The 60,922-nt window shown below is 38.2% G+C and overlaps 2 protein-coding genes and 1 long non-coding RNA gene across 3 annotated transcripts; 2 read left to right on the top strand and 1 right to left on the bottom strand.

Annotated features, from left to right (window-relative positions):
* Positions 1-268: 268 nt before the first annotated feature.
* Positions 269-27,931, bottom strand: TpnC41C (Troponin C at 41C). The gene is made up of 5 exons (XM_017253419.3): positions 27,823-27,931; positions 27,727-27,768; positions 986-1,013; positions 523-918; positions 269-463 (listed from the first exon to the last, which is right to left on the bottom strand). The coding sequence occupies exons 2-5, from the start codon at positions 27,730-27,732 to the stop codon at positions 429-431; spliced, it is 465 nt and encodes a 154-aa protein (XP_017108908.1). The 5' UTR covers positions 27,733-27,768; positions 27,823-27,931; the 3' UTR covers positions 269-428.
* Positions 9,318-11,091, top strand: LOC108125476 (uncharacterized). Its single transcript, XR_001773302.3, has 5 exons — positions 9,318-10,185; positions 10,253-10,363; positions 10,418-10,589; positions 10,650-10,731; positions 10,833-11,091. It is a non-coding gene; the product is annotated as an uncharacterized lncRNA (long non-coding RNA).
* Positions 20,000-22,198, top strand: LOC138926099 (uncharacterized). Its single transcript, XM_070278784.1, has 4 exons — positions 20,000-20,333; positions 20,392-20,831; positions 20,895-21,047; positions 21,112-22,198. Exons 2-4 carry the CDS (start codon positions 20,686-20,688, stop codon positions 21,134-21,136), a joined length of 324 nt encoding a protein of 107 aa, XP_070134885.1. The 5' UTR covers positions 20,000-20,333; positions 20,392-20,685; the 3' UTR covers positions 21,137-22,198.
* Positions 27,932-60,922: the final 32,991 nt, after the last annotated feature.

Consider the following 60,922-nt stretch of genomic DNA (forward strand, 5'->3'; position numbering starts at 1 on the left):
TCGGCTTCAACTGATTCGGAATCTAAAGCCAGTGAGCATCCGCTCAGCCTAATATTGAAGGTTGGCGCCACTCTCGCTTTAGGTCTTATTGCGCTCGCATCCTAAATTGGTCTATCACAAAAATAAGAACACAGTTTCAAATACGGCAAAATAAAGATTTATAACGTTTCAATTGAATAAAATTTGGTTTTTATTTAACAGTCATCGAAAACTCTCAAGGACCAAACATTAAGATTCCCATTAATAAGAGAACGAATTAAAATAAAAATTATTTTTATATTTTATTTTATTTTTTGTAATGTTATGTTTTTATAACATATGTATGTTCATTTGGCTCAACATGCACCATTTAAAATATGTTACAACAATAATAACGTGACATGTCCAATTTCTTAAAGTGTATTCGATCAATTATCAATATTAAATCATTAATCATCGCCACCAGTCATCACTTCCATGAACTCTAGAAAAACATGTATTTTAAATAATGGAACGAAATATTAAAGAAAAAAAAACAATTACCATCGAAGTCAACGGTTCCTGATCCGTCAGAATCGATTTCTTCGATCATCATGTCAAGATCATCATTAGTCAATTTGTCATCTAGTTCTCGAAGAATTTCACGCAAAACGCCAGTAGTTATATACCCATTACCTTCCTTGTCGTATAGCCTAAACGCTTCTTTCAACTCGGCCATCATAGCCTCAGCATCTTCTTCAACAAGAAATCGAGCAGCTAAAGTCGTGAACTCCTCAAATTCAATTTGACCAGACCCATCTTCATCCACTTCAGCAATAATGTCGGCTAAGGTTGCATCATCCAGCTGGTGGCCCAACATACTAAGAATCGTTCCAACCATAGCTGTATTGATATACCCATTTTTTTCTGGATCAAAAGCATTAAATGCATTACGAAGAACTGTCGGTAATATTAAATGAAAAAAAAATCAAACATTTTTTTTTAAATTTTAACAACAAAAACTTACGAGCTGTTTGCTCCTTTGTCAAATCGTCCTTAAATAAAGAAATTCGTAAACTTTATTAGTTTGGTTAATAAGTTTAAGGAGCAATTAGTTTAATATGTGTAGAAATTAAATTTATTTCTTATTATATATTTCATTTTAATTTTTATTTTATTATAAAACAAGAAAGGAATGATAACTTCGGCTTCGCTAAAAAAAGTCAAGTTGATATACCCTTAAAGTTGAGATCAGATGTATATCGCAAATATCGGCAATATGTGGCTGATCATAATGAGAATTTTATTATGAAACTAGTTTTTTAGAGTACAAAATGTACTAAGAGACCCGTTCGCGTAGCAAAAAATAGATAGACAGACAGGTAGACAGACAAACATCTTTACATCAACTCAGGAGGTGATCCTGATCAAGAATATATTATATATACTCTATAGGGTGGAAGATGTATTTTTCACTGCGTTGCACACTGTTGAGCAACATTTTAATGGCCTTTGCAAGTACATTTAAAAATAAACGTGGTCGATCATGAGTGGAGTTTATTTTTTACCAATTTTTATGATATATGTGTTACCCATTTTTCGTGTGACAAAATTGATTAGGGATTATTAAGCAATAAACATCGAAGTGTTGTCATGTTAAACGTAACCAAGCAAGAGCACCGGGCACATGATAGTTTTGCTGCAAGAAAGTTTCACGCGCTGGTTCCGGCGTTATAATTGGAAGACGGAAGTGGATCTTAAGGTCTATTGCTTGTATCGAAGAAATTCGCGCTCGTGGGTTAGTACATATCTTTGCATAGTTTGGCCATTGGCGGCTTTTATTTAATGCACATAAAAATGGGATAACAGGGAAATGTAACGTTTCGCATCATTTTTTGCAAATAACCGTTTCTACTTGTTTCTAAAAAAAATTCTAAATTTTTGGACCTGCTGCATATGAAAATGGGAATAAAACAATGAGACGGAAATTTATGGGGCGAGCACCAAAAGACTAGGAACGAAGCTCGATAGCTTAAGATGCTGGTTGGCTTGCGAACAACATTGCGTAGATAATTAATAAAATAGTTAGGCCTTATTTAAAAGCTAGGAGTTGTCTGCTGCCTGAAACAAAATTCTCCGATCATAAAAAGCGTGACTGGATGGCTTCTAGGCAGTATAATTGAGTGCTGACTATCAAACCCCATCTTAAAAATTTTTTAGACGACCATCTCTCAGGTGGGATTGCGATTGGCCACTAGTCTTGCGCTCCAAGCTGGTTCTTCCCGAATTCAAGACAGAGCCACAGCAGAATCGCACCAGCAAAAATGCTCTCCAACGTAGAAATTTAACTGCGCTACTTCTGACATAAGTCGAGCCAAAAACTCGGCTGCCGATAAGTCTTTTTTCGGCACCGAAACCGTCTTTAAAGGCGTGACTTGGGGCTTGAAGCAGAATAAATGACTTGCAGATCCTGTGCTCTTGGACAAGACATAAACGCAAGCAACATACGCCACCATGGAATCCATGGATCTCCACCTCGGACGACGATGTAAGCAACCATAAGACATTCATCTAAGGACAACTTCTCACGGCATAGCTGTTTGCCTTTGTAATAACAGGCCGACATGGCCGAATGGGCCATTATTATATAACAACGAAATTACTTTACAATAAAAATGTCGCAACCAATCATCGCCGCACCTCAAATCGTGGCGCTAAACGACAACAACCTTGCTGAAGCTCGTCGGGAAATAAATGATATCATGCCATTTAAGGGTGATCCAGAAACCTTCTGCACCTTCATCAGCAGGGTGGACTGTGTAATTTCACTCTATCAAACTAATCATGTACGACAACAGAGAATTCTACTTGGAGCTTTCGAAAGAAACTTAGACGGACTTGTGACACGATCGATCGAAACCCTACGATCAAAACGGATTGCAGAATTTAAACCCCAAAAACCAAACTATAAACTACTCGAGAACTTCAGCGAGACACCTTATAAAAGAAAATCTGAGAGCGTTCTGCGAAGAAGCGGAAAGAAGACAACAACTATTGATTTCGAAACTGAATTTGGAAGGTAACGAACCAGATTTTCTTATTTACTGTATGTACAGGCGATTACGGATTCCATTAAAATGATCAGGAAGTTACCAATACAATTATTTACTATTTTGGCTCATCATAATATTACAGGCTTAAGATCGTTAATAAATATTGCACAAAATAAGGGAATAAAAGAAGAACATATTAATTTTGAATTAAATAAAAATAAAAAACACTGTAATAAAACTGCAAACCCTACTCAGAATTTTAACTCACTCAATTCAATACAAATACCCAACCCCAATATCGACCATGTTACCCACAATTCTCTCAGCCATTCCAACGTAATTTTAATCAATGCATGCAATCAGATTCCTAAGCAGATTCCTAAGAATCAAGCTATGTGGCACGTACCAAATCATTTCGGACCCTTCCACAAAATTTCCAAAAACTCAAAGTCCTCAAACAGCACATTTTAAAAGAAATATATACAACATGTATATGTTGTATATAAATCTATATAACAACAACAAAAAAAAACTAACTTCCCGGTTACCAAACGACTTAGACTATCGGACAGTGATTAAACTAAAACGTCTATTGACGAAAGACATTTCCAGACGAGCGAGTATACGAAGAATCACAACCTAATTATTATGAACAACAGTATTATGACCACAATCAGTACTATGGGTTGATTAATGAAGGGCAACAACAGGTACAAACCATCCAAAATACAAATGAACAAAATCAAAATCGCTCTGAATAAATATGATCAATAAAAATATATGTCGACTTCCTAATCAAAATACTTAATGTGAAGTTTTGACATCAAATGATCTTGTTACGTTGAACAACCTGATTATGTTACCCAGAAATAGTATTTTTAAAACAAATGAACCATTTTTTGTACACAGTTTTTTTAACTAAGATATACTGATTGACAGAAATTTTTCAGAAATGCACAATTAAATTAAAAAATTAACACAGTAACCATTTTTAATAAAATATACAAATAAATTTCTTTAAAATCTGAAAAAAACTAAGATTTTCATGTCCAAAGGGACCAGAACCAATAAAAAAATCCGCTCAGGAATCAATACAAAAAATTGATTTTGAATTGTTTCGATTAGATCATTTGAATCAGGAGGAAATTTTGTAGTTAAAAAGTTTATTAAATAAATTCAAAAATCGTCAATATAAAAAAAGAGACAATCTAAAATTTACAAATACTATTAAAAACGTACTAAATATAACACATAACTCCCCAATTTATTCAACAGTACCCTCTTGATCAAGCAAACGAAATTGAAGTCGAAAGCCAAGTGCAGGAAATGCTTAATCAGGGATTAATTAGGGAAAGTAATTTACCATAAAATAGGTCTACCTGGGTTGTACCAAAAAAACGGATACCTCTGGTAAAATTAAGTATATGTAGGACAGTAATTGACTATAGGGAACTAAATGAAATAACGATTCCCGACCGATATCCAATACCAAACATGGACGAAATCTTTGCTGAGCTAGGAAATTTCCAATATCGATTTGGCAAAGGGATTTTATAAAATAGATATGGACCCAGAATCAATATCTCAAATTGCATTTTCCACCAAAAGCGGTCACTACAAATACCTCCGAATTCTATTTGGCCTTAGAAATGCACCCGCTACTTTTCAAAGGTGTATGAATAATATACATCATCCAATATCCATCCATCATTAAAAATGTTTCTACATCCTACATCTTTAAAATTTGTTTCTACTTTTTCTACATTTCTTACCGAACTTTTAAATTCATTAAAACTATTTTTTTCCAACTAGTGAAAAAAACTCAATTCAAAAAAAAGTGAATTCTTAAAAAAAAAAACTAAATTTCTAGGTCACATTGTAACCTTTAATGGCATAAAACCAAAACCCCTTAAAGTTAAAGCCATAATTTCATATCCAATTACAACAAAAGTAAAAGAGATCTGAGCATTCCTTAGATTAACCGGTTAATATCGTAAATTTATCACAAACTACGCAAACATAGCAAAACCAATGACCAAATGTTGAAAAGAAGGAGCAAAGATAGATACACAAAATCATAACTACATTGAAGCATTCAATAATTGCAGAACTAATATCCCGATTTCGAAAAAATCCACTTTAACCTCAGATGCCAGTAATTAAGCACTTGGGGCCGTACTTTCTCAAAATGGCCATCCTATATCTTTCATAAGCAGAACACTTAATAAACACAAATAAATTATAATGCTATCGAAAGAAATTACTCGCCATAGTTTGGGCCACTAAAACTTCTTGTCATTACAATATTTACTAAGGAGACATATTCTCATTGCTATTGACCATCAACCTCTAAGATGGTTGCATACCTTAAAAGAACCGAATGCCAAGTTACAAAGATGGAGAACTAAATTAAACAAATAAAAATTTAACATCAACTATATTAACGGGAAGGAAAATTCAGTTGGCGACGCCTCAAGAATCAAAATTGAAGAAAATCATCATAGTGAAGTTACTCAACATAGTGCAAAAGAAGACATCAGCAACCTTATTATAAACAAATATTTTTCATTAAATACGATTAAAATAAAGTATAGCATTGAACAATATCCGTAATCTATTACCAAAATTAAATATAATGTAATGACATTTTATTTTACTTGGTAATTTTATTTACAGAAATATTACCATTTATATTTGAAGATATGTAGACTTTGAAATTATTCAAAGAACATACAGAGAAATTCAATTAATTATTAATCCCACCTACACTAAAGTAATTAACAGTCTCTACCTATTAAAGAATGTTTGTTCAAACGCCGAATTCCAAGAAATTATACTTCAATCACATGAAAACCTTTCTTTTTTTTACACCAAAGTATACAAAAAATGACAAAATTATTCAAAGAAAATCACTTCCTTCCAAATATCCTTTCTTAATTTCCAGATATTCTGAATATTAATTTAGAATATAATAAATGAATGCAACATATGCAATTCGGCAAAAACAGAATACAGAAACACAAAATGCCTTTGAAAATCGCACCCAACCCTGAATATTGTCAAGTGAAATTTGTAGTAATTCGTCTGAGGAAAAACATTACATAAGTTGCTTTGAAATTTATTCTTAATTTGAATAAATTAAAATAAAGGTCTGAATAGAATGCAGGAACGCGCTAATGCGTATTTTTAATCAATAAGGCAAAGCCAAAATGCTAAAGGCAGACAGAGACGGAGATTTCTCCAGCTTGACTCTAAGCAGAAGGCTTGAAGGCTCTAAGGATTGAAGCAGAAGGAATTAAATTACAACTCAATACGGCAAAGAATGGCGTAGCAGACGTCGAAGGACGTCAAATAAGGCAATAAATGAATAAATCGGAATAATCAATTCATCCGATGACGAAGAAGTAAAATTAAGCAAGATAGAAAAAATTCTTTACACATACAACCATAAAACTAAACATGACACCATAAGACAAACACCTGCTTAATATATTCTTATACCCTGGGCATCTAATATTAGACACTCAAAATATTAAAGAAAGGAAAATAAATAGATAAATTAAATGAAAATCGACCGGAATTTAACATTGCCACTGTCGTGTCAGGCATCAGCACAGCGGTTTAATGTAATGTTAGAGCTATAGCTTCGCGTATGACTAGTCGTGCCGCATGCACCATAAACATTTATATCATTTTAAAATAACTTAAATTCCGCCCTTTTTTTGTTGCGGATTACGGCATTGAAAACACTCACACTTAAAGCAAATACAACTATAAAAAGCAAATAAAAAACAAGACAGGAAAGCTAACTTCGGGCGGAGCCGAAGTTTATATACCCTTGCAGTTAAAACCGGATATATATCGCAAACATCGGATATAGTTGGCCGATCCTTATGGGAATAGGAATATATAATCCAATTTATTACAATACAAAATCTAAAAAAAGTCCCAAACTTCTATCTTCAAAAATACGAAAGTTAATATTTCTACCAAATACCGTAATGACGTAATGTTTTGCCAAAAATAGCTCTCATGTCAAATTTGAACTCTCTATCTCTAAAAACACCAATGTTATACCATTTCCGATAATCAGTTATATGGCAGCTATAGGATATAGTCGGCCGATCCGGGCCGTTCCGACTTATATACTGCGTGCAAAGGAAAGAAGAGTGTGTGCAAAGTTTCAAGACGATAGCTTTAAAACTGAGAGACTAGTTCGCGTAGAAACAGACAGACGGACAGACAGACGGACAGACGGACAGACGGACATGCTCATATCAACTCAGGAGGTGATCCTGATCAAGAATATATATACTTTATAGGGTCGGAGATGTCTCCTTCACTGCGTTGCACACTTTTGACCAAAATTATAATACCCTCTGCAAGGGTATAAAAATAGACGAAGACCATTAAAAAGTTATTAGTCGAAATAGGGAAACCAGATACTACAGAACACAATTTAAGAAACAAAAGATAACTAATATCGTTAAACTCCCACAGGAACCTTATGTTGATGTTCTATTATTTTATTAGAAACCCTACAATAATGTTGTTCTATTATTCACCACGGGCCACACTCAACAAATTCAAATTCACTTTTCATCAGAAAAATAGGCAGAAACGTGAACTTTTTGACATAAAAGGTTCATCTTTTAAAATTCTTTTTGGCACACGATGAAAATGATAGGGTAAAAATGAACAAAAAAATATATCTATATCTAATATATCAAAATATAATAAAATTCAAATCAACTTCATAAATTTAATTATTTGATTAAGTTTGTAAATGAAGGACTGAAGAGACTTACTTACTACGAAAATAAATAACTTAGTACGTGATCACACTGACAAATTTGTCTATGAACTCATGCAATCTATTGAGTAAATTGAAGACTTTCACGTCTTGGACTTTTCAACCCAAAGTTAGTGAATTATGACAAGCTAGAAAGCAATAACAGCCAAAATATACTTTTAATAAAAACATCAACTTGTATTGACCACAAAAATAATCATCTACTACATATTTCACATATCCCTATTAACAACAAAATCATTAACACCATTAGAATAATTCCTTATCCCGACCATAATGGATATCAGTTAGACTATTAAGATCAACAATGATATTTTAAAGATGAGAATAAAATTTATAATCAAGCCAATAAAGAACTGAATGAATGCATTAAAATTAGCACAAGAACCCAATTTGTAATATTATACCAACGCCAAAAGAATTGATTCAATAAGTTCAACCAAATATTATACTTATATGGAATCTAACTGAAACTACAATCACTCAAAATTGTCAAGAATTAAATGGCGATATAAAAATAAATGGTATCAAAATTATTAGAATAAAACAGTGTAAAGTTAAAATTGGAAATGTTATTTTAAGCGAAAATTCGTTAAGTCCAGAATTTGTTCTTACACAATTGAAGTCATCGATTAATGTAACTAAGATACAAATGGTAGAACATAATAGCCTTTAAAAACTAATTTTATAAAGCAATATCACACTTTACGTAACTACAATCACTGTAGTTATTATTCTTATTATTTTCCTTGTCCTTTCAAACCTTTTTAAACGAAATCCACTTACCATTTTTTATTCTATACAAAATTTATAAAACAAGAAAAAAATAATCAAGAACAACAACAAGAAATAGAATCGCCACAAAACCACTTGCCTGCATTGTACCCTGATATGCCAGCCCAAGCATAGGTAACCCTTTTTAAAAGGAGGGAAGAGTCACATTCACCTGTTGTCCCACATAAGATAAGAATATGCAGCGTATGCGTTTCCACGCTGAATCAACGTAAGCGTTGATACTCAGTTATGTACCAGGAATAAGAATATGCAGCGTAGGCGATCCTACGCTGAATAAATGTAAACAACGACTTCGGGCGACTTCGCTCCCAAACTTTTGTAAACAAAGGACAGCACAAGTAAGATTTTTGTAACAAGAAATTAATCTTAAGCTAAGATCTTAAGATCGTAACTCGTAACCTAAATTAACATAATTAACCTAAAGATCGTAAACTTAAATTCTCGTTCACTTATTCTACTTAGCGTTGTCCTTAGTCTGACGGGACGTTAGTTCGACTCATTTAAATAATAAACAATTTACTATATTAAGTTATAGCGGCAGCGGTTTCGGTCGATACCGCAATAAAGGGATTTAATTGAACGCGTTTATTATTTATTGGGAACTTGGAAAACTTACGGCTACCGAAAACTGCTCGGTAACTCAAAAATTTATTTATTATTCTATTTAAAAACTGATTGCTTATTGCTTCCGCCCTACACTCAAAATAAAATTTACCCTTAAATTTAGAAATTCGCCATAAAACTTAATTGTTTCTAAATACAAGAAAAAATTTCTAGTTTCTAGAAAAAATTTTCTGAAAACAAGAAAAATTTCTTAAATCAAAGAAGTTTTTCTCAAATATAGAAATAGTCGCCATAAACTGAAATCGCCCTAAAATCAAGAAAACTTTTCTATAATTAAGGCAAATTATGACTTATTTTCAGGAAATATTTTCTTAATAATAGAAAGGCTCACCATAAAATTTACTAACCCTAAAAAATAGAAAACTGTTTCTACAATATAGAAATCCTTTTCTTAAAAAGATACTAACCCTAAAAAATAGAAAACTGTTTCTACAATATAGAAATTCCTTTCTAAAAAAGATACTAACCCTACAAAATAGAAAACTGTTTCTATAATATAGAAATTCCTTTCTAAAAATGCACAGTGTTACCCTTTAATTTAGGTAACCCTAGAAAATATAAATATTTTTTTTAATATATAATTTTTTTTATATTTTATCTCTGTCCGTGGTCGGCACCCAATACATTGATATGATTTTAACGCATTAGTATTAGTATAGCAGAAAGTAGGCTCTGAGCATGACGCGTCATGACGTTTCACACACTTATACTGTGTGTGTGGCAGAGCACGGGCAGATAAATGCATACTGATCTATATTATATTTTATGTATAAAGTTTTAACATGTTAAATACAAAAAATCATGTTAAGAAATAATGTAACGATATTTAAACTATCTCTAAGATGTTGACATTACAAGTTTATTAAAAAGTTTATTTAAAAAGTGCTAATTGATTCCTTGCTGAAAAAGATAAACTGAGAAGCCTTTTCTTTTTTTTCGCTGGTAAGTTACTAAAAACGTTACTAATTTCATAAGAAATTTAATTTAATTACTAATTAAATTAATCTAGAGCTAATTGTGGAAAGACATGATAGATCTTAACATCGGAAAAAAGCCAGAAGGTCTGCTGCATATGGCAAAATTTATCATTTGAAGGCTAAGGAGAAAAAGTTATCAACTGGTAAATTACGCCCCACTTCAAAGGTTAAAAATAATTTCCCAAATACATTTTCAGGTAATATGGCTGATGTTCAATAGTGAAGAGGTGAAGCTTAGCCTTGCAAACGCAAAATTTGATCTTACTTTTGAGTGGCGCAAAAGTTTCTTTTTCTAGGACGATACAAGTGTAGCTACACTTAGCTTAGGAGGAATTGCCCATTCTTAAGTAGAATTGTGAAGACAAATTGGTAATATTTTTTATACATTAATTTTGTTTTATTTAATGCATTTATTGAATTAATTCTTAGATTGTGGCAATTTTTTCTCTCATTTCGTTAAAAGGAAGTCCAGAGTTTTATCTTACTAAAACATTCCCTCAACAAAGCGAAGGTAATAATTACACTACCTTAAAAGATGTTTTAAAACATTCACGATTAAATAGTATATTAATATATTTATATCGCAATATTAATTGACGTTATTTTCCACAGATAAAAAGGACGCAAATGATTCACGCTATTCTAGTCCCCACCAAAAGGGGAAAACATGGTGCTACTGGAAATTTATAAGTCAAGTATACAATTCAAGATTCGAGGGTCAAATTTATTATATACCATAAATAAAGTGTTATGTGAAAGTAAGAACTGAAGAGAGCTATCAAAGAAAACAAATGTAAATGTAAAAATAATGTAAAAATATGTAAATGTATGATGTAATATGTAATGTAAAATGTAGAAATAAAATTTCTAGAATTTAGAAAAGGTCACCTTTAATTTAAGAAATATTTGTATATATTGTAGAAAGGTATCTTAATTTTAGGGCGCCTTGCCCTGGGGCTTAGAAAAAATCGCCATGAAATCAAGACATTTTTTCCTTAGTTTTAGAAAAGTTTTTTCTAAAACCTAGAAAAACAAACCCTTAATTTAAGAAATTTTTTTCTATATTTTAGAAATTTTTTTCTTATTTTTAGGGAAATTGGCCTTAGATTTTAGAAAGGAAACGCCATTAATTTTAGAAAAATTTACCCTAAATTTAAGAATTTTTTTCTATTTTTTAGAAATTTTTTTCTTATTTTTAAGGCAATTTTCCTTATATTTTAGAAAGGAAATGCCATTAATTTTAGAAAAATTTACCCTAAATTTTATGGTGCGGTGCCGTTGAAGACAAAAATAGGGCGAATTTCTAAATCTTAGGGTTAATTTTTTTTTGAGTATACTGATGTGTTAATATGCTGCGTATTTGATTAATTTACCAAATACTGTTCATGCAATTTTTAATCTACACCGCATATGTTTTTGCGTTTTTTTTTTGTTTTTATAAAATTGTTAATTATATTAACCTTATGATAACCAGCATCGTGGTCACCAATATTTGGTAATTGAGATTTTTCATCGACAATAATCACCTACAGAAGAATTAAATAATTAAAAACGTTAGAGAATCTTTGTTTGCCGCATATTAAATTGAGAATGAAAACAGCGAATGCTCGCTACTTTGAGATGCTTAATTGTCTATTTGAAATCGTCCGAGCGGCCGAGAAACTATCGGCTTGCGACCAACAATGCGTAAAAAATTAATAAAAGATTTACGTACTTTTTAAAATATTTGAATTAAATAATTTGTCAGAAATCAACATATTTATTCAGTTTTTCATTTGAGTTTCACTCAGAAATAAACCGATAGTTTTCGCCCAACTTTGACTACGCTATTTTTTGACCATTTGACTGAGATTTTTTTGAAGTAAAGGTTTTTTTGGACATTGACAGATGTTTGATTTCTCTTTTCGATTGATACATCATAAATTGTTTTCTCTTGTTTTTTTTACCTTTTGGAATTATTGAGAACTGAGGATTTTCAATAACGATCCGCTTCAAAATAAAAGTCGAATGAAATAATTGCACGGTATAGGTTATTTATTCTGCAGGCAGATAAAACTGGGTCATCAAATTATGATAGAAAGGTTTATGGGGCAAAGCAGTGACTTAATGTAACGAACAGAGAGTTCGGCCCAACTAGACATAACGAAGCTAAAGTTCTCGATAGCGGAGAGGCCGCCGCTCCTCGGTATAGACATTGCGAAGCTAAAGGTCTCTCAAAAAGGTCCTTTGAAGTTGAGCGGCTGTCACAGAGCCGTGACCAACTAAGGCAATAGGCACATACTTATGCATAAAAAATAAACACAAAAACAGCGGTCGACAAATATCATTTGATAATATAATATATAATATCACTTCCCTCTCTTTCTCTTAAGGGGAGGGTAAGGTCAAATCATGCGAAAAAAGCCATGTTTTTTTGATTTTTTTCCTGACGACACAGTTAAAATTTATTTATTCAACCAACGGTATATTAAAGTATGACATTAGAAGAATGTTTTATCAAATTTTTACAAAAAATAACTAAGTGCTGGATCATTTGTAATCAAAAAATGAAAATTCATTCGTTAGATAATTATCTATTATAATAGTTCGCCCCAGGTAACGCTATGAAGGTTTTTTTAAAATTCCAATTTTTTCGAAGACTTTGAAGTGAAAAACTCAATTTTTTGGGAAAAAATCGGTTAATTTGTCTTAATTTGTCTCTATTTGTGTTTTAAAATTTCAAAAGGATCGGTGCAGTAGTTTTGAAGTTATGAGGGGTACCGACTTTGAAAACGTGAGTTGTGGGAAAGACGCTTTAAAGTTTTAAACACAAAAAAATCCAGTGTAAAACGTTTATAGGCAACTTCGTCAATAACTAATAACTCCGTCAATTTTGCTTTAATTGACTTGAAATTTTGACACAATATTCAAATATTATGCAATCAATTTAAAAAATAAAAAAAAAAATGAAAAAAAAAAAGTAGTACCTTACCCTTCCCTTAAGCGAACGGTCGTGTTTTTTTTGTGCGCACTGCGTTTTATTATAAATATTGGTAAACCGGTGTTTACTCACTTAATCAATTGCATACATATATTGTGAATCTTAAGCTTAAACCGTATCGCTTCGCGAGTGCTGTGTTATATTTGGAGTCGAATTAATAAATTTAATAATTTCAATTCCAAGCATAGCTCAGCTCTGCTTCTTCCCCGGCTTATCTCTATTTCTGTTTCTCTTTTGCACTATTCAAAGCTCCCGCTTCGGCTCCCTATTTGGCACAGAGGTTCAAGGTATTGTGTTCTTTAACTTTTTATATATTAATTTTTGTTTTATTAATTAAAAAAAAAATGGAATTTAAACTTGTCTGCGATATTAAGTCTTGTAACAAGACAATTTCCGCATCCCAGCCTACCATCCATTGCTGGTTATGTGAAAACGTCGTGCACGCCAAGTGTGCCGGATTCACTGCCTCAGTTTCGGATGCCATTTCCCGTAGGTCGGGTATACACTATTGTTGTGAAAATTGTCGTGCTGTTCAAGGCGAAATAAGGTCGTTCATGAGACAGACCAAAAATGGATTTAAAGAGTTGATCACTGGTTTTCGTAAAATCAACAACCAGCTCTGAACGCTTAAGACACTAAGTTTAGCGGCCTTCAGCTGCTAAATGAGTTCCCTAAGCATAAGACATCCGCTCTTTGTGATCCGCCTCAGCCCACTCAGCCGACATTAATGCAGCCGCTTATATCTCTGGCCACCCCAAGGGCTAGAACTGAGAAAAATTCGTCAGAATTTCTCAGGGATAATGAGCAATTGTCTGATATGTCCGCCATGGCATCCCTTCAAGTGATGCCACAGGTCCTAGGGAACGAAACCCCCATTAGAGTCACCCAAAAGGGTATTCCACAGTCCGGACCACCGGCACCGACTGATGCTGCAGTTCTTGCGACACCAAAACCCTTACAGGTGATTCCTCCATCGAAACATATATTTGTTTCTCGTCTTGCCCCTGATACTTCAGAGATTGATATCTCGGCTTATATCAAAGCCAAAACAAAAGCCGATATAAAGGTGGAGGACATAACTAAATTTAAATATAATTATACACGGCGCACGTCTTCTTTCAAGATTCGTGTGCCCGCGCTGATGTTCAAGACGATTTGTTCTCCCAGTTTTTGGCCAGAGAATCTTTTCGTCCAAGAACATCAGCCTAGTTCCGTGAAGAAAAAAGTTAAAAAACCAGTGGGAGTGAGACTTACCAATATCGGAACCACTGACCAACCCTCCACCTCTTCTTTGGCCACTAACCCAAAAAACTAGTTTCCTCACTAACTCTTACCTATCAGAATACTAGGGGGCTACGTAGCAAACTCTCCAAGCTATATTCTGATAGTTCTTTTTTTGCATCCCATATAATAGCATTTACAGAAACTTGGTTAAGTCCGGAGATCTTTAGCTCCGAAGTTTTTCCAAGTAAGTGCACCACTTTTAGACGGGATCGATCTCAGCGAAGAGGAGGTGGAGTCCTCATTTCGGTAGACTCTACTCTTGCTTCTGAAGAGGTGAAATCCCAAAAGTTTGGTGACATACAAATTATTTGCATTAAAATCCCTATGTCCGTTCAAGCTTTATACATTACATGTTCATATATACCTCCTATGTCTGAACCGCCTACATATTGGCAGCATTTGTCCGCCATTCGATACGTCTCTAATCTTATGACGGATCGTGACCAACTCGTAGCAGTGGGCGACTTTAATATCCCTGAATTAAAGTGGTCCAACGTCGATAACTCACCATCTTTGTCACTTATAACTTACCATGACTTCACCGCGGGCATGTTTGACATGTCCCTACGTCAGATCAATCATGTTAGAAATTCGCTATGTCGGCTTTTAGACTTATGTTTTGTATCTGATCCTGTTGGTACTGCTCTCTCCAGAGCTTTTCCCCTTTCAACCCCAGAGGATCCATAGGTCTGGCTGGAGGTCTCAATCGAAACCACTCCTGGTATCGATCAGATGTCTCCGAGCGTGGTAAATAAGATTCGTTGTTTCCGTAAAGCTGATTTTCAGAAACTCAATAGCCTTATCGATACATTTGACTGGTCTGTTATTCTGGCGTGCACTGATCTTAATGCCACTTTAGAAAAATTTTATTTTACTTAAAATACATTTTTTGACTCATGTGTGCCTTGGAAATATCCGTCCGCTTCAACAAATCCTCCTTGGTTTACAAGGTGGCTCACTAACCTAAAAAATAAAAAAAATAAGCTTTTACTTAAATATAAAAAAATCTGCAGTAGAGTTGATTTCTCAAGATACCTACTAGCTCGGTCGAATTTTACCGTGCATAACGCTGAATATTATAGGAATTATATTGACCGCTGCCGGATACAATTTACTGTTTTATAATTTTGTAAACACTAAGCGTAAACACGTATCTTTTTCACCCCTCTTAGGTTTGAAAATGCCTCTGCGACCTCTGATCAGGCCATTGCCGATCTATTCGCAGAATTATTTCAAACAACTTATTCTCCACCTAATTTGACAGATCAGCCTTACGCTTTACCTTAGGTTTTACCTTAGGGTAAAACCCATTTATTCGCCAGGCCCCGACGGAGTACCAGGCTGTGTGCTAAAATACTGCGCCAGGGCTCTGTGCAAAACTCTTCTAAGACTTTTCAATTTATCTTTAGAAACCTCGATTTTTCCCCTTAAGTGGAAGGAATCATTCATAATTCTCCTACATAAAAAAGGGAAAAGTCCGATGCTGCCAACTACAGAGGCACCTCTAAGTTGTCGGCAATTACTGAGTTATTTGAAACAAGAAAGAAAAGCTAACTTCGGGCGGAGCCGAAATTGATATACCCTTGCAGTTAAAACCGGATATATATCGCAAACATCGGATACAGTTGGCCAATCCTTATGATTAAATTATAATAAAACCAATTAACTAAAATAAAAAATCTAAAAAAAAGTCCCAAGCTTCTATCTTCAAATATGCGAACGTTGATATTTCTACCAAATACTATTTTCGATCGTTCAGTTATATGGCAGCTATAGGAAATAGTCGGCCGATCCTAATGAAATTTGGAAGGTTGGATCAACTGACCAAAAAAAAATCTGTACTAAGTTTCAGCTTTCTAAAAAATCTAAAAAAAAGTCCCAAGCTTCTATCTTCAAATGTGCAAAAGTTGATATTTCTACCAAATACTATTTCCGATCTTTCAGTTATATGGCAGCTATAGGATATAGTCGACCGATCCTTATGAAATTTGGCATGTCGTTATGTTTTGCCAAAAATAGCTCTTATGTCAAATTTTACTCTCTAACACTCTAACTCTAAAAACACTAAAGTTATACCATATCCGATCAATCAGTTATATGGCAGCTATAGGATATAGTCGGCCGATCGGGGCCGTTCTGACTTATTTACTGCTCGTAAAGGAAAGAAGGGTGTGTGCAAAGTTTCCAGACGATAGCTTGAAAACTAAGAGATTAGTTCGCGTAGAAACAGACAGACAGACGGACAGACTGACGGACAGACGGACATGCTCATATCAACTCAGGAGGTGATCCTGATCAAGAATATATATACTATATAGGGTCGGAGATGTCTTCTTCACTGCGTTGCACACTTTTGACCAAAATTATAATACCCTCTGCAAGGGTATACAAATTAATTACCCCTCATTTGCAACACCTTTGCTCTTCAATTATCACTCCTTGTCAGCATGGCTTTATTAAGCGTCGCTCCACCACCACAAACTTATTGGAGTTGACATCCTTTGTTATAGATGGCTTTTGTAAGGGATATCAAACCGATATAATTTACACAGACTTCAGCAAAGCATTTGATTCAGTTAATCACTCACTCTTGTTGAGTAAACTGAATATGCTGGGTTTTCCTATAGACCTCTTAACGTGGAGCTCCAGCTATTTAGATGGAAGGACACAAAGAGTCTTATTTAAAAACATACAGTCCCGTCTGGTCCGTGCTACATCTGGCGTCCCTTAAGGAAGTCATCTTGGCCCGCTATTATTCACGCTTTTTATTAATGACTTGCCCCCTGCTTTAACGAACTCTCTAGTTCTTATGTGTGCAGATGATGTAAAGCTTTGTCTTCAGTACAAATCCATCTTTTTATCGTTCTTGCCCTCTGCAAGCTACGTATTCCAATAATGGGATTGCCTTAGAAAAATTAACCCAGGTTAATGATCTCGGCATCCTAATAGACATACAACTTAAATTTGCCGACCATATTTCCTTAATGGTTAATAACGCTAAAGGAGTCCTTGGTTTTATTAAAAGGTGGTCAAAAGAATTTAATGACCCCTATATTACCAAAACATTATTCATTTCTTTGGTCCGTCCTATACTGGAGTACGGTTCATGTGTCTGAAGTCCCCAATATGGAGTACATCAGGAGCGCATAGAATCCGTACAAAAGAATTTCCTAACTTTATCACTTAGAGGTCTAAACTGGGATGCAAATCTTCACCTTCCATCTTATAATAGTAGACTCTTACTCATAAACTTACCTAGCTTAACAAATCGTAGGACAATGCTCGGTGTAGTCTTTCTGCATTTACTAACACGTTTAAAATTTAACATTTCTAATAGAAGGACTCGAAACTTTAGTCCTCTGTTCCTTAGCCGTTGTAGTTCGACATATGCACTGCATGACCCTTTTAGGCTATTATATTCGAACTACAATGGTCTCTTCTCTATAACATCTCTTTCCTGTCCCTCAAATTTAAAATATAGAATTTTAAATTTCCTTACTAACTCCTCCTAGCTTAATAATTGACAAATAGCTTAATATATTCTAACAAATCGTTTCTTGAGCGCCCCTCGGTCGTCTGGGCCTCTAAGCTTTATGATGAATGCAGGAATGCTAGCTGATGCTCTTATTGATGCACAAGCCATTTCCAAATTCCGAAAAACCGGTAAAAAAAAAAAAAAACAAGAAAGGAAAGCTAACTTCGGGCGGAGCCGAAGTTTATATACCCTTGCAGTTAAAACCGGATATTTATCGCAAACATCGGATATAGTTGGCCGATCCTTATGGGAATAGGAATATATAATCCAATTTATTACAATACAAAATCTAAAAAAAGTCCCAAACTTCTATCTTCAAAAATACGAAAGTTGATATTTCTACCAAATACCATTTCCGATCGTTCAGTTATATGGCAGCTATGGGATATAGTCGGCCGATCCTAATGAAATTTGGTAGGTTGGATCAACTGACCAAAAATTAAATCTGTACTAAGTTCCAGCTTTCTATCTTCAAAAACACGAAAGTTGGGTCATTTCCGATCGTTCAGTTATATGGCAGCTATAGGATATAGTCGGCCGATCCTTATGAAATTTGGCATGTCGTATTATTTTGCCAAAAATAGCTCTCATGTCAAATTTGAACTCTCTAACTCTAAAAACACCAAAGTTATACCATTTCCGATCAATCAGTTATATGGCAGCTATAGGATATAGTCGGCCGATCCGGGCCGTTCCGACTTATATACTGCGTGCAAAGGAAAGAAGGGTGTGTGCAAAGTTTCAAGTCGATAGCTTTAAAACTGAGAGACTAGTTCGCGTAGAAACAGACAGACGGACAGACAGACGGACAGACGGACAGACGGACATGCTCATATCAACTCAGGAGGTGATCCTGATCAAGAATATATATACTTTATAGGGTCGGAGATGTCTCCTTCACTGCGTTGCACACTTTTGACCAAAATTATAATACCCTCTGCAAGGGTATAAAAAAAAAACAAGAAAGGAAAGCTAACTTCGGGCGGAGCCGAAGTTTATATACCCTTGCAGTTAAAACCGGATATATATCGCAAACATCGGATATAGTTGGCCGATCCTTATGGGAATAGGAATATATAATCCAATTTATTTCAATACAAAATCTAAAAAAAGTCCCAAACTTCTATCTTCAAAAATACGAAAGTTGATATTTCTACCAAATACCATTTCCGATCGTTCAGTTATATGGCAGCTATGGGATATAGTCGGCCGATCCTAATGAAATTTGGTAGGTTGGATCAACTGGCCAAAAATATAATCTGTATTCAGTTTTAGCTTTCTATCTTCAAAAACACGAAAGTTGGGTCATTTCCGATCGTTCAGTTATATGGCAGCTATAGGATATAGTCGGCCGATCCTTATGGAATTTGGCATGACGTAATGTTTTGCCAAAAATAGCTCACATGTCAGATTTGAACTCTCTAACTCTAAAAACACCAAAGTTATACCATTTCCGATCAATCAGTTATATGGCAGCTATAGGATATAGTCGGCCGATCCGGGCCGTTCCGACTTATATACTGCGTGCAAAGGAACGAAGGGTGTGTGCAAAGTTTCAAGACGATAGCTTTAAAACTGAGAGACTAGTTCGCGTAGAAACAGACAGGCAGACGGACAGACAGACGGACAGACGGACATGCTCATATCAACTCAGGAGGTGATCCTGATCAAGAATATATATACTTTATAGGGTCGGAGATGTCTCCTTCACTGCGTTGCACACTTTTGACCAAAATTATAATACCCTCTGCAAGGGTATAAATATGGGAAAAACCCATAAGGAGTCCACCAGCGACTTATTTTTTAAATCATATTTTGCCATTGATATTTGTCTGGAATGTTAGAGTCCGTCGTGCCGAAAAAAAGGCGAAAGATCTAAGATAAACTACTTGTCTTTATGCTGTATGGTTAGTGGTATTAGTAACGAAAAAGAAGAAAGTAGGCTGTAAGCACGACGTTTCACACACTTGTACTGTGTGAGTGTAGCAGAGGTCGGGCAGAGAAATTTCCTATGCCCGCGGGTAGGGCCGTGCCCACTGGTCTAAAGCAAGTCCAACAGAAGGTCTTGAATCTTTAATCTATTCAAGTGATAATGGAGATCCTTAAAATCCGGCCGTATCACGGAAGTGCGTTGTTTAAAAATATCGAATGGAACGAGTTGCTGATGGTGCCTGATGGAACGAGAAGTTATTCAAAGCGCACATGAAGTAGGACATTTATCAGTTCGAAAGACGATTCATGCGGTTCAGTAGCAGTTTTTTATCGCTCACCTTGAGCAGAATGTGATTAAGATAAGCAGAAGCTGGAGCAGAAGGTGATTAAGTTTATATTAAACTAATAATTAATATAAATAAATATTTAATAATTTTCAGTAAGAAGCTGGGAAAACAAGAAGGTCTGTTGAACTGTATTGAGAACGACAGCGCGCCGCTGTAAACATTGCACATAGATCATTTGGGTCCGATGGACGCATCAGAAAAGCAGTACAACTACATTCTAGCAGTGGTTGACGCATTCTCAACGAAGTTAACTGGACACGAGGAGGTCATCCGGAAGCTGAGTGAGTGCAAGGTATTTGGATCCCCCTGACGTTAAGTGACCGATAGAGGAACGGCGTTCACATCCGAGGCATTTTCTAGTTTCTTAACGAAAACAAAGTGGAGCATATGCAAACTACCACTAGAGTTGCACGAGGTAACAATCAAGTGGAGCGTGCTAATCGGCTGATTTTAGCCATTATTTCCAAGTTGTCATCAAGGGAACGTGAGAAGTGGTATCAAAATGTTGCTCAGATGCAGAAGGCAATGAATATGTACGTGTATTAACCTATAGAAGCATATAATTTTAAAGCAATGTTTCGAACAAAAATGAACAGTCGTCCAGAAGATCGTATGCTGAAACTGCTGGATAAAGAGCAGAAGGCCCAGTTCACGGAGGACCGACGCGAGATGCGCAAGGTAGCGAAACTAATATTCATCAAGCGCAGGAAGCGTATAAGCGAAGCCGAAAAGCAGAGCACGTGTACAGAGTGGGTCATCTGGTAGTCCTCAGAAGTTCGTTGCAGAGCGCAAACTAACCAATTCGTTCTTTAGCCCTTACAAGGTAAAAAACATTTAGAGTAACGGAAGATACGATATGAGAAAGCCTCAAACACTGAAGGTTTTAAGAGCCGGTCAAGGAAGTCGTCGAAGAAAAGTTGTCGAAAAAGTCAGAGTCTGGCGTGCCGAAGAAAATTCCAAAGAACTAAGATAAACTTAACACAGACCCTTTTTTATACATGCACCACGATTGTATCATTTTATAACTTCTAAGCATGATATAGGATGCAATCAGTCGATCCTTATAAAATTTTCAAGAATGAATAAATAGGCTAGTCGGAAGAATCCAGAAAAAATATAATCTGTCGAAAGTCCCAAGATTTTATCTTAAAAAAATACCGAGGTTAAGCCTTTTCCAATTGTTCAGTTTTATGGATCGGTTAGCTCAAAGTAACCTAAATAAGCATAACTTTTTTACTTTAAAAATATGCAAGTTATGGCATATGGCAACTATAGCCTAGCCTGCTATCCTATAGCCGATAGTTGACAAAGGAAAAAAGGATGTGATAGCAATGTTTGAAAAAAAAAACAAACAGGCAGACGTACCTAGTATCATATCAGCAAGAGATCCTGTTTAAAAATAGGTATACTTTATAAGGTCAAAGATGTCAATTTAACTGCAAGGGAATACGAATTATGTTTTAACATATACATACTTATATATGCGGTGGGAAAAATGAGAAGTGCGTCACCAAGCTTAGAGCACAAACGCACTTGCTAAAAAAAATAATTTCTGTAATTTACCCTGTAAATTAACCTCATTAACTTTAAATTTAAGTTTGATGACAAATGTTTTAAACTAAAATTCCAAAAATTATTGATTTGCAACGCAGCAAACTAATATTTCAAGCTTTTATTATTTTGAAGCTTTGATACTAATTTAATTTTATAAGAGAAAAAATAATTTAAATCAGTTAATTCCATTGCGGAAGCCACATAATTAAATATTGAAAAATATATTTTAATTAAACAAAGGATATATATTATTCACGAAAATGTTTCTCTACCCGGTACTCGTAGAGTAGTATAGTCGTGTGAACATATGCTCTGATTCCTTCTCTATCATCTCCGACCCGAAACTTTTGATGCCAAAAATAAAAAAACTATTTAGTTAATCTAAAAAAACAAATTTCATCAAAATCGACCGATTTAAAAAAGATATATACCCATATATATACCTTTTCCCATACAAACGAGCTAAAATATTGAACGCGTGGATCTTGAAGACTATAGAACTATCCGATTTGGAACTTGGACCACGCCCACTCCAGCTCTAAAATAAAAATTTAACATTAGCGCCAGTAAGTTCATGTTTTTAGAAAATTTTTCCGTGCCAAGCACTTTTCTCACTTATTTTTCTTTTATAATAAATCTTGCTCTAAACCAGTATTTATTGAATTTAAAGAAACTTTACTTTTAGCTTAAACCGTATCGCTTCATGTGTGGTGTGTTGTTCTAATTTGGAGGCGAATTAATAATTTGTTTAATTTTAATTCCAAGCATAGCATGGTTCTGGTTTTTTTCTTCTTTTGTTATTTTTTCCTGTGCATTGGAGGTTCTTATCTCTATTTCTGAAATTTTCCTTTGCCCACTCCAATCGATCTCTCCAAAGCTCCCGCTTCGGCGTCTATTTGGCAAAGGGGTGCAACGTACAGTGTTTTTAAGCTTTTTATATATTGTTTATATTTTAAATAATTAAAATTGAATTTAAACTCAATAAAGCAGATAATGAAACAAAAAGACAATGACAATCGTACACGCCAAGTGTGCCGGGTTCTTTGCCTCAGTTTCGTGTACATTATTGTTGTGATGATTGTCGTGCTGTCTAAAACGAAATGAGGTCGTTCATGAGACAAACTAAAAATGGATTTAAAAAGTTGATCGCTGATATCAAAATGTCAATGACCTGCGCTGTGCGCTTGTCAATCAGTTTAGCGGCCTTCAGCTTCTAAATGAGTCCCTTAAGCGTGAGTAATCCGCTGTTTGTGATCCGCCTCAGCTTGCTCAGCTGACATTGGCCGCTCATATCTCTGCCTTAATTCTCAGTACAAATGAGCAATTGTCTGATATGTCCTTCGTGGCATCGCTTCAAGTGATACCGCGGGTGAATACCCCAACAGGGTATTCAGAACATCATATACAGAACATCAGTCTAGTACCGTAAAGAAAAAAGTTTGAAAACCAGTTGGAGTGAAACTTCTACATATTAGAACCACTGACTACATATAAGAACCTTCCACCTCGTCCACTAATTCAATATCGTATCAGAATACTAGGGGGCTACGTAGCTTTACAGCTTTACCTGGGGGGCTTTACAGAAACTTCGTTAAAGCTAGGACCACTTTTAGACGTGAATGACCTCTACGAAGGGAGGGTGTAGTCCTCATTTCGGAAAACTCTCAACTTGCTTCTGAAAAGGTAAAATCACAAGAGTGACCGATAAGATCTTTTCCACCTCTGCTTACGTTTGAAATTCATCTGCGACCTCGGATCAGGTTGCCGATCTATTCCTAACATTTTTTTTAACAACGTCTAAAACGACAGATTAGTCTTACGCATACAACATTCAATCAAAAAATCTTATTTTCTGTCCGTCTTTCTCTGAGAATAGCATATTTCTGATCTTCTAAAGGTCAAACCCGTTTATTTGCCAGTCCCCGATAGAGTACCAGGCTGTGTGCTAAAATACTTAGCCAGGGGTCTGTGCAAATCTCTACGTAGAATTTTCAACTTATCGTTGGAAACTTCGATTTTTTCCTTTAAGTGAATGAAATCTTTAATCATTCCGTTACATAAAAGATGGAAAAGTTCCGACGCTGACAACTTCAGAGGCATCTTTAAATTTTCGACAATTCCAAAGTTATTTGAAAAATTAATTACTCCTCATTTGCAATTTACTGAAGTTGACATCCTGTGTCATAGATGGCTTTCGAAAGGGATTTTAAACTGAAAAGGGATGTTATTTACACAGACCTCAGTAAAGCATTTGTTACAGTCAATCACTTGCTCATATTGCGTAAACTGAATTTTATGGGATTTACACAGCCCTCCCCACGTGAAAGTTTTTCTAAAAGTATACATTCCCGTTTGGTTCGTGCTACATCTGGGGTCCCTCAAAGAATTCATCTTGGCCCGATACTGTTTACTCTTTTTATTAACAACTTGCCCCTGCTTTAATGAACTCTCTAGTTCTTATGAATGCAGATGATGTTAGGCTTTGTTTTTAATACAAATCCATCTCTGTCCAATGCAATCTTCATTCTGTTCTTGAAAATTTCAAAAATGGTGTTTAGAAAATTATTTAATACTTAAAGGATCAAAATGAAAGCTTAAGTCTTTTTATTGTTTCTGCCCAGGCTATGTTTTCTATCTATGGGATTGCCTTAGAAAAATGATTTCAGATTAATGATCTCGCTGTCACATTAGGCTCCAAATTTAAATTAGCCACAACGGTTAATGATAAATCCACAATGGTTAATAAGGCTAAAAGTGACCTTCTTTTCATTAAAAGGTGGTCAAAAGAAATGAACGACCCATATATAACTAAAAGCTTATTCATTTTTTTGGTCCGTCCGATACTGGAGTACGGTTCCTGTGTCTGGAGTCCCCAATATGGAGTACATCAGGACACAAAAAAAATAAATACAAAAAAAATGCTGTAACATTTTCACTTAGAGGTCTTAACTGGGATGCCAATCTTCATCTTCCATCTTATAGTAGCAGACTCCTACTAATAAACTTACCAAGTTTAACTAATCGTAGGATAAATGCTGGGTGTAGTTTGCTACATAACCTTATCAATGGGGATTCAATAGAAGAACTAGAAACTTTAGTCATCTATTCCTTAACTATTGTAGTTCGACATATGCACAGCACGTCCTTTTTAGGTTCCTATGTTCGAACTAAAAGGGTCTCTACTCTATACCATCCCTTTCTGTCGTTTAAATTTAAAATCAAGTATTTAAATTTCTTTACTTACTCCTCCTAGATTGATTAATAACCAATAGTTTAATAAATACTAATAAATCGGTCGTCTGGGCTTTATGATCTCTAAGCTTTAATGCAGGAGTGCAGGAATTCTAAAAGACCGCGAAAAAAACGGAGCTATAAACGGAGATATATGGAGCCTAAAAATATGTTGTTAATAATATGCTTTTAAATGAATAACTTTTAAACGTTTTACCCTCTTTATTAAAGTGTAACTAATTTGATTTAATCGTATTAACGTTTATGTGAGTACTTGTCGTAAGTGTGAGTCCTTGTTATGTCAAAATGTCCAAAATGAGAGCCAACTACGGCCAATTCTTATGTTTATTACACTTTTTATGTGGAATGTCAGTCCCTAGGAGACGTCTATTAGCTATTTGGCTAGCAAAAGTGTTCAATAGCATACGACCCATACCACAGCCATTAGGAAACAAGATAATCTTAAGTGGCAAAAGCCCATAGCAAGATATATCATCGTCATCGACCCATTTCTGTTTCAATACCATAACGCAAAGAGATTTCCGGGGGCTGGACTCCATGATACGCTGACCAGAATATCAAACAGCCACAGGGAAACTTCGTTGATAATGAAGCAGTAACTGGATTCAACGCTAAGTATCATTATCAAAAAAGTATATACAACAAAAAAAGTTCTTCCAGGATTTAATGCATCGTCTGAAAACGAACTCAATATCGATCAATTAGTTAAAGGTGTAGGGAACCTTAAAAAGTTTATGATTTTTTTATAATAATCTTATATTTGCTCATTAGCCAAATAGGCTTGGTGAGCTCCACTGGGTAGGTTCTCACAAACAAGTTTTCTTAAGACAATTATGCTTAGTATCGTCGCCGATGCTTTTTGTGAGATACCGAAATGCAAACGTAAGCCTACCTAAACCTACCGTCGGATCACACTCCATCCACCAAAATTTAACGAGTAATTGGCACTTTGACTCTCAGTCTCCAATTCGCCATTCTGATTCACCTTATGCGTTGAGGGCTGTGACTAACTGGAGAAAAACACTACTTTAAAAGTATTAAAATTAAACACCGTTTCGTATGCTTAGTATTAAGCGTACCGTTTTCTTAGCTAGCTTGGATTAAGTTATTTACTCAAGTGGATCTAGGAATGAGTTATCAGCTAAAGGATCCTTTGAATTGATATGAAAGTCCGCCACTTGGATTCGTCATCTAATATTACACCCAGATCGTTACCCTCAGGTCAATTTTTTCATGCACACCCCAAAGTATTTCGTCTTCAAAGTAGTAACATTAAAGTTTCTACTAGCCTCTACTTAATGATTCAACTTATTTTGCATTCCAGCGAGCGGCGCGGCTTCGGAACGTACATTTTCAAACGAAAGAAATTTAATTACAGAAAAGCGTTGTCCAATAACCAATAATCCGGAAAATTGGCCCAAAAACCATAGTGCTTTGCTTCCCATGGGTGAAGGAGGAGATCCAGAGAAGCAGTGGAAGTACATCCAGAGACTACACAACCACCCCAAAGAGTTGGCGACCACTCTCCTCGACAACAGCGAACAGATGCGGCGGCTGCGCAGAACTCACCCGCTGGACCTCATCGGGAATAACTCTTAGACGTTCTTATTTTTCCACCTCTAACTTAAGTTACATGTTTTAATGTTTTAAAAGTAAAATGTTTTTTATAAAAACACTAACTGTGGTTTTTTTTTTCAAGATAGAAGCTTGTGACTTTTTCCTAGATTATGTAATGTAACAAATTGGTGATAAATTGGAATTATGATACTCTTATTAGGGTAGACCAACTATATCCGATGTTTGCGATATATATCTGGTTTTAAATGCAAGGGTAACTTCGGCTCCGCCCGAAGTTAACTTTCCTTTTTTGTTTTGGTTTTGGTTAAAAATATAACTTTAGAGTACTTTTTTAAGTTTTATTTAAACCATAATAATAAGTTACTTTTAAATTTTTATAATAAAAATTTAATTTCAATTAATAATAAATTTCCTTATTTTCTAAAATAAAAATTATTTCGTTTTTAAATTTTTTATAAAAGTTTAAAATAAAAGTTATTTGGTAATTTTTTGTAGCTGAATGAAAATATTTTCGTACCTTAGTATGGTATTTAATAATATATTGTCTATATATTTGTGATCTATGTTTCTATAACTTTTAAATGATGCATAAATTATCCTTTCAGGACTTACAAGGACTGTTTTCAATTTATGGAGATATTTTTTTCATTTGAATGTCAATAGCATAGGAAACAATTATCAAAAAAACCCTGATAAGACTGATAAGAAAGGTGGAAGAGCGAAAATAGGAGCCAGTCATAAAACGTGCAAAAGGGAGTTTATGCGGGTTTTTTTTTGGTTTTTTCTTTCTAACTTTTAGAATTCATCTTTTACGATATTGTTTCTTTTTCGCATTTGTTATGAATAAAATGGTTACCATAAAAACATTTACTTTGCTTAATTACCTCGTACCGTTTAGTTTTTATGGGCGACGAAAGTCAGTTTTGTGAACATGCACTCACTTTTGCTCGCCACTGTAGATGCTCCTAATAAGTTATTTTTAATTGAAACTTACTCATTTAAAATGAAAAAACAACGCTTTAATTTTAATAGAGCTCTACTTACACTCATTTTATTAAAAAAATTTTACACCACAACCGCAGACAACTAAAACAAATTAAATTAGCAAATCTTTTAAACAATTGTTATTAATCTTCACACCTTTACAAAATTTAGTAGTATAATACAACTATTACGATGTTAAAAAATACTTTTTATGAGGTGATGTATTATACTGATCCGAATAAACATGAAGAATAAATGTTTTCTATCCCATATTGCAATAAATGCACATTTATATTGCTTGCAATACCATGAAAAAAAATCTTTTAAAATATGCGTTTAATTTTACATGCAGTTGAACTATTTTCGCTTTAACAACAGCTATTTGAACAAAAATTGAAAAGCGAGCATAAATATTCTGCTTGTGATGTTTGGGAAGAATATTTTTGTTTGAAAATCAGCTACGTACTCATGATTTTATTTTTAGATTGAAAATAATATACTTAGTATATTTGTTTTTCAAATCATTCATTTTAAGTTTCTAGTAATCTTATCATAGGCAAAATAAAGAAACACACTGCTTTATTATTAAAAGATCTTAAATCAAATCTTAATGTTAAAAATAAAATATTGTTCGTATTTAAGTTATTAGACAAGTGTGAACATTAATTCAGATTCAAAAGATTTCATTTCACTCTTATAAAAATTTATAAAAATCAAAATTTTTCTATATTTTGATTATCATTGTTATTATATTTTTTCTTGACAGTTATCTTTTATATTTTATTGTAATATTTTTGAATAAAATCGAGTTGCCCGACTATATTATTTCCGGACTCATCACATTTTAACTGAACAGTGATGACAGTGATAACAGTGATGCCCACAAAAATACATTTACATGTTAGACTTCCATTTGTGTTCCACAATAATGTTTACAGTCGATTTACAGTTTTTACAGTTTTAATTTGCAGGCAGAGGCAGGGCAGACAAATTTTTAACCACATGTCGTAGAATTTTGGGCACCACTGCACAGTGGTTGATCTTGTACCACAAGGCGGCCAAAAATAATTCCAGTTGGAATATGGAGCTCAAAATTTCTGTACTGCTATATAGACCCAATAACATGAAGAAAATTACTAAACAAAGGCAAAAACCATGAGTTAAAGCCCTAAAATATTAAAAAATAACATAAAAGTAAGTTATTCTCACAAATCCAAAACACTTTTAGAAAGAATCGTTTTACAATTAAAGGGTAAATTCGCCGCTTGGTTATGAAAGGGTCTTGATTGAGTTAATAACAACCTATTTATAAGGGTTTATTTAGTGGCTAAACGTAAGGTTTTACGAGTTTGATCTAGTCGATACTTCTTAACGCCTTTGTTACTTGACTCCGCAGCTTCTTCTGAGAGCCGTCCAATTAAAACTAGTGCATATTGCGATAACACCTGAGGCATGAGTTAGTACTTTATGAACTGAGGAAGGCAATTACCTAGTCAACATTTTCAATTAAATGTTCAATGCCAGTTATTTTAGCCGATAAATGAGAATTATTAAAAAATGTTTTTACTGTGTTGCCATCGTTTTAATTTCCACTGCACCTGTTCTGAATATGGACTGAATATTTGGACTGAATATTTTTTCTTCTCTAAAATAGTTCTTTATTTTCTTTCTCTCTTATTTGAAATTGACTGATTTGAAGTTTATATGAAACGTTAAGAAGCGATGCATCGCTTACCCGGTAACTAGTGATGTGGTACAGGCGAAGGGCCCATGTTAGGGCCACTAAAAGAACAACTTACTTTAGACTCCATGAAAATGTTAGTGAAAAGCTACTTACGTTAGACCCCGTGTTAGGTCGAAACAATTCCGCAGACAACATTTATTGCATATGGAAATAAAAACGTAAAATGAGTTAGCAGGTTCATATATTTTGATGCAAAATAATTAATTAAGCCTGCACACCGACTGTGTAAACACTGTAAAACGAAATTATTTGAAAACCAATGCAAGTCTAACAGGTGAATGTATTTTTCTATTTTGTGTGTTTTGCTCTCAGCAGGACACTTTTAGAGCCAAAACACTTAAGGTGTTCTGTTCAAGCCCAAAAACCCACATGATCGATTTTTTCTGACATTTTGAAATGATGAACAGTTTATTCCGAACTCCTGATATAAAGAACTCTTACAAGCCCCGCTGAATCTAAAAGTCTCAGAAGATAAATTTAACAACTCCATTGATCGTAAAAATTAATATATCTTTATATAAGCTCCGAATACTACCGAAGAGTTAAGAAAATTTAACTAGCCGCCTAGTTTGCGGGACATCCCTTGGAACTCGCAGTTGTCAAATACACCTGAACGAAATGCCAATACTAAAACTCTAAAACGGAAATTTATCTAGCCGGCATTTGCTACAAACTGGTATAGATACCAGTATGTAATTGTAAAATGTAAGCTTTGCAGCTAAAAAAAAATTCACGAAAACGTTTCTAAAATGGCCAAGATAAGAAACCGCCTCTACCTTCTAGACAGCCCAAGCCAATGTCCCCTCATATTTAATTACGTAAAACTAAGTCCAAAAACAGAAAATAACACGCACATTATTACTTACACTTACGTACATGATCACTAAGTGCCTATCAAGTAAGGATTCTATCAACCAGGACTGTCCTCGTAAAGATTGCTTAAAGTAAACACCGGAGTTATGTAGATTGTATGTTTTTTTTTTGTTTTCTAGGAATAATTCCTTTACAAACCTGCTTCATAATAACGCATACATAAAATTGGCGGCGAGGATGGAGTACTAATTTCTTGTACCTTAAGCTTATTAAATTTCCCTGCTTCCGTAGTACAACGAGAGACAGGAAGAATGCACGAGAAGTAACCGTAGAGGGCTTGCCTACTTTGGGTAGGAACACAATCCTTTACCGTCGACGATTTTATTATGGATTCTTTAAGAAAATTAACTATACGATTTCTCTTAAATTTTTTAACTACTTAATGGAGAGAATATTATTTATACTCAGTGTTCCAGCATTGAACACTATTTTTTATAGAAATTCTTAAGTTAGAGTTTCAAGGGATCGGACCCATGAAATACGAGTCAAACAGATGGTTTAAAACCGATCCCCTGCAGCCTAACACAAACACATACATAAGTGGTGCGCTTATCGCACTTGAAAAAGGGTCGCATAGCATGTCAGCGTGCAGTGCGTTGATAAGTAGTTCTAAATAGATTTAAGATTTTCATGTATCGTACTTATAAGAGAACTTTACCAAATAAAATCAGTTTTCCATAAGGAGCTCATTGGAGTAAGACCTAATTATTTTGGGGCTCCTCTTAACACTCAGTGTGATACTCAGTATCACGTTCTTCAATGAAAAGAAATTTTATTTTAATAAATTGAAAAGTCTTTAATTACTTTAAATAAAGAAAATAAAAAAGTTAGGCAGAAGGGTGTTTACTTTCACGAAGTGAATTTTGGCAACCAAAATTTCTTGGAAATTCAACCGTGTTTTACGCCTTTTTTGTTTTCGGAAAACTTTTCCCAGCGGAGTAGTCAGGCTTGTACCCCTTCCATTAGCCTCTCTCCATTTCCATGTTTCACCATTCTACACTACTAGCATTTGTGTACATCGATTTACCTCATAATGATGTTGGCATTAATGTTCCAAATGCTTTATGAAAACGGATTTTAATGACCTTTGAATTCATTTGGCAGAAATCGATTGGAAATTTCTGTCATCTTTAAACTCAGTTGAAGTTCGTTTTCTATGGATTCATTTTACGACATAATTCATATCGCGTTTGTTGCGATAGATAGTAAAACTGCTTCCGCGGCATCCGGCAATGCCGAAGTTGCAGAACCGATATTTTAAGCGGATGTTGAATCTCTGTTAAGTCAGCCGGTAACCATGTGCCTAAGCTTTCTTTTCTAGTTTTACACTCGAGGGAAGCGGAGGAAAAGTGAGATAATGATTATGATTTGTACGATTAATAATTTCCTCGGAATTTATAGTGCTTATCAATGCTTGGAGTGTTTAACAGTTCTTACCAACTGTACCCACTGATAGTCCTTGCTGCCCTTGCCTTTACCGGTTTATGTCTGCTGTGAGCGAAAAACAAATAAACGATCAACAGCATCTACACGGGCGTCTTTACTGGGGAACCGCAACATTTATTTAAATTCTTTTCTTAGTGTATGGTTGGAGAACACTTGAATCAGAGTGCGGAATCAACATGAATATGTCTACTAAATCCTCTGTGAAGTGAAGGACGAGCAAGTTACAGTTGGCTTTATCGGCGCCGACTGCGTGAGCATATGCCAACCCAAGTGTGTTGCTGTAGAAGATGGCAGCGTAGGATAGATCTGTGCAGAGAGTGACGTAGAAGTCCATGCACAGAACTCGTCGTTGATCAGGACAGAAAAACTGACCAGCCTGATGGCTGGGGACAACTACCAGAGTTAATCAGGTGGCGACCAGAAAAGGATCGGAACTAATGACGTCACCGAGGCCTTGAGGGAAGCGCAGGTCCTGCAGACGGAGCTAAAGTTGTTGGAGGAAGAAGATCAGCTGTTAAAGTTGCACCAACAACTTCTACATAGGCGAAAGGTGCTCATGTGAAAGCTCCCAAGGGAGAGGCTATCGAAGACTGGTTACGCAGAGAAGATGCCTGGAGCATCTAGCACACGGTACCTGAATGTTGGTATGAATACAATTGGCGAAGTTGCCGTTGTGGAAGGAAACGGCAGTACGCAAAGAGCCCACGCTGGGCCCCCTTGGTTCTTTTCTACCACTGGGAAGGACAACTCAGCCACTAATGTCATTAAACCTGTGGGCATACATACACACTGTGCGCCAAGGATGCCGGCTGTGCACCCGCAAATGCAGAACCCTGCAGGAGTGTCGGTGGAATGCTACTCGACGGTGTGACTTGTGCTGGAGATGTTTCCAGAGCCACAAGGTGGAAAGATGCGGCGTCCCCAATCCTTGCGAAATAGATGGATGCCTAGAACGCCATCACCCCCTGTTGCATCGCGGCAGGTACGGATCCTGTCCAAGCCAGGTGTTATGCACACCGACAAAAGGGTGTGGAAATACTATTCAGTATTGCCAGTTACTTTGTATGGGAATGGGAGGAAAGTCAACACGTATGCCTTCATCGACGACGGGTCATCTCTAACCTTGATCGACGCCCCATTTGTAATATGAAAGGACAACTGCAGCCCCTATGCATGCATTAGACTTCCGAAATGCACCAGTATGAGGACACCTTGGTCAGACTAAACTTAAGCTTACGAAGGAAATGCGCCGACAGTTGGATGAGTACGTAAAGAAAAGCTGTACACGGCCCATCACGAAGGAAGAAGCTGAAGAAAAGCTACATTGGTGTCTACCTATTTTTCCCGTGCCAAATGTAAAAAAGCCGGGGAAGCATCGCGAAGGCCGCGAAGACCTGACCAACTAGCGCAGTTGGTACCAATACATAACAAGCTAAGAGAGAAACGTATTGCGATATCGCAGAGATGTTTCACCTGGTCTGGATACACTCCGAAGATCAGAGATACTAACGCTTTGTATTTTTAGACTCATACACACAACGGAGAGAGAGCTACGCCATGCAGGTAATTAAGTTTGGGACTAATTGCTCCCTTAAGGGGAGGTTCTTTTGGATTTTTTAGAAAAAATCGATTTTTTTTTCTAAAATGAAAGTTACATATGTGTAGAATATACGTGCCAAGGAATATTTCGATACGACGCGTATTTCTTGAGCTAGAGCGTGTTAAACATACCCATGGTAACAAGAAAGCTATCTCAAGGCAAAGTTTCTGAAAACTTTAAACGCGTTTTTCTCGGAACCATGTTTTCAAACTTCTTGTCGCGCACAGGGCTTGTTCTATTGATCCGATTTCCTTCATTCAAAAAATGTTTAAAAGTACATACTTTTTTGTATGCCTTATACCTAAAATTTGCATAAAAAATTGTTTATTTATAATTTTTAAACGAGATTAAAGTAAAAAAAAAAGAGAAAAAATGTCAATTTTTTTTTTAAACGTCCATGAAATTGGTTTTTTTTTACCAAAATTATTGTCGTTAGGTATAAGGCATAGGAAATTCCATCAATTTTAATAAATTATATACATTTCTAATTTAAGTTCACTACCAGCGGCCCGACACAAAGCAGAAAAATAGAGGTCCACGAGATTCGCCATTTTGAAGCCGCCATTTTGAATTTCCTGAATATTGAATATTCTTTTTAATCGTTAATAAACAACGAATCAAAAGTTTAAAAGCATAAGTTCGTATGTCTTTTCATTTCCCGGCAATCCATTCTCAAAGTTTGCTTAATTTTCGGAAAAATCCACTGTGCCCAGTATGTAAAGAAAAAAATGCAGAGTCCTTCAAGAAGCAATACCCACGCGCTGTAAATTAAAATCACTATGTAGACGACATGCTGGACAGCGTCAATAGGGAAGAAGAAGCCATCCGCCTTGCGAGTCGCGTCCTCTACAATCATCTTCAGGGCGGACTCCTCATTTGAAACTGGGTATCGAATTCGAGAGAAGTACTAAGCGCACTCGGCGAAGGAGCATCCACGTTAGTAAGACTATATAAAGCAACGGATAGACAGACCGAGAAGGTGCTGGGAATGTGGCGGGACATGAAGAACGATCTCATCTGATACCGTATATGCCAACGATATCGGCAACGGAGCACCAAACCAGAGTTTCTCAGTGTGTTGATGTCTATATATGATCCTTTAGAGCTCATATCCTTCTATGTGAAGATGAAAAAATAATGTTTCAGGAAATATGGCGAAGTGGGAGTGCCGGGGATGACCCCAAATCTGAGGCAGAATGGATTAAATGAAAACGATGGCTTCGGTATATCCCGGATGTTGCGAAAACGACCAGCCCACGAAAAACCAAGGTAGTTCCTTTAAGACCGACATCCATACCAAGGCATGAGCTCATGGGAGCAGTGATTAGAGCGAAGTTAGCTTAAACCCTGGAGCTCTCAAACTCTGAAACTCGGCGCAAAGCTGATCACACGGTCATTATGGGCCGACTCGAGTACCGTCTTGAGTTGGCCGCGATCGGACCAGAGGAAATACAAACAACTTTCGTGTAAGCGAGGTATTAGACGGTACTAGCGTTAAAGACTGGCGCTGGGTACCTTCCTCCGAGAACGTGGCGGATGACGCCACTAAGTGGAACAAAGGAGAAAGACTTTGGTTGGCAAGAAAGGCAATTTTGGACGCTAAAGAGGTGGTAAAAGGAGACGAATCAGGAATGGAATTGAAGGTGCAATTTATCGGTGTATGTGACGGATTCATCGGTGTATGCGACTCTCATAGACTTCGAGCGGTTCTTATTCTGGACTCGTCTGCTATGGAGTGCCGCGAGTGTGGTATGTTGTTTAAGGCGATGAAAGGCCAAGGTCCTTCAACGATCGGACATTGAAAATAGGACATCAATTTTTAATGGAAAACCATTGAAGAAGAATAATCTACTATACAACTCGCACCGTATATGGATTCAGATGGAGTTTTAAGGCTGGATGAAAGTGCTAAGTTGATTAAGGGGAACGACTGCGTCGTACTCCCCTGCGGCAGTCACATTACGTAGCTTATCATAAAGGAATTTCAATGAAGATTTCTGCATGATAACCACGAGTGGTACCACGGTGTTCATCGAATAACGAAAAAAAATGTTGGACACCAATGATGAGGTCACTCCTTGCTTGCGTATATAGAAGTTCATTCCACCCGCATCTCCCCACATGTGTGGGGCATGGGAGCGCTTAGTGCGTTTCGTAAAGACGATTCTGAAATCAATCCTTCTGCACAAACGACCATCAGATGAGTTGCTGAGAGCCCTGATGAAGGCTGAGGCCTCGTCAACTCGCGATTTCTTACATACATTCCAGTGGAAGACGAAAACGTCTTCAGAGTCACTGACACCGAATCAATTCTTGCTTGGAAGTTCAACTAAAAGAGACCGACGAGAGCCCCTACCCGAAGGAGTGCAGCTCAAGAGGAGCTGGATTGAATCTTAACAACTGGCGGACTCTTTCTGGAAGCGATGGATTTAAGAATACATGCCAGTGATAACTAAGCGAACCAAATTGTGCGAGAAGAGTAAGCCTCTTGGAGAAGGAGCTATCGTGTATGTGTGTGATCCCGGCCAGCCGCGAACCCAGTGGCTGAAAGGAAGGATCCTGAAGGTGAACCTTAGCCCGGACGGACAAGTGAAGAGCGCCGCGGTTAAGACCCAATCTGGCGTTTATACAAGGCTCACGACGAAGCTGGCAGTCCTTTCTATTGAGAGTAGTTTGGTAGATCCCTGGCGGAGTATACATGTGGGAAGTGTTGCGATAGATATTAACACTGCTTCCGCGGCATCTGGCAACGCTGAAATTGCAGAGCCGATAGTTTAAGCGGTTGTTGAATATCTGCTAAGTCAGCCGGTAACCATGTGACTAAGCTTTCTTCTCTAGTTTGACACTCAAGGGAAGCGGAGAAAAAGTGAGACGATAGAATTAAGATTTGATTATAAATTGTACCATTATTAATTTCCTAGGAATGTGCTTAAGTGCTTATAACTGCTTGAAGTGTTTAACAGTGCTTACCAACTGTACCCACTGTTAGTCCTTGGTGCCCTTGCCTTTACCGGTTACACGGGCGTCTACAAACTTCGAAGAACCGCAACAGCGTTGAATAAATTTTTTCAATCTACTTTGAATAATTTTTTCGTCAATCAGAATTTTATTTGTCAAAATTTCAATATTATTGTGCTTAAAGCTCTCTTAATAATAGACATCTCATTTTCTGCTGGTCATGATAATGTCCCTAGCTGTGTTCTTAGGCACTTCTCTGATAACCTTTGCTATTCTCGAACTATCTTATTCATTTTATCTTTGGAGCTTGCATGTCTGCCCAAGCCATGGAATGAATCATTTATAATTCCGCTTCATAAGAAAGGCTCAAAAGCAGTTATTGAGAACTATTTTATTGAACTGCTGTAGACAATGATTACTTCCCAACTGCAACATTTTTGCAAAAGCATCATTTCCACTTCACAGAATGATTTTGTCCAGCATAACTCTATTACAAAAAACCTTCTTAAAATCACCACACGTGTTTTCGGAGCCGTATGCCAGCTGATGTGGTATACACTGATTTTAGCAAAGCATTCGATTCTGTGAACCATCATGTCTTCTTGCATAAGCTGTATCTTATGGGGCTTTCTTCAAAACTCTTGCAGTGGTTGAAATCCAATCTGTCGAACCGCACGCAACGTGTTTTTTTTTTTAAAACATTACATTACATCACTGTTTGATCTTATTGTTAACGATTTTTCTATTGTTGTTAACTATGTAAGCTGATGATGTCAAGTTATGTTTTTCTTTCTCAAGTTATGTTTTTCTTTCACTTTCGTCATAGACAATGGTCAATTAGACCTTAAGTCTTCTTGTGGTGTTCAAACAATCTCCATTTACTTAATTGCTCAAAGTGTTGTGACGTTCAATCGCAGTGTGTCTCACATCGTCTGGTACTCACTTGGGAGTAACGTCCTAGATCGGGTTTCTCTAATTAACGATCTTGGAGTCCTTTTTGACAACAAGCTGTCATTCAATGACCATATATCATTGACAGTTAATGAACTTAGTAAAGGGTGTTCTAGCTTTTATCAATCGTTGATCGAAAGAATTTATTGCTGATCCTTTCAAAACTAAGTTTGTATATGTCTCATTGGTTCGTCTAATCGTGGAATAATGTTCGTGCTGAAGTGGAGTCAACAATACTTTGTTCTTCAAAAGAGTATTGAATCTGTCCAAAAGCAGTTTCTGTTATTTTCATAAAAAAATTTAAACTTTGATACTGTCACTTGTCTTCCGTCTTAGCAAGAGCGCCTTACTTTTGTTGAGGCTATACTACTTCATATGCTTATTCTTTCGAAAAAAGTAATGTTTTTAGTTTCTAATTGGGTAACCAGGTCCTTCCGACTCCTTTGGTTACCAATTTGTAGATCTAATTTTGCAAAACCGATCCGTTTCGCCTTATTTGTACAAATTACAACTCATTTTCCCATTTATTATCCCATTAACTATCCCAAAAGTTCTAAACTATCCCCCAAGATTATGGAATCTTTGGGTGGGTAATACAATGCGACGAAGACGTGATTGTTTGCATTTTTGGTCGTTGCATTTTTGGTCGTTTACTTTAATTCGCTAATCTGTTAGCCATTTTTCAACATCGACCAGATGAAGAGCTAGCTGCGCAGTTGCTTCCATCGGAAATTTTTAGCGACTTAAAATAGCTGTATCATCAGCAAACGTAGATGTTGTTAGTCGCTTGTCAGGATGTCCGCTCTGTGGAGGACATATAATGTTGGCTCTAACGTGCAACCTTGGGCAACTCCAGCTCCAATAGTAAAATCATTGGTTATAGCTGTGTTTCACCTCATAGCAAATTTTTTGTCGTAAAGGTAAGACAGTTGAGAGGCAGTCGAGAAGAAGACTTTAGGGTGTGCTTTAGAGGCTATCAATTGCTTGCAGTAATTTCTTTTTGGTGGATACGACTTTTCAGCTCCATATGAACTGGGTAACCACTATAGTTATCTACGTGATTGCCACCGGTCGACCAATGAATTTCTGTTTCGCAGAACACTTTTTAAGTAGGAACCATTATTTTTCATAGTCTATCTATAAATTTTTCTATAATTTTATTGTTCGGTCACCAACATGCATTGCAAAAAAAATGCTATCATAATTTGATTATTCAGTTTCATCTGAACTTTTACTTTGAAGTGGATTTTCATTGAAAAAACTTAATGACCCAACATTGGTGACCCATACAATATTTAGTTAATTTAACGATTTAATTAACATGCGTTCCACTTCAACACCCGCTGAATTATCTCATAGTTTATTTATTATGCTTAAATATGGACATATCGCCTTAGTTGATCGCAAGCCTGTCATTTCTTGGCAGCTCAACTTTATGAAGCATTTACGGTTTATTTTAGGAGAGCTTTAGCTCCGCAATGTCCATGTCGGGCCCACTCATCTAGGGTTGATTACCAGAAGTTAACAAAGATTTTAGAAGATTTTAGCAGATTTAAAGGATTTAAGAGGCTTAATTCAACACAAGCAAGATTCAGTAGATTAATAACAAAAAAAAAGCTTAGAGCCTCTGCCAACGGATACGCCGTTTTTATACCCTTGCAGAGGGTATTATAATTTTGGTCAAAAGTGTGCAACGCAGTGAAGGAGACATCTCCGCCCTATAAAGTATATATATTCCAGATCAGTATCCCCTCCTGAGTTGATAAAAACATGTCCTTCTGTCTGTCGGTTTCTACGCAAACTAGTTTCTTAGTCTTAAAGCTATCTACTTGAAACTTTGCACACACCCTTCATTCCTTTGCACGCAGTATATAAGTAGGAATCGGCCGACTATATCCTATAGCTGCCATATAACTGAAAGATCGGAAATGGTATTTGGTAAAAATACCAACTTTGGTTTTCTTTGAAGATAAATGTTTTGGACTTTTTTTAATTTTTGTATTGCAAAAATTTGTTATATTCTGATACTCTCATAATAATCGGCCAACTATATCCGATTTTTGCAATATATATGCGGTTTAAACTGCAAGGGTATATCAACTTCGGCTCCGCCCGAAGTTAGCTTTCCTTTCTTATTTTAATCGATTTGTTTATGAATTTTAATTCGTAGAATTGTATTGAATTTTTTAGTTATTCCTAGCAGGGACAGTAAATAATGATTTTTATTTATTATAATTATTAATTATTTTTATTTATATTTTATTTTTGTTTTTATTTTTGTATTTAAAAAATCACAAAATAATGATTATTCTTTGAGTGAAAAAATAAAAATCACAAAATAATCATTATTCTATGATCGAAAAATAAAAATCGCAAAATAACAGGGACCGTAATCATTATGAATTTTAATTTAAAAATCACAAAATAATCATTAATTTTTGATCAAAAAATAAAAATCACAAAATAATCATTATTTTTTATTTTTATTTTTGTGATTTTTGTTCAACAAATCTGAAATCATAAGGGGTTGTGTAATGTTCTGACACTCTTTTTTGGAGAAATGCAGTCAACGGCAGTTAACCAGGTTATATTCCCACACTGGCCCTTCTCTAAACACTGGCCCTAGCGTAGGAGCAGAAGTAAAATATATATATAAGTGCCGGGTTAGGCAGGAGCCGCTGAATTAGTTTAAAGTTTATTTATTAGGCTAAAGTATAGATATATCGCCTTGGTTGGTCGCAAGCCGACTCTTTCTTGGACGTTCGACTTCAACTTTTAGTTATTTTTTGTTATTTTGTTGTTATTTGTACCAAATTCATTAATTTGACAAAATGATAAAGTTTCTGCTTTGCCAAGTTCTTAGTAAAAAGAACTTGGCAATCACGCTATCATATCCTTCGTTGCGACGTATTTCAATTCCACATCGTCTTCTTCATCTCTGGATCCTCCAGTGCGGACTCGTTACTTTTGCAAGCTACCAGGAAACCTGGTTTCAACGGTTTTTGTACCGTTCTACAGTGTTGTTGTGCCTCTTTAACATCCAATATATAAGTTTTTTGGTTCATCAGTATGCTACCAATTTCGACTTATATAAGATGTGCATTCCAAGGAACAATTTCACATGACCTTTGTCGACGCATTCGATCTTCAGTGAAATCTTGTTCTTTATCTGCATCAGGTCTTCTTTCCTCAGGCAATCTATAAGCAAATCGTCAACGTAGATTAAAGCATTCAATGATTACTTTGGATATCCATTGTATTTAAGCATGGTTCATTCTGGCATGCCTGGAATCCAATACTACTAATGGACTTTAGCTTTCTTTCTTTGTTTATTCTGTTCTTGCTTCATATAATAACTTTGTTTAACTTATTTTTTAAGTATGCATACAAATTGATTGGGATTGGTCATCGGTGAAAACCATTGTGAAATGGTATAACTTTGGTGTTTTAAGAGTTAGAGAGTCAAATTTTTTTGGCAAAATAATACGGCATGCCAAATTTCATAAGGATCGGCCGACTATATCATATAGCTGCCATATAAGTAAACAATCGAAAATAACGCAACATACGGGTTTTTGAAGATGGAAAGTTGGGACTTCGTACAGATTCTATTTTTCAGTTGATTCCACTTATCAAATTTCAATTTTCACCTATTCCCACAAGTCTTCGACCGGGTCTGGCACTCCGGTCTCCTGCTTAAACTGAAGACTAATCTGCCCAGACCTTACTACCTCTTTCTGGAGTCGTTCCTGAAGGATCGCAACTTTGCGGTCGGATGCGGCAGCGTGCTGGGCCCTTTATTATACAATGTCTACACGGCCGATCTCCCAGTTTTGCGGAGCCCCAATACAATGGCAGCGACCTATGCGGACGATACCGCCTTCCTGACCGCTGCTGACAACGCTACAGAGGCAGCTGCTGTCATGCAGGAGCAACTAGATCTTCTCGGCGATTGACAGAGAAGTTGGAATATTTCAGTAAATAACGATAAATCCACCGCCATCACATTTTCTCTCCGCCGGGGAAATGGCCCACCGGTCCACCTCAACAGCTCCCCCATCCCACAAGTAGAAAGCCCAAGATACCGGGGCTTCACGCTAGACAGGAGGCTTACTTGGAAACCTCACCTAGTCAAAAAGCGAAAGCAGTGTAAAGTAAGATAAAAGGCGTACTATTGGCTGATGGGTAGGAGGTCAAAGCTAAGGACCCCCGTGTCTACCACGACAACCAGACAATCCAGAAATCTAGCAGCAAGTACATCCAGAGACTACACAACCACCCCAACGAGTTGGCGACTACTCTTCTCGACAACAGCGAACAGATGCGGCGGCTGCGCAGAACTCACCCGCTGGACCTCAACCGGAATAACTCTTAGTCATTCTTATTCTTATTCCTATTATTCCACCTCTAACTTTTAGCAAAAATTATAAAGTACATAGAAGGGACATCAGGGCCCAAAACGGTCAACTTTTTTCGTCGAGCTTGTTGGTGAGGGGGAAACGCACATGCATACGATTCTATTTTTAGAACTCTTTACATGTATCCGTCAACAAAAATGTGAACCTATGTATGTATGTATGTGTGACTGCTCGCACGACGGAGTAAAAATGTTTTGGCTTCCAAATTTCAATTTCTCGTTTCTGTTTTCGATGCGCCGATGTGGTAGTTGGTAGAACGAATGGTATTTTTAATCGCCGCAGATCGAGACAGGATGGTAGCGTAATGCATAGAGTAGTTACTCTATGTGTAATTTTTCTGTGTTTAAATCCTCGTAAGGACTGAACTTTTTCTTTCTTTTATAATTATTTTTATTTTTCTTTAATTGTAATATTTTTCTTTAATTTTACAAATGTAAAATTGTTTTATTCTTCATTATGTCCCGCTAAGAAAATGCTAATAAAATTTCAAGGGAGTCCCTCAGGCATTTTGTCATCCAACACGTCCGTCACTTATTTGTACAACAATTGTAATAGAATGCAATTAAAAACAAGAAAGGAAAGCTAACTTCGGGCGGAGCCGAAGTTTATATACCCTTGCAGTTAAAACCGGATATATATCGCAAACATCGGATATAGTTGGCCGATCCTTATGGGAATAGGAATATATAATCCAATTTATTACAATACAAAATCTAAAAAAAGTCCCAAACTTCTATCTTCAAAAATACGAAAGTTGATATTTCTACCAAATACCATTTCCGATCGTTCAGTTATATGGCAGCTATGGGATATAGTCGGCCGATCCTAATGAAATTTGGTAGGTTGGATCAACTGACCAAGAATTAAATCTGTACTAAGTTCCAGCTTTCTATCTTCAAAAACACGAAAGTTGGGTCATTTCCGATCGTTCAGTTATATGGCAGCTATAGGATATAGTCGGCCGATCCTTATGAAATTTGGCATGACGTAATGTTTTGCCAAAAATAGCTCACATGTCAAATTTGAACTCTCTAACTCTAAAAACACCAAAGTTATACCATTTCCGATCAATCAGTTATATGGCAGCTATAGGATATAGTCGGCCGATCCGGGCCGTTCCGACTTATATACTGCGTGCAAAGGAAAGAAGGGTGTGTGCAAAGTTTCAAGACGATAGCTTTAAAACTGAGAGACTAGTTCGCGTAGAAACAGACAGACGGACAGACAGACGGACAGACGGACAGACGGACAGACGGACAGACGGACATGCTCATATCAACTCAGGAGGTGATCCTGATCAAGAATATATATACTTTATAGGGTCGGAGATGTCTCCTTCACTGCGTTGCACACTTTTGACCAAAATTATAATACCCTCTGCAAGGGTATAATAATAATAATAACGTAAAAATTTGAAGTAAAACAAAAAAAAAATAATAAAAAAATAAAAGTAAATATAAAAAGAATCATAAAACTAAAACTTTATCAAAATTGAAACAACCGCCCGCTAATGAAATCAAACCCAGGACCCCATGAATAAGGACCGCGCACTAGGCTACCCTCGAAGTCGATTTTATGATACTTAAAATTGGTGTTAAAGGAGGCGCTAGAATCCATACCAAAAATAGAGCTGACGAGTAAGGATAGTAAAAGATATTTCTGATCTCTTTACTCTCACATTGGTTCGATTACAACTTGCATCGTTCCAAAAATGTTACGATCTAAAAATAGAATTCTCTCTCTCCCTCTGTCATCTGCTAGCCGTTTGTCGTGGAACCCGCTCTCAAATGTTTTCATTATTACAGCGGGTTCCACGACGGAAATAATGAAAACATTTGAGAGCGGATTCCACGACGCGGCCTGCCAAAACGCCGTAGAACCCGCACTTATAGACATTTTTACAGCGGGTTCCACTACTAATTTTTTTTATTGGATTATAAATTTGGGGAAACACATTAAAAGAATAAAAATATAATATAAATAGATTAAAAATTTAAAAAAAATGGATGTCCCGAGCCTGGTTTGAACTCGTTTTACTAGGCACACCAGCCAAGCACTCTACCACTCGGCTATTCCTCATTTGTTGTCGCGCGAAAAATTTCTCAAACTTAACTTGTCGCGCTGTGGAACCCGCCATAGAACATTCTTGTTTGTATGAGGTGTCTCATCTATGAACTTTATAATCTTTAATCAAACCTAATATTGGTATTAGACCTTAACTGGATTTCATAGTAAGTAGAAGTAGGAGAGCACCCGGATTGAACTCTTCTAACTGATGTCCTGTTACTTTACGGACAAAGATAACCAGACTCCTTAAAATTATCGTCCGAATTATCGGTTGTAGCTGCATTGGCATCCTGAGAAGGACACATTATCGTAAAATGAAATCTATATGACAATTTTTGAACAAGAACAAGAGCGTCAAAAATACTTTTTCAAAAACATTTGGCAGTTGAATGTTAATTGGAGGCTGATCTAATCAACCTTCAACATTTACAAGTACTATGCTTGAACGGAAAGCATACTGGCAAAATTTAATTGTATCAGATGCAATTGCCGAAGCCTCCGTCCAATGAAATATATTACAATTCAGTCTATTTATTTATAAGTTTAATATTTGTTTCTCCATTGCTCACATTTGAAAACTCAATTTCCAAAATTTTTCAAGATTCTTTTAAAGAAAATATTCATTTGTAAAATTTTGTATCAGTCATATGTTTCATTCAGTACATCCTTTATGTCGACAGCTTGTTATCGGTGGTGTAACATACTCTGTGCTAAAGAACTACCAAAGAGTTTTTAGAAAACCTCTTCTTCAACTTTAAAATTATCTCCTGAAACTTCGATTTTTCCCTTTAATTGAAGGGAATCTTTCATAATTCCTCTTCATACATGTGCCATCAACTATAGAGGCACCTAAATTTTTGGGCATAAAACCACACCTTGCATAATAAAAAAATATGAACAACTTTGTTCAACTTATTGTTTAAGTATGCATACAAATTGATTGGGATTGGTCATCGTGAAAAGATGATGACTTTGATAAGATGATTTTGTTTTTTCTTTCATTTTTCGTTAATTTAACAGATTGAATAGGCACTAAAACAGTTATGTTAATTAAAGCAATTCTAGCAACAGTTCTTAAACAAATGTAAAACTGCGCTTCTCTATCTATATTTTCTATGGAGAAAACTTTATTCAGAGAAAATGTTTCTCAGTGAACAATTTTTTTTTTAGTTTGGGCTGTCGAGCAACAGAATATGCACGCAGAGCACGCTTGCTATGGAAAATGAGAGTTTGACACCACTGATTTACGAGTTCAATTAAACATTTTACTCCGTGACGAATAAAAGACCAACTGAATGTTGCACAGTGGGTGATTTGGTCTCGCTAGCGGCATTGAATTCAAATTTGAAAAATCGTTGATTTTTTACCAGTCGATAATAAGATTGCTAAGATTTTTCGCGCTTTTTAAATGCTTTACGGTCATTTTTTTTTTTTTTTTTTTTTTTTGATTGCGCCCATGAGGTGAAAATCTATCCTAGATACTATTGGCACGTACCAATAGCATGCACGATTCACCGGCATGTCTAGCCGGCGCCTACGTACTAAAGACACCCCCGCACACACCACAGACCCCGCGGTACCACTGCTACGTATTACTTCGCGGGGAAGGGTTGCCTAATCTAGGCATTCTCCCTTAAGCGACGTTCATTTTCGAGTCTTCTTAAGTCGCCCTGTGTATAAGCTATCAACTGGCTTACCCAGTCCCATTGCTCCTGTGAGCTACACATGAATTCCATGAGCTGCTTTGGATCTGGTAGCGATCCGACGGTGGCACGATATCTCCTACAATTGTATAAGATGTGCTCTGGGTCCTCGTCTGCTCCTGGGCAGTTAGGGCACACTGGACTTTCGTCTTGTCCGAATCTATAGAGGTATTTTCTGTACCCCCCGTGACCTGTAAGAAACTGGGTAAGCTGGTAACTAACCTGACCGTTATTCCTTCCGATCCACTCCTGGATGTTTGGGATTAGCCTGTGCGTCCATCTACCTTTGGTCGTTGCGTCCCACCTTTCCTGCCATGAGGATAATGCCGCTTGTCGGGCTGACCTCTTAATGGCCTCTCGGGATGAGTTCCTTCCCCGTTGCCGATTGGATGCGTAGATTTCCTCCGCTTCATTAGCCAGAATATCAATTGGAATCATTCCGGCTAGAACGAGGACGGCTTCCTCGGATATGGTTCTAAAGCCGGATATGACTCGTAGGGCCGCTAGTCGGTACGATGCCCCTAGATTTTTTTAAGCCCCTGATGTCTTCTGACTGACGCAGCCCATATCGGCGCAGCGTACAGCAAGACCGACGTGACGACACTGGCTAAAAGGCGTCTCCTGCTTTCCTTTGGGCCTCCTACGTTTGGCAGCATCCTTGAGAGTGCGCCATGGATGCTTGCAGCTTTTATGGTGGAGTACTCCACGTGCGCTCCGTAGGACATCCTGTTGTCCAGCATTACCCCTAGGTATTTAATTGCCTCCTTTGAGGTGATGCAGCAGTTGCCCACCTGGATGGTAATGTACTCCACCTTCTTCCTGCTCGTGAAGAGAACTGCCTCCGTTTTATGTGCTGCTAGGTCCAGTCCAGAGTCAGACATCCATGTTGATATCCTTCGTATTGCTTCACTCGCATTGGTTTCCACGTCCTTGATTCCTTCGCCACCACGAGCAGCGCCAGGTCGTCCGCGAAGCCGATGAGTTTGCAACCTGTCGGTAGTTCGATCCTGAGTACTTCGTCGTACATGATGTTCCAAAGAAGTGGCCCGAGGACCGATCCCTGCGGCACCCCCGCAGTCACCTCATAGGATTTTGGTCCTTCGTCCGTGTCGTACAGCAGTGTCCTATCTGAAAGGTAGCTGGATAATATTAGTTGTAGGTATCTAGGAGTTCCTGCCAAGAACAAGGTTCGTTGGATACGTGTCCAATTAGCCGAGTTGAAGGCGTTGCGGATGTCCAGTGTCACCATCGCGCAATACTCCTTATCTCCCCATTTCCACCGGGTTCCCGCGATGGCTGCTTCCGCAGTGTCGGTCACGGCTTTGATGGCGTCCACCGTGGAGCGCGCCTTCCGGAAACCGTACTGGCTGACCGAGAGCGTTCCTTTGGCCTCAGCGAATTTCGAGACGCGAGTAGCTATGGCCATCTCGAGGACTTTCCCTACCGTGTCTAGAAGACATATGGGCCTGAATCCTGATGGGTCGTCTGTCGCCTTGTTCCCTTTCGGCAGAAGAATAAGGTTCTGCCTCTTCCACTTTTTTGGAAAAGTGCCGTGCTGAAGACACTTGTTGAAGGTCTCAGCGGTGACCTCCGGTTTCTCCTGCATGGCCTGCCTCAGGACGGAATTCGGCACTCCGTCTGGTCCTGAAGTCTTTCTAGCCTTAATCCTTTTTGCGTAGTTCCGGATGTCCTCCTCCGTAACTGGCGTAAACGGTTCCCCATCATCGGGTGGTATAGTCTCCCTTTTTGGCGGGTGCTTCGGGAACAGAGCCTCCACTATTTTCCTTAATAGTGTAGGGCAAGTTGGTCTTAGGTGCTCTTGCCCTTTAATCCTTTTCATGACGACCTTGTAGGCTGTGCCCCATGGGTCCACCTCCGCCTCGTCGCAGATTTTTTGAAAGCATTCCCGTTTGCTGGCTTTTATAGCCAGTTTCAAGGCCCTCTAAGCAGCCTTGAACTCCTCCGTTCTGGTGGTTAGGTCCTCTGAGCCTCTTGCCCTTTGGAAGCATCTTCTTGCCCGCAGGCAGGCGGTCCTTAGTTGCTGAATGTCCTGGTTCCACCAGTATACTGATGCTCCTCTTCTGCTGGGTTTCCTCCTAGGCATGGCACTGTCGCAAGCATCAGATAGTGATCCTGAAAGTTCTTCCGCTGCTCCCTCCGGGGAGGTTGATGAAGTCCGGTCTAGCGTCTGCAGGGTTACCGAGAGTGCTTCTCGATCCAAACGCGAGTCCTTCCATTTCGGTCCTGTCACCTTGGGAATCCGTTTCCTACTTACCCCTCCAAGGGTAAAGTGTATGGCCTGGTGGTCGCTGAAAGTAAAAGCATCACTGACCTCCCAGTTGCACCTCCTTATTAGTACGCTGCTAACGAAGGTGATGTCGATAATAGATCCACGCCATGCCTTGCTGTACGTCAGCTTTTGGCCTCTATTGGCCAAGACCACGTCCAGTGCCGCAAAGTGTTCCAGTAGACTGGTACCCCTCTCGTTCGGTGCTCGGCTTCCCCACTCCGGGGACCAGGCATTGAAGTCCCCTCCAATGACCACCGGCGATCTGCCTCTTGCATCCGCTACCAGGCTTCGTAGCATTCTTTGGTAGCGCGAGATTTCCCAAAAAATTTCCCTGGCCAAAAGCCTTCCTTAAAAGGATGTCGCTTACCGGCACCCCTGGAGATTCCACCAGCTTTTCAATGGCTTCAGAAACCTCCTCCTTTGTAGTGATCTCGTTCAGATCCCTGCACTCGATTTCGATCTTGTGCGACAAGGAGCGCACTTCGACATGATCACCTACCGATTCCGAGACCGATTCCGAAGCTGCTGTTTCCTCCCCTGACCTCTTCAGTTGGAGCAATAGCTCTCCTTTCTGGGTCCTCCTAATCCTCGATACCGCTTCGCCTAGTCCTTGCAGCTTCTTGTCCTGCTTCACCCGTCGCAGGATGTCGGCGTAACTAGATTCGCCCTTAGCTGTGATGCTGTGTGACCAGTGCGTCTGGCCTTGGCTTCTCCTTGGGAATTGAGCTAGTTGCCCGCTGCTTCTTCGGCAGTTTCTTTTTGGGGCCAACCAGCTTCCATTCTTAGACCTCCTTGCTCGCCTGAGTTTCAGGTTCCACGGTCTGCCCTAGTGTCCTGGCTTCCGCCCTCGTTCGAGTCGCCGCCTGCGCAGTCTCCCTCTTGCTTCTCTTGTTGTTGGGGGGGTCTGGGCCTGTTTCCTTTCTCCTGGGCTCCGCTAACGGTCGAAAAAGGGGCGATGTTTGTGACGCCTGGTGTGATTTAGGCGCTTCCTTACGTCCCTGCTCGCCCGTCTGAGAGGCTAGCCGCTCATAGAGAGCTTGGATGCTCACTATGGTGTCCCTCATTGGCTGGTGAATGGACCTCCTTTTGCCGTCCTCCAGCATCTCCACTAGCTGCGCGATCTCCTTCCCGAGGTCCTGCAGTGTTATTGCGTCTCCTGCCTTCTGATTTTTACTCCTGTTCTGGTCTACTCGGATTCCTGAAATAGGAGGGGTACCCCCCAGCTTGCTGCTGGGAGATCTTGAAATTTTGCAGCTTTTTGCGAAAACCGCCTCTCCAACTGAATTCTGATTTGTGGTAATACTCATTTTAGTGGGTCCCAACTCCTGAGCCGTTGTCCTTAGGTGTTATGCAGTCGCGTCCTTGATCCCATGGTTGCCTTTGCGCGCAGTGAGGTCCATGCTAGGGTTGACTCTAGCCCTTACGAGGTGTAGAGCTCAGAGCCAGATCCGCGTTGGTCAGGTATGGTTCATCTGAGCCTGCACGGCCAGCTTAGTGGCGACACCTAAAGAGCGTTTCCTGGAGACTTGCCAAATTTTAGCGGGACGGGGGCAGAAGCTGCTTTAGAATACAGCTGTCCGTCAGCCCAGGGTTCGTCGTCTCAAAATCCTTTTTCCAGTTACCTATCCCAGGGCTTTACTGGACTCAGCCCTGGTCGCTATCTCGCTATTTTGGAGGGGATGCCTTTCGGGTTATGGAGAAAGGTTGCGAGTAGCTCTTTCCCTGCTTACCTGCAGGGATATCCCCCTGCCCTGTCAGTCGCCTCTTACGACAAACCAGAGCTTGTTCCGATAGTATTCTTGGCTTCCGCTGCCGGGCGGGAGGGGGGTTAAAGGTTTGGGGGTTTCAAAAAAGATTATGAATATATAAATATAAATATAATTATAAATATACATATATAATATAACCCTAACGCTAGGCTAGGGTATAGCCCGCGCCGACAGTTATGCTCCATTTGGGGGGCGCTTTTTGATAGCGCCATCTATCGGCGTCTACCGCCCATCCGTCTTCGTTGCCCCACACTGTCAGGGCTGCATTAGTAAACAGCTGACATTGCATTGCACTTTTTTGGTGGGTGGCCACGCTCGTGTTCTTTCCGGAGAAAAATCTCACGGAAGCCGGACGGTCAGAAGTGCGAACTCACCAACACACAATATGATTTTGCAAGAGGCTTAAAAAAATTCGTTCTCTGTTTTGGGTAGAATTTCAAGTTCCTGGAAAAAATCTTATCCCAGTGTCATCACGGTCACTGATTATTTTGCTGAAGAAGCACTATAAAGCTAAGTGGACCATACGATTCCTAGGATTATTAAAGCACACCCAAGCCATATTAATAAAAATAATAATAACACCCAATTAACTGCTAGTCACAAATGCAGCTGTGATGGCAGCAGCGGCTATACTACACACAGGCAAAAATTTGGTTACTTTGATGAAACCATGATAGATCAATATTTCAATTTGTATGGTACCATTGACAATTACAAAAACAATTTTGCGTGATCCGTGCTAATTCGAATGTATATTGTTGTTGGATTGCCAATAAATTTTTACTGCAAGAAATAGATTCTTGATTTTGTGGCTGCCAGAATGGTCGGCTTGACTATCATATTTGTAATAATTCATACCTAAAAAGAGTATTTGAAGATGTCGCACTCCACGATTCGTTCTGCATTCAAGACATGCCGTCGAGGATCTTTCTGTCGATTATACTCAAAGCTGATGCAAAGACGTTTTCGACCAACCGAATGATGCTATGTTCCTTTTATATCTTACCATCTCTCAAAGACGTGACAGGGTATCTACAATGTTTTCGATAAATTTCTTATATTTAACTTTGACTTTGAACGCTTGAAGTCTTAGTAACCACCTCTCCATCCTTGCTGGGAATTTTGAAATAATAATACAACTTTTATACTGCCCATACCAGTGCTAAGCTTTTCTTTAACGTTCGAGAATAGAGCTTCTCTATGTCATTTAAACTTTGACTGGCAAATGAGATTATTCTCGGGTCGTTCTCATTAGATAATTTAACTAACACAGTTCCCAATGCGAATGGGCTTGCGAGCGATTTTAGCCAAACACAATTTTAGCTTGTCGAACGCTTCTTGTTCCTTACGCCATGTGAATCTCATGTGATTTTTGATCAGACGTTCATTAGAACTTCATTCATTAGAATCAGTTATGTCAGCCAGGTCTGGGATAAATTTTCTTACAACTTCCCAGAAAACTTCGATTTTCCACCTTGTTTTTGGGAGAACTAAATGACGTGATGATCTTGTTTCTCTCAGATAAGTGCCCAGGAATGCGTAACCTAGCGGCTTTGTAAATTCACTTGCTCTCATTCAATAGGGCGTTGTTATACCCTTGCAGAGCGTATTATAATTTTGGTCAAAAGTGTGCAACGCAGTGAAAGAGACATCTCCGCCCTATAAAGTATATATATTCTTGATCAGGATCACCTCCTGAGTTGATATGAGCATGTCCGTCTGTCTGTCCGTCCGTCTGTCTGTCTGTCTGTTTCTACGCGAACTAGTCTCTCAGTTTTAAAGCTATCGACTTGAAACTTTGCACACACTCTTCTTTCCTTTGCACGCAGTATATAAGTCGGAACGGCCGGGATCGGCCGACTATATCCTATAGCTGCCATATAACTGATTGATCGGAAATGGTATAACTTCGGTGTTTTTAGAGTTACAGAGTTCAAATTTAACACGAGATCAAATTTATTTTTGGTAAAACATTACGACATGCCAAATTTCATAAGGATCGGTCGACTATATCCAATAGCTGCAATATAACTGAACGATCGAAAATTACCCAACTTTCGTGTTTTTAAAGATGGAAACTTAGTACAGATCCAACCTACCAAATTTCATTTGGATCGGCCGACTCTATCCTACATATAGCTGCCATATAACTGAACGATCGGAAATAGTATTTGGTAGAAATATCAACTTTCGTATTTTTGAAGATAGAAGCTTGGGACTTTTTTTTAGATTTTTTATTTTAGTTAATTGGTTTTATTATGATGTAATCATTTTTTTTTTTTTTTTTTTTTTACGTTGCTTTTTTTTCTTGAATCTTCTCTTTGCGAGACTAACAAGAGGTGTATCAAATCTTATATTTTTAACTTAACTAACAGTCATATTGACTGATACGGAGTTAGACGGCCCTAAAAATCGATTGCTGGGTTGGGAGGTCGTTGCGTCTAAGGCGGGATACGCTAGAAACCCGAGTCAATCCCCGAGCGAGAAAATTTGGGTGCGAAGACAGTTTTTCTTTGTATGACTCTTTTTGCTTCTGGATTTCGTCTTTCACTGCGAGGATGCCCAGATCCCGGTGGATGTTTTCGTTGCGAACATACCAAGGTGCCCCTGTGATAGTTCTCAGGATTTTTGATTGTGCGCGCTGTATGATGTCTATGTTGCTGCTGCTCGCGTTCCCCCACAGCTGGGAGCCATACGTCCAGATTGGCTTTAGGACTGAATTGTACAGTAATAACTTGTAGTCCAGGCACAGTGGCGATCGTGAGTTTATGATCCAGTGGAGGCTGCTGGCTTTCAGTTTTAGATGCATCTTTTTGCATTCGATGTGCTTACGCCAGGTAAGTCGTCTATCAAGGTGAACGCCAAGGTACGTTACGTCGTTAGCTTGAGGGATCTGCATACCGTTTAGTAAAAGCGGAGGGCATGTTTGTCTATTAAGAGTAAACGTTATATGTTTACACTTTTGTTCGTTTATTTTAATGCGCCAGTCGGACAGCCACCTTTCCACTATTGTGAGATGATTAGCCAGTTGGGTTGTTGCCTGCATTGGGCATCTGGAGCGACTAAGAATAGCGGTATCATCGGCGAACGTTGACGTTGTTAGTTGTGCGCTCGTAGGAATATCACCAGTATACAAAACATATAGACACGGCCCGAGTGCGCTTCCCTGTGAAACTCCAGCTTCGATGGTGTAGTCGCCCGAAGTAGCTGCGTTGCATCTCACTGAGAATACCCTATTGAAGAGGTATGATTCCAGTAGCTTGTGGGTGTATGTTGGCAAATACGTTTTAATTTTGTGCATGAGTCCGATGAGCCAAACTCGGTCGAAAGCTTGAGATACGTCGAGGAAAATAGCGCTGCAGTATTCTCGTTGTTCGAAGGCTGAGCGTATTTCGGATGTTAATCTGTTCACTTGTTCGATGGTTCCATGGTTTCTTCGAAAGCCAAATTGGTGTGCCGGGATGATATTGCAAGCTTCCAGATGTGGTATTATGCGAGTTAACAAGCATTTTTCAAACAGTTCAGACAAACAAGATAGAAGGCTTATTGGTCTGTATGATGACGGAATTGTGTGGTCTTTTCCAGGCTTCGGTATCATTATAATAATGGATTTCTTCCACTTTTTTGGGAAATAGCCAAGATTAATGATTCCATTAAATAGTTTGCAGACGACCTCTATAGCGCATTTTGGAAGTTCGATCAGCATCTTTGGGGTCAATAGGTCACCACCGGGAGCCTTTTTTGGTTTTAGCCCTCTTATGACTTTTTCGATTTCGTTCGGCCGGAATGGAGGTGCGGCTGGCTGAGGGGAGCACTCTGGCTGAATTACTGGCAGGAGGAATGAATTTGAGGCTGGGTTTGGCTGGAAGACACTTTGGAGATGTGTGGCGAATGTGTCAGCTCGGTCTTCGTTGCTGCGAGCCCAGCATCCCGAAGAGTTTCTTATCGGGTGGTCGGGGCGAGTTCTATGTGGGCACTCACGTACTTTTTGTATTTTAGCCAGTTTGTTTTTGTCGTCGTCAGGATTGAAGGGGTGTTCGGTTATTTCTGGGTTTTGAAGAAGCGTTAGAAGCACAGGCGAGTGGTCTGATGATAAGTCCGAGACTGCTTTGGCACTTATTAGATTGCGAGGTATGTTTTTTGTCACTGCAAAATCAATAAGGTCTGGGAGCTTTCGTGAGTCTGTTGGCCAGTGTGTGGGACTTCCAGGGGAAACGTAGTCCAGTTTATTTTTCACATTTATAATTGCATTGTACAATTGTCTTCCTTTGGGAGTCACTAGACGTGATCCCCAGTGCGTATGTTTGGCGTTGTAGTCTCCTGCGGCTATAAATCGATCCCCAAGTGAATTGTAGAAGTCCATAAATTGTCCTTCCGAGATTGAGAAGCGAGGAGGGCAGTAAACGGCAGCAATTGAAAGGATTCCGTTGCTTGACTGAATTTGTATCGATGTGGCCTGCAAAAAGTTTGTTGCAAACCTTTTGTGAAAATGGTGTTTAATTCGTTCTCTGATTAGAACTCCAGTTCCGCCGTGGGCTTTCCCATCTGGATGATCTGTGCGGTAGATTGTGTAGCCTCTTATATGAAAGTTTTATTTGCTTGTAAGATGCGTTTCCACCAGTAGCATAACGTCAATATGGTTTTCGGTCAAGAATTGTGACAATTCTAGTTTATGCCGTGAGACACCATTGGCGTTCCACATTGATATTCGTAGCGCCTGCATAGATTATTTGGACTGTTGTGCTACGAGCAGCTGTATCACCATGTTCTGGTTTTGAACAAGCGTTTGCATGGTCGTTTTCATGAATGACATAAGCTCCATCATACTTTGTTGGAGGGTAAGCATCATAGTTTCCGTTTTGCTGTGTGGCTGTTCTGGGGCCTGTTGAGCGCTTTGAGAGTTAGGCTGAATTGGAATTTCCCTTCCAGATCGTAGAGCATCGGCATAGGAGAAGCCGTTGGTGGTGTTTAGTGGACCGAATGAGGATCTCGCAGCTTTGGCGGAGAAGACGTCTGGCGTGGTTTTTGACGAAACGTACGCATTCTGTGGATTTTGGTTGCGCGTTGCGGTCGCTTGACGCATGCGACTCTTTAACTCCTTATACACAATACATCCTCTATAGTTTGCCGTATGGCTGCCTCCGCAGTTTCCACATTTCTTCACGGTACTGTCCTTGTTTGTAGTGCAGCAAGCGGACTTGTGGGCGTCCCCGCAGACTACACAGACAGCCCGAAGTGTGCAGTAAGACCTTGTGTGTCCATACTCTTGACAATTAGTGCATTGCACTGGACCGTTACGTTTATGTGGCTCTTCAACAGTGATTTTCCGATGCAAAAGATATTGCAGGTTGTAGATTGGGTGGACTTCGTTCTTCTTCAGCGACCTGCTTTCAGGCTCGAGCTCGACCTTGAAGAGGGGTTGTGGCTTTTTATCTTTATTTAGAATGTTAATAACATTCTTGGCGGCGAAGCCCTTTTCTTTAAGGGCGGTTTTTATTTACTCGGCGGTAACATCAGGTTCTATTCCCTTTACTACCACTTGTAGGCCCTTACTGCTTTTCAGCTGGTACGTGTAATAGTTTTTCTGTACAGTGTCCAGATATTTTGACACTATTCGGAAGTGCTCTTCAGTCTTGGTTTGCACCTTTGTTTCATGGATGTTCCCTTTGATAAGCGGAACAACATGAAAGTTTTCACCGTTCCCGATCAACGACGCAATTTTGTTGACCAGGGCACTCGAGCTTTTTTCCCTAATATAGATTGGAGGGGGCTTGGGTTTTTTTGCGGTGTCTTGGGCTGGTTGGTTTTCCTCAGCCTCCGCCAGTAGGGCAAATCTGTTAGTAGTGGATCTGTCTGGTTCATTATCGTTATTCAGGACACGGTTAATTTTTGTTTTGTTGCCTGCCGGATTACTCTGCGGGCTAAGCTTGCGCTTAATTTGGATGTAGCGATCCATTCCAGTCTGTGTGGCCGTTGCCGCTTTGGCACTTTCCGAGGTTGTTGTTTTTGTACTCGCTGTAGTTGTTGACGTCGTGGTACTTTGAGTTGCAGGGGTTTTCGCTGTTGTTGCAGAAGTTGTAGCGCTGCTTGTTGTTGGTGCGAAATTTGTTTCCGATATTGGAGGGGGGGTTTTACACTGCGAACTCCATGTCGTGGGAGTCGGAGTGAGCAGAGCGGGTGAGCAAGACCGTGCCCTTTGGGTTTCAGCGGTCAGTAAAGCCGGGTTGCTTTTAAGCGCCGATTTTTCCACTTCGGTATCGCGGGTTGAAAAGTAAGAGTAGAAGCCGTTTCTTTGGTTCACTGAACTTCTACGCTCGTTCTTTTGGTCGTTGCTCAATGAGCTCATTGCGTGGTACGTATTTTTTTTTTTCAACAATGCACTAGTTTTGGTTTAGCACATTACAACTGTTATAAAAAAAAAAAAGCTTGTCTGTCGCTTTTAATAAATTGTATTTCAGTGTCTTTTCGCTTATATTGGCGAAAATATAAGCGAAGTGAAGTTTTCCCGGAGCTCGGACAAAGCACGTCCGCTCAGTTCGGTAGTTCGATTACGAATTGATGTATGATGATGTAACCGTATGATGTAATCATAATCATGATTTATGTAATGTAATCGGCCAACTATATCCGATGTTTGCGATATATATCCGGTTTTAACTGCAAGGGTTTATCAACTTCTGCTCAGCCCGAAGTTAGCTTTCCTTTCTTGTTTTTTTATTCTTTTCAAAGGTATTTCCTTCGTAGCCAATGTAATAGCCCGTGTTATCCAAGCTTATTAATCATTAAACACGTTGGTTTATCTTAGTTTGACTACCCACCTGTCGTGCTCCTTATTGCTCTAATAACCCCTCTCAACAATCAATTTCGGTGGCATCCAGCTCAACTTATCATCCGTCCTGTCCCAACGGGTTTAAAAGCCTCGTTGCCACGCCCTGCCAGTCTCTGGATTGACAGGGGCAGGGGCATAGGAAATTTCTCTGCCCGAGCTCTGCCGCAAATTGTAATGGGTGCGACCACTACCGTAAAATGGCATTTTAATTACTTTTGGAATTTGTTTTAATTAAATTTTATATTGAAGTTAAATTTTCAATTTGTTAATTATCTCTAATCTAGTATAATATAGCTTAGGGCGGAGCGGGAGCGAAAGCTCATATTCGCTGTTGTGCGAATTCAGACTTAGAAAACATAGCAAATTATAACATCGAAGAGGCAGCATCTTTCGTTTATTCCTCGCTTTTAATATTTAGCAGCCACCAATTATTTGTTTAATTGTGTGAGGGACAAAATAGTCTCGATTAATAATCATCAATGCTCTCAATCAATCAATTTGGATATAGCCGATACGCAAGTTTGTCTGCATGACGACGCTAAGTTTAAAAGTGTTATCAAAAATTTGGCTCCTATTACTCCAAAGGACTTAATTTGCAGTAACCTAAGCGTATGGGTTACCTTGTCATGAAAATTTACAACCGTACTAGAACGGAAAGCCCGGTCGCAACTTAATAATGAGCCATCTTCAGAGGTTTGTGGACCTTAAAAAAAGCGGCAGGCATTTGGTTTTGACCACACTAAAAAGTACTGCTTTAAAGAACCAACTTGCGGCCTTTGTGGTCATTTTGCCTCCTCCAAAGCCTCCTTTGTGGTCATTTTGTCACTTTGCCTCCTGCAAAGCCGAAAGTGTGAAGGATCTTTGCTGTGCAAACAGGGGCGACAATCATGCTGCTTATCAAGTTTACATGAAAAAGCTCCAAGGAAGGCAGCCAAAGTTTCCTCTACTGGTCCGTGGCCGAACACCTAACGTCCTTAATTTTTGATCTATAACAAAAAATCAAGTTTGGTTAGTTTCAGTACATCATTGGCTATCGACACACGTAGGATTTTTTCAATATATTGATTTTTTGCAAAATGAGAAAAAAATTTTCAATTTTCACAAACAAAAAAGTCACAAAACGGTTGATAAAAAAAAAAGTAAGCAATATAAAAAAAAATCCTACGTGTGTCGATAGACATAGGTCTGAGTATACTGTCCAAATTTTAGATGTACCTGTGAGGCATCGCCGCGGAATGGAAAATTTCGACACTTAGACAGTTTTGCCGGTCTCTATCTTTTGATATGTTATTTTTAAGACCCTAAAGAATTTTTTAGAAAAAAAAAATGTTCGATTTTTTCAAAATCTACTCAGATGTCCCATCTTAAATCGCTATGCCATCTTATAAAGGGAAGCATGCAGCGGATAAAAGGGGCACTGATGGAGGCCTTAAACCTGAGACCCGTGCAAGTTTTTGCCACTGAGGCCAACTTATTATTATAGGCCAACTGACAACTTCTTCGGCAACATGGTGCATTGACTTCTCTCTTTGCCGTTATACCCTTTCCCGGAGAGTGTCCATAGCGGATACTCATGACCTTAGCTCAGACCACATCCTTCTTGTTGTCAGACTATCCCTGTTTGGCTTTCCTCCTCTTCGTAATGTCTCTACTCTGCTTTCACCAATTACAGATTACAATAAGTTTCGGACCCTGTTGGGTAGCTCACTACTTCTGGAAACCGAAATTACCCTTTAAAGTCAGCTGTTCCGTGTCGTTTTGTTTTAAGCCAAAAAACGCGGGAAAATGTTCACATCTTGCAGCTAGTGACTCAATTAAAGCGAACATTAAAAGCTAAAAGTGTCTTAACATAACATAAAAGCTATCTAGAGAAAATAAAGATCAAGATATGTAAATTTATAACTAAAATGTTTTTCTGTATTAATATTTTTTCCTGTTGTTTTGTCCAATATGTTGCAAACGTGTTTTCTAGGCTATTCTAACAAAAATACATGTGTTCTGTTAAGGGTTTTTCCTCCATGTGCCTTATGTAGAAAATAAAGTACCCTGTATATTATAGTATGTTATATAAATATATACCAGAGGTCGGCACGGCCCTATCTCGGGGGCATAGGAAATTTTTCTGCCCGAGCTCTGCCACACACACACAGTATAAATGTGTGAAACGTCATGCTCAAAGCCTACTTTCTGCTATTCGTTACTAACACTAATGCGGTAAAATCATATCAATGTATTGGGGTGTCGACCACTGATATATACTAATATACTATATATATACTAGTATATAAATATATACTATGTATTTTTTAGTATGTTAAAATGGTATTGGAAAGGGAAAGAGATCTTGAAGTAGCTCGAAATTGTCTCGCTATAGACAAAGTTTAAGCTATAATAAGCTCTTAAGCTATAATTAAAGAAATACAAAATAAGAAAATATGTGTATCAACTTTTTGTTTTTTCCTCAACTTTAAATTTATTCGCAAATAAAGTTCCGAAGCATACACACGGTGTTCTGATTTTGTCGCTTCGAATTATGCCACTCAATAGGTCATGGGCCCAGGCACTGGAGAATTCAATGTATTCGGTGTGTGACTCGAGATTAAGAAGAATGAGTGATCTTTATTAAATTGATAAGTTAGAGGAGACGAACTATGACACATGGAAAATACATTCGCTGTATTGGTGCATTCCGGTTTGTGGAGTACTACGTCTGGAGAGCTAACTGAAATGAATGTTCCAGAAGATAAGCAGTTTGCAGCCTTTGACAGTAAGGCGTTGGCAACAATAACATTGAGTGTAAAAACATCTCAATTGGCCTACAACAAGAATTGCTTGACGGCTGTGGAGGCATGGACCCAGTTGAAGGATGTTCATCAACCAAGTGGACCTGTACAAAATAACTGTACTGTACTGTAATAATTGTGTAATAACTGTTGTATAACTGTACTACAAGCAACTGCTTTATAAACGAATGGAGCAAAGGTAGAGCATGACGACCTACATTTGTGGAAATTCTGGATGGTCCAACTGTAGTTAGAATAGAGTTATGGACGAACTTCGCACTATCGTTTTGCTATCAAGCCTTCCAGAGCAATTTGAAAATTTCATGGTCCCAATGGAGACACGAGATCCGTTGCCACTAAGGCATTCGCTGCAACTCAGAAGCATAACTCACAGACAAAAACCTATGGGCAGAAGAAACAAAAAAATATCGTTTGTTTCAAGTGTGGTGAACACCGCATGACATCAAGAAATGTGGTGAATCACCAAAACAGCCTGCTGCACGCCTGTGACTTCAACAACGTTGACAATTCAACATGGTGCTTAGATAGTGGCGCAACAAACCATATGTGTTGCGCAAGAGGGCTATTCACAAAGTTTGAGAAACACACTCAACCGTTCGGACTGGCCGATGTTAGGTATAGGGTATAGGTATAGGTGACGTCAACATACAGACAGCCAGTGCATGTTCACACTAAAAAATGTTCTTTTCTTTCCGAAGATGACCGGAAATTTCTATTCCGGGAGCAGTGCTGTCCAGAACCGGTGCAAGGTGACCTTTGACATAGAGATTGCCAAGGTGATGCAAGATGGAGAATGCATAGTGAAAGCAAAATAGATTGGCAACTTGTACTTTTTTGAGGGTGGCCGAAGTAAATGTTTTGCCATGTCAGCTGTTGATGGGATTTAGCTACACAAGAGATACATACATATTAATTTCTCTAGCTTGAAAGAGATGGTATCCAAAGGGATAGTTCGAGGGATAGATAATATTCTGTTGACAGAGAATAGTAATTCCAAAACGTGTATGGTTAGTAAAATCCTTGTTCAACTTTTTCCATCAGCAACAAGTAATCGGGCTAAAGAGCTTTTGGATCTGATACACGCAGATGTTTGTGGACCTTTCCCAAAACTGAACCTCGGAGGTTCAATGTATTTTCTGCCTTTCATTGGCGATAAGTCCAGGAGGATTTTAGTTTACTTCTAGCGTGGGAAGAACGAGATGCTGTCCAAATGCACCGAATTCAAGAAGCTGGTGGAACGGCAGACGCGTAGAAATCGGGCAAATCGTACGCTAGTGGAGATCTCGAGATGCCTTCTAGTCCAGGCGGGACTGGAAGATCATTTTTAGACAGAATCTGTCAACACTTCGGTTTATCAGCGAAACCGTTCCCCTACCAGCGCATTAAAGAGTATTACTCATATGGAACGCGTGGACGGATAAGAGACCTTATGTAAAACACCTAAAGGTTTTTGGATCCCTTGCATTTGCTCTGGGCAAGGGTCCGAAGAAGGGCAGCTGTGGCACTCTGTGGCAGCCAAAGGTTATCGACTGTATGACCCATAAACTCAACAATTGGGCGAGAAACGGGATGTATTATTTGATGAACATCATGACGTGGGATCCACGGGTGATGCTGTGAAGATCGACGTTGGAGGAACTTGAGGAGGCTCGCCAGCAGCAGGGATCCGGAGATGCAAAAATCGTTTCTGACTTATCCATCGACGGCGGCAGCTGCGAAGAGAACACAGATCAGTACAAGAGCGCTGAAGCAAAAGGGTGAGCATGCCGTGGAGGAGGAAAACCTGGACACGCAAAGAAGCAGT

The sequence above is a fragment of the Drosophila bipectinata genome, chromosome 2R (assembly GCF_030179905.1).
Source record: "Drosophila bipectinata strain 14024-0381.07 chromosome 2R, DbipHiC1v2, whole genome shotgun sequence".
Lineage (NCBI taxonomy): Eukaryota > Metazoa > Arthropoda > Insecta > Diptera > Drosophilidae > Drosophila > Drosophila bipectinata.

Bases quoted from the DNA above. Each gene is read 5' to 3' on its own strand.
- TpnC41C (XM_017253419.3), bottom strand. The intron at 919-985 runs GTAAGTTTTTGT...TATTACCGACAG, and splicing joins GACAAAGGAGCAAACAGCTC to TTCTTCGTAATGCATTTAAT. The intron at 464-522 runs GTAATTGTTTTT...ATGTTTTTCTAG, and splicing joins AGGAACCGTTGACTTCGATG to AGTTCATGGAAGTGATGACT.
- LOC138926099 (XM_070278784.1), top strand. From the start codon at position 20,686: ATGCAAACTACCACTAGAGTTGCACGAGGTAACAATCAAGTGGAGCGT. The intron at 20,832-20,894 runs GTACGTGTATTA...AAAAATGAACAG, and splicing joins ATGCAGAAGGCAATGAATAT to TCGTCCAGAAGATCGTATGC. The intron at 21,048-21,111 runs GTGGGTCATCTG...TTCGTTCTTTAG, and splicing joins AAGCAGAGCACGTGTACAGA to CCCTTACAAGGTAAAAAACA.